A 72,089-nucleotide genomic window follows, 5' to 3' on the forward strand; every position below is an offset into this window, starting at 1 on the left:
AGAAGTGGGACTCGGTTTAGAAGTCGAATCAGCATGCCAATCTAGTTTATGTTTCATAGCATGTTTAGTTTCGAACTCGTTTTTTTTGTCGTATCAAATATGCTAGTATCGTGGATTGCAGGTGGTTGTCATATGTATTATGAACCATGTATGTTTGAATGTTGTTTTGGGCATGAATACTTGATGAAAAATGGATTGGTTTCATTTTGTAAAGTTGAAAAAATGTTGGTTTATTTTTGACACAGAACTGGTCTCACTCGAGTGGCAGTTGGTGCTCGCTCGAGCGAGCGTTCTTTAATGTGCGAGCCAGAGCGTTGCTTGCTCGAGCGACGGTGCCTTTCCGCTCGAGCGAGTTTTTTTATTGATTGTCGGACAGAAACTTTTTCGCTCGATCGAGCGTGCCTTGCCGCTCGAGAGAGGCCTTTTAATAAAAAAAAAAATTATTTCTTCTTGTTGCCTTATCTTTTAGATGGTGCAGGATAATTGTTTATATTATCTTAAGAATAGAAGATTAGAACCGAGGTCTCACACATGCATATCGACAAGTAGGAAGTTTAAAGCATCAAATCATGCTTTCATTACATCAAACAAATTGCATAAACATCACGAAACTACAAGCTATTCAATACTTCAAATCTCAACTTCGAGTTTCTAGTTTTCTTACTAAGTTTGATGTAATCTCACTATCAATTTTCCACTTAAACCTGAGTCCACACTTGCTAACTCTTGCTCCCGAGCTGTCCATGTAATCTCATACCAGCTCCTGCCCCATCTGTTTCAATGCACACATACAAAACAAAGCAACAGCCGGATAAACTCCGGTGAGAAAACATTCTCAGTATAATCGACATATAAATCATTAAATAAATCATATCAATTCTATTCGTAACGACTCAACAATAGAGTAAATAACGCATATCTCGATTAAGAATTGATTCATATATCATTGATGCCATCAAGATTCGTAACCGATCTTGACATGGATATCCATCTATCGAAGTCGTCTCAGACTTGAAAATAAGATCGCCTCAGATATTGGCAATAGAATCAATTCAATATCATATCATATCGTAATCATATCGACTCAAACTCAAAGATCCACTACCTGAGATGGATCGACAACATCGAAATCAAATCAAAATAATAAACAAGTATGTGGTTTTGGCGGGACAACTCAAGAATAATCGTTCTTGAGTTTCAAAATCCCTGACTTGCGATGTCGTCATTATACCTTCGTGTTTTTTCTATTTTGAACGCTTAAAATCTGAAATATAGCATCAAAACATTCATATCAATCTTCATTCTATTCAATCATTTCAATATCGATTCAAAATCATCAATATGTCGTCAATCATATCGCTTCAAACCTCAACGTCTTCTTCTTCGGTTCGAATTCAAAGTTCTTGAGTTGCAACCTTCAAAACTAATCTAAAATTGAAGAATAAAATTGCTACAACATTAACATCATCTTCAAGAACATCTCGGCTCAATCATAGGCTAACAAAATGGTCCAAAAACATGAATTGACGGCGTAGCGATTAAAAATCGGTAACCGACTATCGAAACCATTCTAACTTCATATGCAACTTTTAATCAACATAACAGCATATATATATCCTCATATCAGCAGTGCAAATAATCAAACTCATGTTGGAAATCACAACTAATACAAACGATAGCCGTTCGCCGATTCGGTTTCGATATCGAAGTGCATACAAGCTCAAGAACACAAATATAAACTCATAATCTGATCTCTGCAATATTTCGATCCTCAAAATATGCCGAAATAATTAGAAACTTACAGCAAATCGAAGCCCTTGTTACAAGGATTCCAGAACACTTTTTGGAATCGAAATCGGACGATCAGATCAAAAGTTACGGCGTTTTAAAAATCAAGAATTCAAAGGAAAGAAAAGGATTTCGGCTCTATGTTCTGAAAATTCTGAAGTGTATATGAAATACACGTAACATGCTGATAAATCTTCAAAATCAGATATGTATTACATAAATTGCAATTTAGTCCCTTAAGTCTTCATTAATTGCAATTCAGTCATCGACCTTCTTTTTAATTCAATTTCAATCCTAAATAATTTAAGAATATTAGAATTTAAATCAAAACTCTAAATATTCTCAAATTAAATATACTCAGATTAAAATTAAATAAATTCGGATTAAATTCAATAATCCCGGCCTTTTACACTTCAGCCCTTGAAACTTCGATATTTGCAAATCAGTCTATGATCGGGTTGTATCTTCAAAATTAATCTTCTTTAATTCCCGAAACATGGAATTTAATCTTAAATTCCATAAATATTCAAATCGAATATTTATTCTTTTAATTTAAGAATTCTCGGAATTTAATTCTCAAAATCCGTAAATTCTCAAATTAAATATTTTCGACTCAGAAATTAAATCTATCATTTCCATAACTTCTCAAATCAATATTAGCCCATAATATGGAATTTAATTCTCAAATCCCATAATTAATAATTTAATATTTTCGGGCCTTACAATATCCGTTATCTTAGTGGTCAAAAAACCGTTGTACTTTTAGGTGTTGTCGAAAGTATAACATACAACAACGGTTTATATCCGTTGTAGATTCCAACATATGTTTTCGTACACACTATTTGACCACGGTTTATAACCGTTGTCTTAAGTTGCCTTTTACGACAGTTATAAACCGTTTTCTATGTTGGCATACGACAACAAATTTGCAACAGTTTATATCTGTTGTGGTGTGTTGACATTATTCAACCACATTTTAAAACTGATGTCTTATGTAGGTGTACGACAACAGTTCTGCAGCAGTTTAAATCCGTTGTCTTTTGAGGATTACGACAACAGTTTTGCAACAGGTTAAATCCGTTGTCATTTTTTAAATAAAAAAAAATTAATATAAAATTTTAATATAATAAATCAATCAAAATTTAAAATTTTTAAATAAAATTTAATATAAAATTTTTCAGTATTACAAAACATCATACCAAAGCAACAAACTTTACAAGGGAATCCTGAAACTTCGCACTTCATTCTTTGCTAAACACAAGACACTTCATCTTAAAATCATCGAAAAGATTTCTTAGGAATCTGATTGGTTGCACGGTATGCATGTATTAGCCGCCTCCGTTGCCTTGAATATCTCATCTTTACAGCGTCAACCGTGTCTCTCTTCACTTTTGCCTGCTTGTGTATTAATGCCACCTTGTTTTTCACACTTTCTGCATAATATTCCTTCTTCTCTAGTTTTCCCTGTAGATAACAAGCTTGGCTCAACATTTTATATTTATAACTTTCAAACTTTTTTTAGGATTTAATGTAAACGAAAAGCGATGATCATGAATAGCTTTATAGCCAAAATATTTACATTAGAACACACGCAAATTTGAAGATATATATATATATATATGCAAACAAGCAAATCGAAGTTGAATGTTTTTACCTCAAGTTTTCTTAATTGGACGTTAAAAGATGCCTTCTTGGTGTTCTCCCATGAAGCTATATCTGCTACCTTATTTTGAGCCATGTTCCATCACACTAAATTGTGATCACAATCTCAAACAGTTCCAAGCAAATTCATACAAAAAAAATTTACATATTTATGTTTCATCAGAAAATATAGGGGCTGAAACTGAAATTGAATCAGCATTGTCCTCAGACCCAGCCAACAGTTTTTCCAACCCCATACCCATTGCAGCACCATCAGTGTTCTCCAAATTCAAGTCATCTTCCTGCATAACATCAGCAAAGCTCTCAGAGCAGTTGCACACATAAACTTTTGATTTGATATGAGGATTGGAAATCTGTATTTAGAAAGGATTTTTTTTCATGGCATCTCTTAAGAAACTCAAATAACCAATTCGAATTCCATTTTCGCTCTTCCAATCATGATTGATAGCTTCCTTCAAAGATTGAAGGAGAATTTCTTCCTCTCTTGTTGTCCACACTTTCCTAGTCATTTGGTGCTACTTGTTCATATATATATGCCACTGTTGATATTTCAAAATAATCTAAAATCCATTTTAGAAAAATTATTAATCACAAACTAAATTAATTTTTTCCCTACAGAAAAAAACTCAGGAAAAGAAAAAGAAAACTATTGGAGCACATCACATGCATGCATTTATCACAAGATGTAACGTCCGAAAATTTGCTACGTAAATCCGCATGCATAACTAGGAGATTTAATAATTTTAAAATAATGTGAAAATGTGTTAAATTAATTTTATATGTTATTATGTGAATTATGTGATTTATTGGAATGTTTTAAATATTGTTTCGGCATTTAAATCGGTATGATGTTATTTATGAATTTATTTGAGAAAGTTTATTTTATAATCGCGTAAGCGGGACCGTGGACGGACGAGATGTTAGTTTTCACCCAAAATATTTTATGAGATTTTTAGGAGCCTTAAAATATTATTTTAAGGTAAGATTTTAAGAAAATTATGGTATTTATATATATAAATATTTAATTGTCCGTTTTTACCCAAAATAAGTCATTTTAATGACTTTTATCAAGCTTTAAAAATCCAATTATTTATATTTCGGGATTTAAGGTTATAAATCAGATTATTTATGATGATTAAGAGTTTTTAAATTTATTTTATTAATACAATAATTAGTTATTATCCTAAGCATCATTATATTAAAGATTTAACCTAAATTATTCTCCCTAAAACTCTATCCCTATCTCACGCCAAAACTCTTTTAGTCGCCTCCATAAATCTTCAAAAAAATTTCCATCGTCAAGAACGCATCACAGACAATTTTCTTGAGATTTTGCGGCAAGGATTTTCAAGTCGTTCGTCCCGGCGAGCCCGATACGCGTTGATTTCTTTGTTTTGGTCCAAATCTTCAACAAGGCACGTTTCGAATCCCTTCTTGCTCACCGTTTAAATCGTAGTACACTGATTTTTACATGATTGATCTGTTAATGCATGCATTTTTCAGTTTCGAAGGAGACTTTTTATTGTTCATGCATGTTTCACGTTTTTGAGTAAGATGACTCAAGTTTGATGATATTTCTGTTCATGGCTTGATCGAGTCTGCTGCCAATTGGTTCTTGGGTCTAGGAGGGTTCCTTAGGGTCAGTTTAGGAGGGTGGTCGGGTCTTGAATTAAGCTGGAACAAGGCTGTGTAAGAGTGGGTGCCCAGTGAGCCAACTGTGTGGCTATGGGCTTTGATGACTCTTTGTATAAACAATCTTTTGTTTAATATTATTTACACTTTTATGGCAATGACTTTATATTACTTCATATTGTTATATTGTGATATACTATTGTTGTTTTGATAAAGACCTTGAATATACTATAGTGTATGTAAGATGTGGTAGAACATGGAGATGTCTATCATGAAATACATCTTATAGTCACTGTATATTCTAAAAACCGTTCCTAGTCGATTGAGCCGTCCGATAATAAGGATAAGGATCGCTCGAGTTTGAGACTAGCATTTGCGATGCGGAGTACCACGTTTCATTGGTAGGGAACATGGAGATGTTCGAAGCATGCAAATGGATATTCATAGGATGAATAATCGAACTACCCTATCCGGACTTTCCAAGTGGTTATCACTTATCGAGTGGATAAAGTCCGCGGTTTTGGTTGTACACCATTAGTCCTTACGACTTGAAACATCATGGAGACTCTATATGCTAGTGCTGTGCTTTGACTCGTTTACCGACTCTATGGGGGTCATCAGGTGTCGAGATTGGGTACAGTTACGACACATATAGGAGTCAATGCATTGTTGTCAAGGATTCACCACATACTTACGAGTGTGGATATCCTATGCGATCTGAGGAGATATTAGTGTGACAAATCTCTGGCCAGAGTACTTGATGTGATTTAAGAAATGGTTTCTTAGTAGCACATGCGATGTCACTAATTTGATCTTCAAGATGTATTGCATAGTTATCGAATCTTGAGCGACTCTCGATATACCAATGGTTGTTGATTCGATCGGGATATATGGATGAAGGGACCGTACTGTACGCTAACCAAAATCTACTGGTTCTTGTAGGCACTATCAGTGATACCTAGGGAATCATGGGGCGATGTTGCTAGGCGCTTTACCATGATTCGTTGGGCAAGTCGGAAAGTGTTGTTCCGAGTCACAAGGAGTTGTGAGCCCACGGCTAGTTGTATCCCTGAACCATTGAGGGTCACACAGTGTAATGGAGTTTTAATCCCCGTTGAGATAGTTAAATTTAAAGAGTTAAATTTAATGAACTAAGGAGTTGGACTTCTTAATTAAGAGTAAGGGAGTAGGGTTTCCTAAAATGACATAGGGATGGACATTTTTGGAAACCACTGAATTCGGATTCAGGAAAATTTATTTTGACTTTAAAACGTGCAGAAATGGTTTCTGTGCACATTGGTGAAATCGTTTCATCAATCGGAGTCACGATGAATTTTATATTAATTTCTGAACGAGCGGGCTTTGCTTGTCAGGCCCCAGCTTATGATTAATGGGCCCTAAGGTGTTAGTGGCCTGCATTATAAATAAGTTATTTCAGTACAGAAATTACACACAACAGGTCATAATTTTTGAGAGCAAAAATCGAAAACCCTAGTTCCTCTCAAAGATTGTTTCGGCCGAACCCTCCCCATACTCTGCCCGAGATTTTCCGGTCTGTGATTTTGAATCGCAGTAAGGAATAACGAATCAGATTCGTTTATTCTCTTCGCAGAAAACTTCTGATAGATTTTCTAGTGCAATCTATCAGAGGGATTAAACCTCTGTTCGTGGACCTGATTGAAGGAGTTCATCGGTTCCAGGGAGAGACAACAAGAGCAGATAAAATCTGTTGGTGTCCAGTAATCTCGTTGCGAGATTGAAGGTAAAATTTAATTAATTGTTATTTGAATTTTACACACACAATAATTTAATCGTTGAATGGTTGATACCCACACCATGGAATTGTTCCATGATAAAAATTTTAAACTTCCGCTGCACCGGGTATCAATCGTGATTGATCTGACCGCCAGTTTTTTCCAACAGTGGTATCAGAGCCAGGTTGCTCAGATCAAACGATTAAATTAATCAATTGTACAAAATTTTTGAGTCTCGGTTTTTGAAACAAAATAAATATTTTTAAATAAAAAAAAAAAAAAAAAATTTTTCCGGGGCAAAACCCGGGCAGCGATTGGATCGCTGCCCGGTGGGGCAGCAATTGTTGCTGCCCCGGGCGGCGCACGGCGCCGCCCAAAGGGGGCGCACGGCGCCGCCCAGGGGCGGCGCCAGGCGCTGCCCTAAGGGGGCAGCCGGGCTGCCCCCGGCCCGCGCCCCGGGTGCGGGCCGGCCCGGGAGTGTCCTGGGCGGCCCGCGGGAAAAATTATATTTTTATTTAAAAATTAATTTTAATATTTAAAATTTTATTTTTGGTCCGGTCAAAAATTGTTTTTGATTGGTTCACGAGATTTCGGATCGAATTGTTCGAGTCCGTAAATTTTAAAATTGATTTTGGATAAATTTGAATTTTTGGAAAATTTTAATATTTTATCCGTAAATTGAATTTTGAAATCAATTATTTTGGTACAATTGATGATAAGATATGATCTTATGATATATTAAGTAAAATATGATTTTATTTGTAAAATTGGATTTTATAGATAAAATATGATTTTATTTGATATAGAGATAAAATATGATTTTATATGTGAAATGAGATTTTATATATAAAATATGATTTTATCTTGTTTAAATTTGAATTGCCACAGCATGTTATCCAATAAATTAATTTTGAATTAAATGTTATTGGATAAGGATGATCGATTGCCATGACCAATTTTGTAGGTGTATGTTAGGAATTTACATTTTGTTTTTATTGTTGTTGGTTTTATTAATGGGCCTGGTTTATGGCCCGATATGAATGTCATATGTAATAAAAGTGGGCTTGGTTTATAGCCCGTTCCCACCCCCTAAAAATGTATCCCCTACTTGTCATTGTTATTTATTGTAAATACATTAGATTTAGTGGGAGATCAAGATTTGAAGATGGTGGGCCCAGCAGACAATGAAGACTGAAGAAATGTAAATTGGAAGCATATGTAATAGGATTGCATTTGCATACTGCATATTACCTAGGATTGGACTAAGACCCGTGATTGGCAACCACGGGTCAATTAGAAATGGAATCGATCATCCTATATAATATTTGATATTATGATTGTATGCATGTTTAGACATAAATTGCGTGAATCCGGCAAGCATGCAATAAAATGAATATGATGAGACAAATATTTTTATAATTAAAAATCCCTCATTTTAAATATGATTTAAAATTAATATCAAGATAAATAAAGGAAATTTAAATTTGTTTAAATGTTCCCACCTTCCATCAACGGTCAATGTATGTGATGCTACCCGCGGATATGGTCCGGCTCATATTATTGGGGGGGCCCGTCCGTCGAAAAGCTGTACATTGGATCGACAAATGTTGTAAGTTGGGTGGAACTCCCATGGGATCGGCTCATATTATTGGGGGATCCACATGGCGACCGTCCATCACAACTTAATATTGATGGGTCATCTTGACATGTCACTTTAAACGGCGTCATATTATTGGGCCCTTATTGGACATGAGGTAAACACATGGGGGTTGCTTTGGAAGCAATTGGGCTCTACCTTTTGAGAATTATGGTTGGCTGATATTATTCGGGACCATAAGTTTGTCAATTGGACTCCATGTTCTCACTAAGGAAAAAGTTTCTCGTTTTCACTAGAGGGTGGTGAAATCGTTAAAATAGTGGGAGTGAGATTCATAAAATTAAATTCGCCTATTTTATGTCTTAGTAAATTGTTAAACAATCATTGATATATGTCTGTTTTTCTTTTCAGTATTTCATACAATGAAATTCGCGAAATCCATTATTCTCGATCCTCGAACAAAACAAGTTGACTGGCGCCAACTATACGGAATGGTTCCGGAAGTTGAAGATTGTCTTAACTTCGGAGAAAATGCTCTACGTGTTAGAGAAAGCACCTCCGAAGGAAGCACCAGCTGACATAAGTCCGGAGGAATTGGCCAAACTTGATGCATGGTGTGACCATGACATCAAGACCAAATGCTATATGCAAGCCTCGATGTCTGATGAACTCCAGAGGCGATTTGAGGACACGGTGAATGTTGCTGACATTCACACGCAACTCAAGGAACTTTTTGGGGCTCAGTCGAGGGCTGAAAGGTTCGCTACTGTTAAGGAGTTGATGACGTGCCGCATGCGTGAAGGGACTTCGGTCCGTGATCATGGGGTACGAGTGATTTGGCTCATACAGAAGTTGGCGACCCTAGATTTGGTGTTGGAGCATGAACTCAATGTGGATTTATTGCTTCTGTCTCTTCCTTCTTCATTTGATGGATTTGTAATAAATTTTAATATGAACAAGATAGAGGCCACCCTTGAAGAGATGGTCAATATGCTCGTTACATATGAATCCACACTTAAGAAGGATAAGCCAGCTTTCTTGGTGGGCTCCTCATCTTCTGCGAAGAAGGGACCAAGTATGAAGGGCAAGAAACGTTCTACCCCACCCAAGAAAGTTGAGCCCGAGAAGAAGCAAAAGACAAAGGCTTCAAACAATGGAAAATCCAAGGATGTTTGTCATTACTGCAAGAAGCCGGGTCATTGGAAGCGCAACTGCAAGGAATATCTTGAGCAGTTGGGAACTGCAAAGGGTATGTTCTATATTGAAATAAACATGTCACTTAATACAACTTCTTGGGTATTGGATACCGGATGTGGATCTCACATTTGCAATGATTTGCAGGTGATGACAAGAAGTCGCAGGCTTAGAATGGGTGAGACCCAGCTGAGGCTCGGGAATGGTTCCAGAGTTGAAGCTACGGCCATTGGAGATGTTTGTTTGACTTTGCAGAACGGTTTTAAATTATTGTTAAGAGATGTTTTATTTGTGCCAGATTTAATTAAAAACATTATTTCTATTTCTATGCTTGATAGAGATGGTTATTCTTGCAATTTTGTGAATGGGATTTGCAATATTTACAAGAATGAATGTTTAATTGGAAATGGACAACTTGAAAACGATCTATACAACTTAAAACTAAAAGACGTTCCAGTGAATTATGTTGATAAACCGGCGACAACAAACAAAAGGAAAATCGATAGTCAAAACCCGGCAAACCTTTGGCATGCTAGGCTAGGTCATATTTCCTCAAGGAGGATGAACAAGCTAGTGGGAGAGGGCATGTTTGATATGTCTGATATTAATTCTCTACCTACTTGTGAATCCTGCCTAAAAGGAAAAATGACTAAATCTCCTTTTAAGGGGAAACCTGAGCGTAGTCAGAATCTGTTGGATTTGATCCACACAGATGTTTGTGGTCCATTTAGAGTAGGGACTCAACATGGCCACACCTACTTCATTACCTTTACTGATGATTATTCAAGGTATGGGTATTTATATTTAATGAAATATAAGTCTGAAGCATTTGAAAAGTTCAAAGAATTCAAGGCTGAAGTAGAAAACAAGCTAGGTAAAAGTATTAAAGCACTTCGATCGGATCGAGGTGGAGAATACTTGAGTACCGAGTTTTTGGACTATCTAAAAGAGAATGAGATTCTCTCTCAGTGGACTCCTCCTATGACACCACAGCTTAATGGTGTATCGGAGCGTCGTAATCGAACTTTGTTGGACATGGTTCGATCTATGATGAGCTTCACTGAGCTTCCACCTTCGTTTTGGGGCTATGCGCTTGAAACGGCGGTATTGTTGTTGAACAACGTCCACACTAAAGCAGTGGACAAAACACCATACGAGTTATGGAATGGCAAAGCTCCTAAGTATTCGTACTTGAGGATTTGGGGATGTCCTGCTTACGTGAAGCGGACAGTGGGAGATAGTTGGATAGTCGATCCAGCTTATGTTATTTTGTAGGGTATCCGAAGAATTCAATCGGATATTATTTCTATTATCCTGATGAAACAAAGGTGTTTGTTTCTAGGAATGCCACCTTCTTGGAGAAGGAGTTCTTATTGGATAAGAAAGGCGAGATGATGGAACTCGAAGAAGTTCGAGAAGAACCCAAAATACAAAATAACGATCCTACACCTCAGGAACCATTGCTGGACACGCCTGCACCTAGAAGATCCGAAAGGACTTCTAGACCTCCAGTTCGATATGGTCTTCTTCTTGAAGGGGATCAAGATGAACCCGACATTGGATGTGATCCAAGAAACTTCAAGGAAGCAATTTCTGATGCGGATTCGAATTTATGGCTTGAAGCTATGCAGTCAGAATTGGATTCGATGCATACAAACCAAGTTTGGTCTTTAGTAGATCCTCCCGATGGAATTGTTCCGATAGGGTGTAAATGGATCTACAAAAGAAAGCTTGGGCCTGATGGTAAGGTATTGACCTACAAGGCGCGATTGGTGGCTAAAGGTTATACTCAAAGGCAAGGAGTTGACTATGACGAAACCTTTTCACCAGTTGCAATGTTCAAGTCCATAAGAATCCTAATTGCCATAGCTGCATGGTATGACTATGAGATATGGCAAATGGATGTGAAGACTGCTTTTCTTAATGGAGACATTAAGGAGGAAATCTATATGAAGCAGCCTGAGGGGTACACATTCATGGGAAGCGAGCATAAGGTATGCAAGCTTCAGAGATCAATTTATGGTCTAAAACAAGCATCAAGAAGTTGGAACCAGAAATTTGATGAAACAATAAAAGATTTTGGTTTCATCAAGAACCCGGAGGAACCTTGCGTGTACAAGAAAGTAGTTAAGGATGCGGTGACATTCTTAGTACTTTATGTTGATGACATCCTACTCATTGGGAATGATGTAGGGATGTTGCAGTCAACAAAGATATGGTTATCAGGTAGATTTTCGATGAAGGATTTGGGAGAGGCATCCTACATTCTTGGGATACAGATCTATAGAGATAGGTCTAAGAGAATGATATGACTCACTCAATCAACCTACATCGATACCATATTGAAACGGTTTTCAATGGATGGGTCCAAAAGAGGACATCTACCCATGTGTCATGGAGTTTCTCTATCCAAGTCTATGTGTCCCAAGACTGATGAAGAGATAGAGAATATGACACATGTACCATATGCGTCAGCTATAGGTAGTATCATGTATGGGATGATATCTACCAGACCGGATGTAGCATTTGCTCTGAGTGTCACGAGCAGATATCAGTCTAATCCTGGTCAAATGCATTGGAAAGCCATGAAGGACATTCTTAAGTACTTGCGAAGGACTAAGAATATGTTCATGGTTTATGGAGGACGAGAACTCAAATTGGAAGGCTATACCGACTCTAGCTTCCAAAGTGATGTGGATGACTCGAAGTCAACCTCTGGATTTGTGTTCATGCTCAATGGCGGTGCTGTCTCTTGGAAGAGTTCCAAGCAGGACACCACAGCGGATTCCACCACTGAGGCTGAATACATTGCAGCATCAGCTGCTGCTAAAGAGGCCGTTTGGATGAGGAAGTTCGTCCAAGAGTTGGGCGTCATTCCTGAATTTGTTGGTCCAGTCCCGGTGTACTGTGACAACACGGGTGCCGTTGCTCAAGCAAAGGAACCAAGGTCTCATCAAAGATCCAAACACGTACTGAGGAAATACCACATAATCCGGGAGATTGTGGAAAGAGGAGACATCATTGTCGAACGAGTGGCCTCTGCAGACAATATCGCTGATCCGCTTACTAAGCCCTTGCCAGGACCATTGTTTGACAAACATCGCGAAGCAATGGGTCTACGTAGTATGACTAGTTGGCTATAGGGCAAGTGGGAGATTGTAAGAGTGGGTGCCCAGTGAGCCAACTGTGTGGCTATGGGCTTTTATGACTCTTTGTATAAACAATCTTTTGTTTAATATTATTTACACTTTTATGGCAATGACTTTATATTACTTCATATTGTTATATTGTGATATACTATTGTTGTTTTGATAAAGACCTTGAATATACTATAGTGTATGTAAGATGTGGTAGAACATGGAGATGTCTATCATGAAATACATCTTATAGTCACTGTATATTCTAAAAACCGTTCCTAGTCGATTGAGCCGTCCGATAATAAGGATAAGGATCGCTCGAGTTTGAGACTAGCATTTGCGATGCGGAGTACCACGTTTCATTGGTAGGGAACATGGAGATGTTCGAAGCATGCAAATGGATATTCATAGGATGAATAATCGAACTACCCTATCCGGACTTTCCAAGTGGTTATCACTTATCGAGTGGATAAAGTCCGCGGTTTTGGTTGTACACCATTAGTCCTTACGACTTGAAACATCATGGAGACTCTATATGCTAGTGCTGTGCTTTGACTCGTTTACCGACTCTATGGGGGTCATCAGGTGTCGAGATTGGGTACAGTTACGACACATATAGGAGTCAATGCATTGTTGTCAAGGATTCACCACATACTTACGAGTGTGGATATCCTATGCGATCTGAGGAGATATTAGTGTGACAAATCTCTGGCCAGAGTACTTGATGTGATTTAAGAAATGGTTTCTTAGTAGCACATGCGATGTCACTAATTTGATCTTCAAGATGTATTGCATAGTTATCGAATCTTGAGCGACTCTCGATATACCAATGGTTGTTGATTCGATCGGGATATATGGATGAAGGGACCGTACTGTACGCTAACCAAAATCTACTGGTTCTTGTAGGCACTATCAGTGATACCTAGGGAATCATGGGGCGATGTTGCTAGGCGCTTTACCATGATTCGTTGGGCAAGTCGGAAAGTGTTGTTCCGAGTCACAAGGAGTTGTGAGCCCACGGCTAGCTGTATCCCTGAACCATTGAGGGTCACACAGTGTAATGGAGTTTTAATCCCCGTTGAGATAGTTAAATTTAAAGAGTTAAATTTAATGAACTAAGGAGTTGGACTTCTTAATTAAGAGTAAGGGAGTAGGGTTTCCTAAAATGACATAGGGATGGACATTTTTGGAAACCACTGAATTCGGATTCAGGAAAATTTATTTTGACTTTAAAACGTGCAGAAATGGTTTCTGTGCACATTGGTGAAATCGTTTCATCAATCGGAGTCACGATGAATTTTATATTAATTTCTGAACGAGCGGGCTTTGCTTGTCAGGCCCCAGCTTATGATTAATGGGCCCTAAGGTGTTAGTGGCCTGCATTATAAATAAGTTATTTCAGTACAGAAATTACACACAACAGGTCATAATTTTTTAGAGCAAAAATCGAAAACCCTAGTTCCTCTCAAAGATTGTTTCGGCCGAACCCTCCCCATACTCTGCCCGAGATTTTCCGGTCTGTGATTTTGAATCGCAGTAGGAATAACGAATCAGATTCGTTTATTCTCTTCGCAGAAAACTTCTGATAGATTTTCTAGTGCAATCTATCAGAGGGATTAAACCTCTGTTCGTGGACCTGATTGAAGGAGTTCATCGGTTCCAGGGAGAGACAACAAGAGCAGATAAAATCTGTTGGTGTCCAGTAATCTCGTTGCGAGATTGAAGGTAAAATTTAATTAATTGTTATTTGAATTTTACACACACAATAATTTAATCGTTGAATGGTTGATACCCACACCATGAAATTGTTCCATGATAAAAATTTTAAACTTCCGCTGCACCGGGTATCAATCGTGATTGATCTGACCGCCAGTTTTTTCCAACAGGCTGGACGTGGGCTGTGTCCAGGAAGCAACCTGCGCAAATCGGTTGGAGGATAAGGGATCGGGCTCTTCATGCTGGGTCTTGGATCGAGTAAGGCCTAGTCCTAAGGTTGTGTCTGGACCCTGGGGTGGTCCAAGTGTTGGAGCTCCGGCCGGTAGTGGTCCAGGTGTTGGAGCTCCGGCAGGTAGTGGCCGGAGCTGGTCAGAAAGTCCACAGATTGTGGACTGCACAGGCTGCGCGGCAGTTTCAGGATTCCCGGAAACGTGGTTCGCTATGGCTGTATAGGTATCGGTTCAAAGCGAGGCATGACTCGTTGGAACCTCCCAGGCGTGGGTTACGTCTGGGCAGTGGAGCTCCGGCCGGTCGGTGGCCGAAGCTGGCCGGCAGCATGCCATAAAGCCTACTGCTACATGGCCAAGAGTAAAGAATTCATGGGGAGAGTCTGTACGTGTGATGGGTTTGGGAAATTGGGTTCTTTTTCTTTAATTTTGGGTTATGGGTTTTTTTTAGGCGGGCCGGGCATGGGTTTTGGGTTCGGGTCGGGTCACATCTTGATGGGACAAATTAATTTTAGTCCGGGTCTAGATTTTTATTAATTAGGCTTGGATATTTTATTTTAATTAATTAAGAGTTTAAGTTAGTAAATTAAAGAGTTGTGCTTGATTAAATTAATTAATTAGACTAATTTAATGGTCTTTAATAACTATAAAAAAGTGATCCCACTAATTTTTCATAGGCCGTGTGATCCATGAGAATTATCGGGCCAAGTTGAGTCGGGTTTAATAATTTTATCGATCTAGTTTATAATTAATGGTTAAATAGTAAAATTTTTTAATTTAATTTTAAGTTAATTAGATAATGGACTTAAATTATATTTTAAGTGAGCCTATTAGTTTCTCATGGGCTTGGGGGCCCATGAAGCTTAATGGGCTAGGTCAGGTTGGGCTTTTGGATTTTTAGTCCAGTCTAAGAATTTTTGAGTTTAAGTCTAGTGGTCAGCAGCTCGAACAAGTCCTTGGAAAAATAAATGTCCGTAAATATATATTTAATTCATGCATGCATTTTTATTAGATATATAAGTATGATTTTTAAGAAAATAAATTAAATATATATTTACAGACAAATTTTCATGAAATAAAGAAATAAATGAGATTTTTTTAAGTTCATGCATCATGTAAGAATTTTTATGATAAGTTTAAATGTATGTTAAGAAAAATATCTTTTTATGAAAGTTGAAGTGAAGGTGGAAAGTGATGTGGTTGGAGGCCGGGATACCTGGGCCCGGTGACCTTCCTAATAATGTATAAGTATGATGAGCTTATGGATCCAGCTGAGAGGGCTGGTGAAGTGGCAGCACAGAGGTGAAAACCCCACCGCCGCGTACGTTAGTTTATAGATTGATGAATCGCTCAGTATGATGCCACCGACATGGATACGACCTGTTGAGAACTAAGAAATCATGATATGTTATTTTAACAAAAATTATAAGTATGATGAATTATGTTATAGCATGATGATTTAGAAGTATGATTATTTATTTATGTTTATATGCATATAACTTTAAGATCATGCACATATAATTATTATTCACGTATTTTATATGATGTGTGCTTGTGTGTGGTTTCATTTTGTTATGTAAGGATAGAACGTGCTGAGCCTCTAGGCTCACTAGATTTAAATGGTGTAGGTGAGCAAATTGTCAATAAGGATAATGTGTTCCCGACTGACAGCGAGGGCGTATGAGTATCCAGGCTGCTAGAACCCGTGACCATTGCTCTAAGATGAATTTTATGTTGAGACTAGAACGTTTATTTCCGCATATGTTTTATTATTATAGATTTTCAGTATATGCATGGAATTTAGGAATTTTATTATGGAATATTTATAAATGATTATTTAGTAATTAATTTTAAGTATTTAATTGAATATGTGTACTTTTATTGTATTTATTGTGTTTATGTATTTTAAATTATGTAAAATTATTTTTATGTATGATATATATATATGTATGGGCATATATATATTTATATTCATTATTTTATTATAAGAGAGTTTTGTTAAAAAAAAAAAAATTCAGTAGGAGTTTTAGGATGTTTCATTTGGTATCAGAGCCATGGTCCTTGGAGGGTAACTAGCCTGCTACACGGAGCTCAGAAGCCGCACTGCCAGTCTGTAAGTTTTAAATGTTTTAAATTATGTTTTATGCATGGGACACATGATTTTTGTTTTAATGATTTATGAAAATGAGAATTTTAAGTTATGACAGTATTAAAGTTAAAAATACTTAGTTATGCAATGCAGTTACGTAGAGAATTTATGGAAATTAGAGTATGCTTCTGAGACGCGTTATACACCAGGATGACTAGAATGATATATGTTTAGAAAATTAAGTTTGATAATTTATGAGACGTAAGTTTGACACTTAGATTTGTAGATTAAGTTATGATTTTAGATTTAAGTTTGACAAGTTAGAATTTTTTTTTTGAGATTTAAGTTGAATTTTAGATATATAAATGAAGTTATGTTTTTGGGATTTAAGTTTGAAAATTAGTTTTGAAAAATTTTAGTCATGTGTTATTAGACGACTAAGTTAAATCAAATTTCGAGGACGAAATTCCATTTAAGGGGGAAAGAATTGTAACGTCCGGAAATTTGCTACGTAAATCCGCATGCATAACTAGGAGATTTAATAATTTTAAAATTATGTGAAAATGTGTTAAATTAATTTTATATGTTATTATGTGAATTATGTGATTTATTGGAATGTTTTAAATATTGTTTCGGCATTTAAATCGGTATGATGTTATTTATGAATTTATTTGAGAAAGTTTATTTTATGATAGCGTAAGCGGGACCGTGGACGGATGAGATATTAGTTTTCACCCAAAATATTTTATGAGATTTTTAGGAGCCTTAAAATATTATTTTAAGGTAAGATTTTAAGAAAATTATGGTATTTATATATATAAATATTTAATTGTCCGTTTTTACCCAAAATAAGTCATTTTAATGACTTTTATCAAGCTTTAAAAATCCAATTATTTATATTTCGGGATTTAAGGTTATAAATCAGATTATTTATGATGATTAAGAGTTTTTAAATTTATTTTATTAATACAATAATTAGTTATTATCCTAAGCATCATTATATTAAAGATTTAACCTAAATTATTCTCCCTAAAACTCTATCCCTATCTCACGCCAAAACTCTTTTAGCCGCCTCCATAAATCTTCAGAAAATTTTCCATCGTCAAGAACGCATCACAGACAATTTTCTTGAGATTTTTCGTCAAGGATTTTCAAGTCGTTCGTCCCGGCGAGCCCGATACGCGTTGATTTCTTTGTTTTGGTCCAAATCTTCAACAAGGCACGTTTCGAATCCCTTCTTGCTCACCGTTTAAATCGTAGTACACTGATTTTTACATGATTGATCTGTTAATGCATGCGTTTTTCAGTTTCGAAGGAGACTTTTTATTGTTCATGCATGTTTCACGTTTCTGAGTAAGATGACTCAAGTTTGATGATATTTCTGTTCATGGCTTGATCGAGTCTGCTGCCAATTGGTTCTTGGGTCTAGGAGGGTTCCTTAGGGTCAGTTTAGGAGGGTGGTCGGGTCTTGAATTAAGCTGGAACAAGGCTGGACGTGGGCTGTGTCCAGGAAGCAACCTGCGCAAATCGGTTGGAGGAGAAGGGATCGGGCTCTTCATGCTGGGTCTTGGATCGAGTAAGGCCTAGTCCTAAGGTTATGTCAGGACCCTGGGGTGGTCAAGGTGTTGGAGCTCCGGCCGGTAGTGGCCGAAGCTGGTCAGAAAGTCCACGGATTGTGGACTGCACAGGCTGCGCGGCAGTTTCGGGATTTCCGGAAACGTGGTTCGCTATGGCTGTATAGGTATCGGTTCAAAGCGAGGCATGGCTCGTTGGAACCGCCCAGGCGTGGGCTACGTCTGGGCAGTGGAGCTCCGGCCGGTCGGTGGCCGGAGCTGGCCGGCAGCAGGCCATAAAGCCTACTGCTACATGGCCAAGAGTAAAGAATTCATGGGGGGAGTCTGTAAGTGTGATGGGTTTGGGAAATTGGGTTCTTTTTCTTTAATTTTGGGTTATGGGTTTTTTTTAGGCGGGCCGGGCATGGGTTTTGGGTTCGGGTCGGGTCACATATTGATGGGACAAATTAATTTTAGTCCGGGTCTAGATTTTTATTAATTAGGCTTGGATATTTTATTTTAATTAATTAAGAGTTTAAGTTAGTAAATTAAAGAGTTGGGCTTGATTAAATTAATTAATTAGACTAATTTAATGGTCTTTAATAACTATAAAAAAGTGAGCCCACTAATTTTTCATGGGCCGTGTGATCCATGAGAATTATCGGGCCAAGTTGAGTCGGGTTTAATAATTTTATCGGTCTAGTTTATAATTAATGGTTAAATAGTAAAATTTATTAATTTAATTTTAAGTTAATTAGATAATGGACTTAAATTATATTTTAAGTGAGCCCATTAGTTTCTCATGGGCTTGGGGGCCCATGAAGCTTAATGAGCCAGGTCAGGTTGGGCTTTTGGATTTTTAGTCCAGTCTAAGAATTTTTGAGTTTAAGTCTAGTGGTCAGCAGCTCGAACAAGTCCTTGGAAAAATAAATGTCCGTAAATATATATTTAATTCATGCATGCATTTTTATTAGATATATAAGTATGATTTTTAAGAAAATAAATTAAATATATATTTACGGACAAATTTTCATGAAATAAAGAAATAAATGAGATTTTTTTAAGTTCATGCATCATGTAAGAATTTTTATGATAAGTTTAAATGTATGTTAAGAAAAATATCTTTTTATGAAAGTTGAAGTGAAGGTGGAAAGTGATGTGGTTGGAGGCCGGGATACCTGGGCCCGGTGACCTTCCTAATGATGTATAAGTATGATGAGCTTATGGATCCAGCTGAGAGGGCTGGTGAAGTGGCAGCACAGAGGTGAAAACCCCACCGCCGCGTACGTTGGTTTATAGATTGATTAATCGCTCAGTATGATGCCACCGACATGGATACGACCTGTTGAGAACTAAGAAATCATGATATGTTATTTTAACGAAAATTATAAAGTATGATGAATTATGTTATAGCATGATGATTTAGAAGTATGATTATTTATTTATGTTTATATGCATATAATTTTAAGATCATGCACATATAATTATTATTCACGTATTTTATATGATGTGTGCTTGTGTGTGGTTTCATTTTGTTATGTAAGGATAGAACGTGCTGAGCCTCTAGGCTCACTAGATTTAAATGGTGCAGGTGAGCAAATTGTCAATAAGGATAATGTGTTCCCGACTGGCAGCGAGGGCGTATGAGTATCCAGGCTGCTAGAACCCGTGACCATTGCTCTAAGATGAATTTTATGTTGAGACTAGAACGTTTATTTCCGCATATATTTTATTATTATAGATTTTCAGTATATGCATGGAATTTAGGAATTTTATTATGGAATATTTATAAATGATTATTTAGTAATTAATTTTAAGTATTTAATTGAATGTGTGTACTTTTATTGTATTTATTGTGTTTATGTATTTTAAATTAAGTAAAATTATTTTTATGTATGATATATATATGTATGGGCATATATATATTTATATTTATTATTTTATTATCAGAGAGTTTTGTTAAAAAAAAAAATTCAGTAGGAGTTTTAGGATGTTTCACAAGAGACACCCATTAATTAGGGGAAATTAGGGGTGGCAAATTTTATAAAAATCCCGACCCGTCCCGATTCCCAACCCGTTTCCGTCCTGAATTTTTTTCGTCCCAAACTTTTTCCGACCCGAGTGTTCGGGATTTTTCCCGACCCGATCAATGTCGGGATCGGGATCGGGATAGGAAACCCTTCCCGACGGGATTCCCGACCCGACCCGAATATAAAAATAATATTTTTAATAATATTTTTTAATTAAAAAAATAATTTCTTTTTAATTTTATGTTTTAATATTAATGTTTTATAATTATATACCATATAATTTTTTTATATTTATCTTTTTTAATATTAACATTGAGTTATAATTTTTTATTTTGTTTTTTTATTATTATGAATAATTATATGTTTTTTTATTAATCAAGTACTTGTTTTAGTTTATTTGTAATGTACTAAAAAAATGTTTTAGTTTTTTAATGGTTATATATAAAGAAATTTTAATTTATTTGTAATGTATTAAGAAATTGTTTGATTTTTTTCATAAATTTTTTTCAAAAAAATATTTTTCATAGAATGTTTTTTTTAAAAAAAATATTATTCGGGATTACCCTCTCCCGACTCGACGGGATCCCGAATGTTCGGGATCCCGAACATTCGGGTCCCGACACATCTCGGGTGCGGGATCGGGAGAAAAAAAATATCACAATTCCTATCGGGACGGGAATCGAGTAAGGGGGTTACGGGACGGATCCCGACCCGATTCCACCCCTAGGGGAAATAGTACTAATGATATATGATACAACGAAAAATTTCAGAATGCCCCAAGATTAACCCAAACTACATGGAAAATCTGGACTGCCTACATTTTAATTTCTTCATGACAAAAACTAGTTCTAACCAGTAAACTTAAGCTCAAAATAATATAAATAAAATTAAAAAAAAAATTGGCACAGCTCAAGATCAGACACGAAAGAAAACGATCAGATACTGAAGAAAATTAAATCTCAAAATCTAAAAGCAAATAAATGTGAGCTCTGGACCTCCATTGCCATCTGGATTCATTTATCATGTAAAAGCTTCAGAATATTTAGACCCCATCACTCTCTCAAACTAACTTCGAAATATGCATAGAATATATAGATCATCCACCACCCCATAATTAATTCGACATGGTAGCTGATACAAATCTTAGGCCAGATCAAAGGAATTAGTAGCATGTCGTGTTGGAAATTAAGGCTCAAGGAACCGATTGAACCTGATATAAAATTGGTACATCTATATATAGCTAGTTTTATGTTGAAAAAAGGGTTCGTCCCATACCAAAAAAGAGGAGAAATTCAATGGCCAAAGTTTTGACAGATCCAATCAAATATTAAAACATCCATCTCGTGAACAATCAACCAAATTAAAAAGCTCAGAATAATTTTCCACGTACATTCAAAATCATGAGACAAAAATAATAATGTCAAATCTATATATTTCCCAATCGGTAGCATTAAAAAACATATAAAAAGTTATTCTTCGATCGACAACCAAATCACATAGACAAAAGCATCAAACAGATTAGGCAATCCAGATGCACATAGATGCAAAACGACACAAATAATATTTCAACAAGTTGTTAAAATATAAGAACAAGAAAATTAGCAGAACAAACATGTCTCGTACGTGATCTAGAAAATTCTACAACTCGCGCGAAGCAAAATCCCTTCCAACAGATTCACAAAAAAAAAACAAATAAGTCAAAACGCAAATCAAGAAACTTCGCACGAATACCTTTCAGAAATCGATCGAGAGAGCTCCAGCTTTCCATACAAACATTTTCGACCCGTCTTTCGTTTTCCTGTTGAAGGCGTGATGGGTCTCCATATATGATACATAGAGACCCAACACGCCTTCAACAAGAAAATAAACGACGACTGCATGCAGGTAATCATCACGTTATCGGGCCACCAGATGCGAGATATCGCGCCCTTCTTCCTTTTCTTTTGGAAGGAAAAGGAAGAACCGCGCGATATTTCCTCAACAATATTCTTGCTAGCTTGCTGTTGCTGTATTATGGACAAATTTACTCAACAATTATCTATTGCATGCATATATATATTATACGAAATACAGTTTTCTTGCTTAAAGTTTCATTTTAAAATTAGTAACTACATTACATAAATAAAGATAAGATTGATATAAAGATAATATTTGAATTTTAAAAAAAAAGAAAAAATGATATCTAAAGATTTTAAATTAATACAGATAAAATTTCGATTATATTTAAATAGTTATTTCTAATTTTTTTTATTTTTATGATATAATAATTTGAGAAAATAAAAGATGTGTGTTAAATTTGTTAACTCTACCTACATACTCTCATTTTCCATCCATGATTAGAAAAATTGAAAATAATTTATAATAATAATAATAATGAATATATGCATGTGTCACGATTTTCTCATGGAATTTATATCTCCGGGATCCAAGTATCATGGTCTTATATATTCCAAAAAGATTATATTATTATATCATAATATTAATTAGATCAAAAACGTAGGATCTTACGAGATCGATCGATGATATACTGGATGAATATAGTCTCAAAATCGATCGGAGTTTGAAAATCCCTTATCTAGTCGTTATAGTTTGAAGAAAATTCCAGCCTTTTACTTAAAAGGATTGTCCTCATGGAAAAACTGAATTTTCTCTCTTCTGAATTAAATTGGCCTTTGCTAATTAGCACGAGTAATGTCGACTAATTAAGCATACTAGTGAAAAAATGCTTGTCGATCTCGTGGGTCAGATTGTTCAATGCGAGCATCGTGCTAACAAACATCCAGATACTAGCATTGTCACTTTACAAACAGAGTTATGTACTCATTTTGATGTCCGCATCGACTCCTTTCAAGCTACCATTTGGGACCCAGCTCAATGAAATTCTTAATCACTTGTCCCATGGTGATGTCAAAAGAGAGAGGGGGGGGGGGGGGGGGGGGTTGGAAGCAAGAAGATGAGCAGAATAAATTGTAATTGGAAAGCAGATGTCGAACGCCGCAGAGTAGAAGAATCTTGTAAGAAACGAGAATCGAACGAGAAGAAAAGAACAGGAGGCAGCTCAGGTTGTGCCAGCTGGATCAAACGGTAGTTACTATAGAGTCATATCTCTTAATGGTCACAAAGGAAAAAGTCTATGAACTAGACTAGACAGTATTAAAGAGCCACCTGAAGCATTTATGAGCATACAACATAGTATGTTGAAAAGTTACTCAAAATGATTACTGAGACATCCCAGCTCAAAGTGATCTAACTGCAGCCGTTACCTCTCAAATAAGGAAAGAGTAATAACTCGCATTGATTGAAGACCCTATTTACTGGAGAGAGGTAAGCAGAAAAATACCTATGCATTTACGATGATTAGGACAACCTAGGCAGTCAGCTACAGCCAAAGGACAACCACATTTATTGAACAATAAAGACGTTGGAGGTCAAAGTACTATAAATACTTGAAGATTGATCGAAGAAGAAGACCCAAGCTTACCATCTGCGAAAATCTTAATCAATCTCATTGAGCACTCATACTCGAAGTTAATCAACTTGATCACATCAACCTTCGCTAAATAGAAAGCTATTCAGATCATTTAGGATCACTTAAGGGTTTCTCAAATCTCTCGACCCTTTTAGATAGAATGTTCGAGAGCAAGGATTTGATTATTTTGAGTTTAAGAACTCAACCAAAGCTGTGTTATCAAAGAGTTTGATAGAAACTTTGAATCCTATTATTGGTGAAATCTAAGAGTTCCGAATTAGGCAGTGTTAAGTCCTAATATCGGAGTGGGTAAATTACAAGAACTTATAGTTACCAAAGTCTTCTAGTGAATTCTTTCCTGTGTGGAAGAAGGGGAGACGTAGAAGGATTAAGTCTTCGAGCTTCCATAAATCTCTGTCTTATTATCACTGCACTGCATTTTACTGTTTGATAAATATCACTTAAAGTTCTTGAGCTATTTCAACACTTTTCTAGTTTCTCAAGTACATTCAGAAGTTGAGAATATTGGTTGAGTTGACTCACATTCACTCAACTAGTTGTGTTTAGCAAAAATATTTTAAAAGAGTGTATTCACCTCCTCCTCCCACCCTCTACACTCACACTCGATTCCCAACAAGTGGTATCAAAGAGGGTTTTTCTCAACTGCTGATACTTGTACCTTAATCATGACATTTTTTTAACAAAATTCCTATGTTTTCCAAAGAAGAATATTATTATTGGAAAATACGTATGCAGACACATATTTCGGCCCAAGATGATGACATGTGGTATGTCATCACATATGGACCAATGAAGATACTCAAAGCCAACAATGTTATAGCTATCTCCAGAGGTGAGCCACAGATGGTGGGGAAGAACAGGTCGGAGTGGACAGGTGAGGACAAGAAGAAAGCTAATCTCGATAACGTTCTAAGAACATTCTCTATAAGACACTGGACAAGAACATGTTCAGTAAAATCAAGACTTGCACTACTGCTAAAGAGATCTGGGAAAAGTTTACCCAGTTGTGTGAAGGCACCGATCAGACCAAGGAAATCAAGCTAACCGTTGCCATCCAGAAGTTCGAGAATGCCAAATTAAAGCCATGAAAAACCATGGCTGAGTTTGATGAATGGTTTAGTAATATTATTTGTGAACTCATTACTCTTGGTAACCTTTATTCTAATCGAGAAATTGCCTTGAAGGTGATGAGAGCATTGCCCAGAGAATGGGATGTCAAGACAGTAGCCATGCTCTTCCAAGGATCTCAAAAAAATCGAGCTCCATGACTTATTTGCTGACCTTAATGCTTACGATTTTGAGCTTGGGATAACAACACAAGAGGATCCATCAGCCTCTCACCCAACCAAAACACTTGCTACGACAGTTGCATGTCAACTGGTTGAGGAGGCCCCAAACAAGAAGACCGCTGAGCAGATCAGCAATGAGGCTATGTCCTTTTTCGTCAAAAAGTTTGGTAAATTCATGCGTAAAAATCAATCTAAATTTACTAAACCATACTACAAAAAAGACCATACAGACGATGGTCCTGTGTGCTTTAATTTTGGCAATCAAGGCCATTTTATTGCATATTGTACTAAACCAAGGAATGACGAGAAGAAGCAATCGGTCGAGAAGAAGAAGAGAAAAGATAAGTGAAGAACCTTCAGGAAAAAGAAAAGAACAAAGAGTGCTAGTTGCAGATTATAGCAAGAGAAAATGGGCAGAATCAAAATCAAAATCATCCAGCTCAACAAGCTCATCAAACGAGAGTGATGGTGAGAAGGTGCAATGTCTCATGGATAATTCCGAATTACAAGGAGAAGAAGAAGAAGAGGTAATTGAGTTTAGCTCTTCTGAATTCACATGCGAGGAATTAGTCATTGCACTTCACGAAATAACTAAAGAATATCAGAAGTTCTCTAAATCATTCGAGGAAGTGAAAGCAGAAAAAATAAGCCTAAAAGAAAAGTAAAGTAAATCTAGATGCATGCTTGCAGCGAAAGGAACTTGACGGTCTAAAGGCTAAGCTAAATATGCTAGCCACTGAGAATGGCAATATGAGAAGGATGTTCCAAGCTACTTTGAATGAAAATCAAAAGTTTCTTAAAACCATCGACTCCTCGAACCAATCTTCTATCTCTCTGAGTAAGATGCATGAGAATCAGAAGCAAGCAGGTGACAAGACCAGCTTAGTCTTTGGTTCAAATAACTGTAGACGTATGAGAACAGGGCCAAACATAAAGGACTGAGATATGTTGATCCTCAAGAGTCCAAGCAAATACGTACTTAAGCTAATCTGAGTCTAGTATAATACTTGCATCTGTCGTCATCCTAATGATGGCGATAGCCCCAAAACTTGGGCACAACTTTGCTACAACCCCGACAATGCTCCGTTGCCTCCTGGCCCTCGAGAAGAACGCCTAAAAAAAGCCCCTAAAAGCTAACTAGAAGGGAGAGGAAAGAAGTTCGGAAGGTGCACAAATGAGGCTCTCGAACCTCCTATTTATAGACATAGATCGGATCGTCCGATCTCCTCTAATCAACCCCCTTCGGAACACGTGTCTTCTTATCCGATAACTGGCTGCCGATAGAGTTCGGATCGTCCGATCTCCTGGTGCTGGCAAATCAAATCTCTTATCGGAACGAGATCGGATCATCCGATCTTTACCTTTGGATCGTCCAAACGCTTCGAAGCTTCCGAACTCCAACTCTAGCTTCCAAACTGATCGGACTCTTCGATCTTCAGGTTCGGATCATCCGATCCACCCGACAACTCGAACCCTTCCGGACTATTTTCGACGTCCTGAATCCGATTTTCCACTCCTTTAATCCATTTGAGAATTCCTTAATCATGTTTAGGAAGTTAGTCGGGCTACTACAATATACATTCTCACAATTGATTTTTCAGTTACCAAATAACAATAATCGTTCAAGATCAAAGTGAAACGGCCAAATTGAGTGACATTGTTTGAAGAGACGTTGCAGTGTCATTTATTGGTTCTATTGAGAAATACATCAACACTCACATTTGTAAGTTAATTTAAAATATTCATTCCAATACTTTTATATTTATCTTATAGTATTGTCAATAATTACATATTTTATATTGTAGCAACCATGTACACACTGAAATAAAAAAATATACTTTATCACCCAAGAAAAGAAGATCGCAAGTTTTTTTTTTCAAATTAGACAATTCTGTCTCATATAAGAATGCCACAGTACAGATAATTTGCGATGGTTTCAAGAAACCAGAACAATTAAAGAGAAAATTACAGATAATAAGAAATAAAAGACTCATAACATCAATGAAATACAAACTGGTGGAAAAAAAAAACAAGCGCAAATAAAATGGACAAAACCTCATAATGAGAATCAAAGTCACTCATCTCCAAAAAAATATGTCACAGAGATTCAAGATGATGAGAAGATTGCTGATTTTAATAGAAGAAACTTAAACAAAACAACAACATAGACATAACCAAAAAGTAAAAATTAAGTGGCAGAAGAATTAATAATGTTTTTAATATTGAGAATTTAGAATGACTTGAATATACAATCCAAATATATATATATATATATATATATATATATATATATATATATCCGTATTTTATTTTATTATTATTAATATTATTATTAAATTACTAATTTTTCTTTATTATTATTCAACAGATTAATTTAATTTATTAAATTAAATTAAATTATTAATTTTGCCCTAATAATTTATTCCACACACTAACTAAATTACTAATTTCTAATTTACTAAATTACTAATTTTTCTCCTATTTATTCCAAACACTAACTAAATTTTCCCCTATTTATTCCACACACTAACAAATTACTTATTTGTAATTTATTAAATTATTAATTGCTACTTTTGCCCCTATTTATTCCACACACTAACAAATTACTAACTCTACCCCTATTTATTTTACACAATAACTAACATTTCAAGGTTTTAAATGACAATAAATTAACTTTCAAATACATATGACTTGAATATATAGTATATACAATCCCAGTATATACCCGTATTTTATTTGATGATTATTAATATTATTATTAAATTTCTAATTTTCCTTTATTATTATTCATCACATTAACTAAATGTATTAAATTACATTAAATTACTATTCTTGGGGTAATAATTTATTCATACACTAACTAAATTATTAATTTCTAATTTACTCCTATTTATTCCACACACTAATTAAATTTACTTCTATTTATTTCACATACTAACCAAATTACTAATTTCTGATTTATTAAATCACTATTTACTATTTTCCCCCTATTTATTATTATTCAACACTTTAACTAAATTAAATTACTAATTTTGCCCCAATAATTTATTCCATTCAATAACTAAATTACTAATTTCTAATTTTACTCATATTTATTCCACGCACTAACTAAATTTACCTCTATTTATTCCACGAGTTGGTCTCTTGTGAGACGGTCTCACGGATATGATAAAAATATTTCCACTTCCTTTACTATAACATAAATTACAATAAATTTACTCAGAAGTCTGATTAATAACTCCTTCAATCATTGGATGATCGAACACTAGTATGCATAATCAAATATCAAACCCTCTTTGGGAATTAAAATAAATGAAACCGAAGGGATACACAAAAATTATACAAATAACGAGTGTGAATGACCCTTTAAATCAGTATTATTAATTCTTATGGGCAAACTGTTCATACATACATCTGTAAAAGAATTTATAACATGTTATAAATCGTACGCACAACAAATTAATCTTTACATTTTCCTTATACATACAATACAACATTACATTGCATTTGTACCGAAACACATATTCCTATTTTTCTTCATGTATTTCCACCATTAATGTAAATGCAAGTGCTGTGACCTACAACACAAGCAACTATTGTCACAATAACAGAAGAAACAAAGATACAATCATATCTAATGCGAGCTGAGCAGGGAGATTAGTCACTCGTTTTTTATAATGTGTGTCTTTGACTGCTGCCATGCATCGATCGTTGATTCGATTCATACAACTAAATTTTTGTGTAACGCAAAAAAAAACAAGATCCTTGCCAGACTTCGAAACTACGTTCACATATTACTATATATTAGCTCTCGCGTATTATACTCTTGACTAAATTCTAGGTTCATCCCCTGCTTAGTGCTTGATTTCTAGTCCTATAGCCAATGGGGGGAAGAAACAAGATAAGATCAAACTGCCGGTAGCAAGAAACCATTCAGCGAAATGACTCGTTCCCTTTTATATTTGATTCCTCAGGGCTTCATGAGGATAAAAAGTTGGTTTGGATTTATGATAACATGGGATGAAAACAAATCCATAACACGAGGTTTGTTCATGAAACCATATATAAACTACTTACCATGATCAGCAGTACTAGCGAGTGTAAGGGTCTGCAGGAAGCTGTGGCTCCATTAGTTCCTGCCACCAGATTCATTGCATCAGCAGAAATTAGCACACATATATATACGACAGAAGTAGATATGGCAATATCACAATTTTTGGGTTGCTTAGGAATATGATTGTTCGAAGCAATAATTGTCATAGCTGTCCTGAGCTATTAGCTTTTGGTGTAATAGCAGGTATTCAATGCTACAAAGATATTCCAAGCCGAGGAGTACACCAACCTGTTATTCGCGGTGGAACTTGTGTTACTGGAGTTAGTGGGATAGTATTAGGAATTGTGGGATTAGCTGGAGCCGGATTCAAGATATTTGGAATCGCAGGTGTTGCAGGAGCAGAAGTTGTCGGAGCCGGAATCAATGGAGGCGCTGGCGTTGCAGGAACAGGTTTATCTGGAGATGGTGCCGGAGCCGCTGGCGTTGGGGCTGGTGTCTAGGCAAACCAACAATTTGCGTTGTTATGTTGATAATGCCGTCAACTACGCTTTCAATAAACTTATAGCAGATAACATGAATTTATAAAACATCGTGTATTATTTCAAAATTCTGAATAAGCTTTCGTCATGTTCTTCAAGAAAAAAATTCGAGATTCAAGAATCATGATATGAAGCAATATGATGAACAATTCCAACGCGGATTATCAAAGTCCATATTTTTATGATTCTCTGTACACCGTGTTTCTGTAGAACACTTGAAGATCATTCATAAGCCACAGAAGATTTGAATTTAAACTCATTATGACTCTTATATTTCAAAACTTAAAGAACGAGTTGTTGTCTTACCAGTACACTCTTCGAGAGACCGGCATCATAAGTCATGGAAAGATCAGGCTTATACAGCCCAAAAGATCTCTCTGAGGTAGGACCAGGTTTCAAATCCTCATCATAAAGTGCAAATATATACGTATCCACAGATTTTCCGGGCATGAGTGGCGTACCAACCATCGACTTAAGGTGGCTCACCAAGTTCCCGTTGTAGGCTTTTGCATTGTCCAAACTCGGGCCAACTTCGTTCGGATCTCCTTTATAAGGCCAACCTGTTTCAGCAACCACAATTTCAACATCCTTAAATCCCATTGCACTCAAGGCAGAGTGTACTGCATCAACCTTGCAAATCAAAATTTCGAAAATCAGAATAATTTCCAGTAAAACTTGTCACGAGAAGTAAATAATTCACCTCAAAATTTACAGATACATCTCGTTACATTAATGCAATGGAGAAAATCGTTAGCACCTAAGCCTAGAACAGAGTATACATTCAAAAGATCTGCATATAACCAACCCTCGAAGACGTGTTCCATATTTTATGTACAAGTATTCTAAAATTGCAAGTTTAGTCTCCTCAAATCCACTCATTCACTAGACTTCCTATTTTCGGCCCTCTCTCGAATTCCTGAAGTGTACTTACCTTGATTGTACAAGCCACTCTACGAGACTACTCAAATATTACAAGACCATAGACAGTACTAGCTAATTACCTGTGCATCAAACATGTTCATGTACTTGATGCCGGTTCCTCCATCCACACGTCCCGGATTTGGCTGGAACAAACAGAAGGCCAGAGTTTCAGGCCTTGGATCGCTTTGATATGCGAAGAAAGGGTAGGGATTGATCATGAAAGGCGACCCGTTCGTGCTGTGGAACTGCAGCAATGCTTTCATTGTGTCACCATAGCCGAAAGCTCCGGCCGAAGGAGGCTCTGATTGAGCCAAAACAGCCATCGAATGTACCGTCGACACCTTAATTTTCCCACCCAGAGACGCTGCAATCATGATCATAACTTAGAATTCAAGGTCCAAATATATACCATCTTAAAGGTGGCACTGTTTTTTTATTATTATATCACATGAAAAAAGATTCAAATTTGATATAGAAATTCTCTGAACTTTTGTTTACTCTTGTAATGTGGATCATCTCACTTCCCTCCAAATTTTATAATATCCTAATCCATAGTTTCATTACCTATTTCATAGTTTCCAACACTACAATTTTTATTTAAAAAATTAAATAATCTGATGAAATATGACATGAAGAAAATATCCTTAAATTCCAATCATAACCCTAAATTCTCCCTCAACAAGTGCACAAGTTCTTACCAGCAGTGAGGGCGTTTTGGACATTTTGCATGGCGGGCAGCAGCTGGGAGACCAGATTCGGATCATTTAAAGTCACCACCTCGTTACCAACAGTAACGACAATAATCTTACTGGCCGGATAATAAGCCAGCACATTCGAATTGACCCAATTGCCCGCGAAATCCGGGTCGGAAGCCAGCGCCGGAATATCCCCATTGGCGGCGCCGATGACGATCCCCACGCCGGAGCTCGCCAGCGCCTTGATCACTCCAGGGTCGGCGCCGTACAGCCGCACTTTCTCTATGCTCGTAGATTGCAGGAGCTTCGCCGTCGACTCCGGCGGCGGGAGGTTGTCCGCTACTTCCCCGTAATTGACTCCGATAAAAGACTCCGAATCTGCATCGCAAAAGATAAAAGAATCTTTCTTCAAGAATTTCAACAGATGTATGGAAGAATAACAAATGGGTTTCTGCTTTAATTTCTTCCTCAACAAGAATCAAAAAGAACCAATAAAAGAAAAGAAAAGCTTGCTTCAGAGCTAAGGTAAAGAAAGGCATGTCCAACAGAAAGAGAACTTCTTGGATGAAAATGGAGGATAACAAGAACGAAAAGAAAATGACCCAAGAAATCGATAAAAATAAAGCTAGAGACATACATACCAGCGGAGAGAAAACACAAGGAAAGAATGAATAGTATCGATTTGAAAGATCTCTGCATCTTTGAAAAATGGATATCAAGTAGAGAGATGGAGAAGTGTAAATCGAAGAAGAAAGCTTACAACGGTAAAGTGGTTTCAGTTTGAAGGGGTTTGGAAGAGTTGTGAACGTGGGGGCGTCAGAATTTAAAACACCCAAAGTACATTCACTCGATTTATTCAAACACATTGGCCCAAACTTTGATCTTTCCCAAAAAAATATTTTATTGTTAAATTTAAATATATTTTCAGATTTGTTAAATTATATATACTAGCGTTCCTTTAATTTTTACTACATAATCTAAAAATTTTGAAAATACAAATAAAAATAGCGACGGTCATTTTAGTGAAGAGATCGAATAAAATGATTAATTTGTCTAATAAATTTTGTTTTGTTGTAAATTAAGTTAGGATATAATCGTAATTTATTCTCAAAATTCATCAATTAATTGAAAGTTGGTTAATTAAAGTCATTCTACTATAATAATATAGTATGATGTTGAGAAATTTTCCATTAGCTAGAGAGAAGTTAAATGTATAAAAAATTACACAATTTTTATGACACGGATGATTTTATTGATTAATTTTGTGAGATGAATTATTTACTCGATTCGATTCATGAAAAATATTATTTTTTATTGTTAAAAGAGTTAGGCCAACTTGTAACCGTCTCACATAAGACCTACTACAAAATTTGATATTAATTTTGTTTACTTTTGTTTTTTTAAAAAAAGATATAAGTTCTATTACCATGATATAATTTAAATTAGGCAGAAAATAACGATGATTTATTAATCAGAAAATGATGAAAATTTGTTTTTTACACCGATAAAAATACATTAAAAATAATAAGCATGTGAGATCACGTTGAAATAGAGTACATACATGCATGCATACATAAATACATACAGCTCGCCCACAGGGACATGATAAGTGAGTTGGTAACGTCTGAGGTGATTCTCCAACATTGCAGGTTTGATCTTCGTGTGTAGCATATTCTTGGCTGAAATATTGTGGGGGTATGCTCTGGGGGTTGGTCATATTGCTCCCTCCTTCAGATCTCTGCCGCTCGTGTACATCCCTCGATTTAACGTTCGCATTAGCCAATGAGCCTCTGACTCATGTGAAATGAGGTTCCCTTCGAGGTCAACCCTTTTATATAAATACATACAGCTCTATGAATATATATATATATATATATAAAACTCCATCGAATTCGAACCCGTCACAAATTAATTACACAACTTTACAAAAAGAAGTTAAAAGTTGGAACAAAACCATGTTCTGAATCAAAACAATACACTTCAAACCGCTTTAAATAAAACACGAACTCAACATCAAGTACAAGATGCACAATACAATCCGGCACCGTTTGGTTTGAGGTATGATATAAGTAATATATACATATGTAATATAATGTAATAAAAATAAATAAGAAATGATAGTTAAAATAATATTGGATTTGATTGATAGATTATGGTTTATTTGATTTGATTGATTAAATTTTATATAAAAATGTTAAATGACTATTTTGTACTTTTAACAATAAATAAAATAAAAATTATATTATATATAAGGGGTAATATAGTAATTTGAATTTAATGATTTGATTGATATGAGATAAATAATTAATGATTTGATTTATGTAAAATAAATAGTTAATATATGGATAAATAATATGATGAGAAGAACGTGGAATTGGATGAGATGAGTTATACATATATTAGTAATATGATGAACAGAACGGTGCCTTATAAAGCAACAATCCAAAAGCATTAAATATCAGTATATTTATATATATGAAATTCACTGTCATAACAATAGATCAAATTTTAAAAAAGATGAAAAAAGCAGCCTCATGAAAACTTTTGGAAAGAAAGATGAAAGAAACGAGTAATTAATATATATACCATGTTAATTAGAAAATAATTAATTCTGAAATGCATGGTATTGAACGTACGCGGTGCGTAAGTTGTTATGATGTCGTTAATTAAGGAATTATTGTCTCCACTGTTTGCTTAGCAAATTCCTACGGGATATATTCTATACAATAAATGAAAAAATAGACAGCAAAATCTATATATTTCCCAAGAACAAAAATGAGAAAGAGATTACTACAAATGATATAATAAGTGAAATTTTTTGTTAGGGAAATATAATAAGTGAATTAGATATTATTAAACTGGTAGAAAATATCAGTTATATATAGTAATCACAACATTTCCTTAAAAAGATATATCACTTAGTTTGTTTTTTGACCATTATATTTATTAATAATATATATTTAATTCCCTCCAATTATTCCCTAATCTATACTATATATAAAGCAATAGCACCTTAGTTGTCTCTTGGTATATATGCTCACTTTTATTTTTATTTTCAAAAAAAAAACCCCAAAAATTATCAAATTGCAAAAAAAAAAAAAAAAAAAAAAAAATAATAATAATAATAAAACCAAATACTTGAAAAAAATAAATTTATATTATATATACACAGAATATAATATTTGTATATAACATTACACGCATAATGCATGTAGGGTGTGACTAGTATAAATTAAACTTATTTGGTACCTATGTCTTTATTAACCTTTCAACGTCTCCTTTAAATTCTTTTCCAAAGTCTCCTTTAATTTCTTTTCCAACAAGGGATTGTGTGTTTACTTGTGAACAAATCTAATAAAATCTAACATTTTTTACTTAACATTGAAGACACTTCCCTCTAATTCATTCATGCTTTTGCATGCTGAAAGATTAATTGCCCGAATTAAATTAAATTTTCACCAATCATTGGTGTATGATGTATATAATAATCTCTTATTAATTATCATTACACACGGGTCACCACATTTTCAGTAGCATCACCAATCCCCCAAAGGAAAATAAAGTCTCCCTTAAAAAGGAAGATCAGCCATCATATATGCTATAAAGTCTGTAAAAAGTTTACATTTTTCAATCCATCGATCATTGATAAAACTGATAATGTTCATCTACACCTCGTTCTTTCCTCGTCATCATTCCCCACTTCCTTACGAAGTGATCTAATGTTATTGTTGACAAGTGTTTGGGGATGCAGCGGAGTTGTATCGCGAACAGAACGTGGCTCCTGTGAAACAAATAGTTATTTTCATCAAAAAAATTACACAAGAAGCTAGGTGTTCCAGACTTCTGTTTCAAATATCTAAATATATCAATTTGTGTTTCAGATTTTTATTATTTCCGCTAACAGGAGAACATGTCATTGGCCATGTTAATTAGCATATTTTTCTGAAAAACTATAATCAGTACACAATGGAAAACAGAGAATTTAAAGCAGAATTATCATCAAATTCTAAAACGATGTATTTAATAGCTAACAATTCATAGTGCCTGCACTATATTGCAGAGGATAATGCTCACCGCAGAATAAGGAAATTCATCGGCCTCAAGCATGTGTGCTATTTGCCCCATCTTTGGACGTTTGCTGGCATCCATATCGATGCAGCGAAGGCAAACTAATAGTAATCTTTTCAAAGATCTTGGGGGAGGAGGAACTTTAATCAAACGGTCTACCAACTCTTCGCCACGACGACTCCCTACCATACCTTTGAACCATTCTACCAAGTTCATCTGAAATTTAAAGAAAAAGTGTATTAGTGCAATTACCTTGCATTATGTAAGTTTGATGGGTTGGAAAAGTTATCATGGGAAGAACCTCTCCTGGAGGTCTTGAATAGTCTATTGGACTCCTCCCAGTAATTAATTCCATGAGTAGAACTCCAAAGCTGTATACATCATTCCCCTCGTTGAGCATACCCGTGCTTGCATAGTCAGGGGAGACATATCTGTGAAAATTAACCGAAATGTTGATAGCGTGCTTTTATTCAATGGAGAAGCACATAATAAATACCAGAAAAGGACGAACCCAAATGTTCCCATCACACGTGTAGTAACATGGCTTTTCTCAGAACCCAATAGTTTGGCAAGTCCAAAGTCTGATACTTTGGGGTTCCATTTCCTGTCCAAGAGAATGTTGCTGGATTTCACATCACGATGAACAACTTTGGGTTCCAAACCTTCATGTAAGTATGCCAATCTGTGATAGCATTGGCAAATCCATGTATCAGTAGAAATAAGAGGGTAATAATAGTGGTAAAGAGCACAAACGAAACGATGGTTAGTAGCTGCCTATGGTGGAATCTCTCAGCTATAATTTAGCTCAACTTTCAAAAGTTCTGAAGGGTACCAAGTAATCTCCTTAGATCGTTTCAATCTAATTCAATGATCAATTTACACTAAAATGGGAAACATCATTTGGTTCTACACAAGGGGTATCAGGTATGACAATAAGTATGTTGTCTCACCCTCTTGCCGTCCCAACAGCAATTTTCATCCTGATCTCCCAACCTAAAGGACTAATTGACCCGACATCACCATGTAACCACTGATCCAAACTGCCATTTTCGATGTACTCATACACAAGGAACCTGGAGAGAGAAAAAGACATTGTAGTGAGAATTTAAGCAGGCATGTTATATCTACATTGAACCGAGGGCTAGTTAGGTACCTTTGAGCACCTTCTGCACAGTAACCTATCAGACCTACAAGATTCTTGTGTCTTACTTTGCCTATGGCTTCAACTTCCACCTTAAACTCCTTCTCTGCCTGGCCCCTGCTGACAATCAGATCAGACATCATACAATCAAGTAGTCAGGTAACATTTTCTAGAGTTCATTTGTCAATCTCTTAAAGAAAAATAAGTGTCATGGACAACTTTCATTCTCTTATGTCTTATACAATAACTCAGCTAATTTATCCACATCACGAGGACTTTTCTGTTGAGAGGCATAATGGCCATTACCTCATATTTTGTTTTATGCTTCACTGTTCAATCTCAAATTTACTTGTAATGAATGTTGTTCTAACTGTTCAAATACATATCCTCAATGCCAAATGAATGCATTATCAGTGACAAAACCTTTTATTAAATCAATGTGCATTCTCGGGGCAAATGGTGCCTTGCACTAAAATGGAAGTAACATGAGGTCATTCCCCACCAAAGACTTGGAATAGCAAACAAGTCAGGGTCTAACAGTTAAGTAAGAATTTCTTCGTCCTGAAATTCTGTAAAAACAGACAATATCATTTCTGGAGCGGCAAAAGCCAATTTCAAGCAAAAATATCACTCAAGAATAACAAATTTTACTATTTACTTTGTTTAACAGTAAAGTGAGAATTCTTTCATCATGAAATTCTGTAAAATAGTCAACATCATTTCTGGAACGGCAAAAGCCAATTTCAACCAACAATCTCACACAAGAATAACATATTTTACTATATATATAAATGGAAAAAATGAAAATTAGAAGATGTTTAGACTTTAAAAGAGCGATATATGCAAAAGGATAAAGTTAAACGAAGAAGGTATAAAGTAACAGAGTGATATTGCAACAGCACAAATAGTAATTATTAAAAGGTAAAGGGTGGGTTAAAGTTCATCCTACAGATGATGAAGAAGAACAAGAAGAAATAAAGAATCAAAAAGCAAGCATTTACTTTGTTTTTATTCGATCCCTGGTCAAAAGAGACGAAAACAAACGATCAAGCACTCAATTCAATAAAATCTAGATCTAAGAAGCATTGATTCGATTTAAATTCCATCCAAAAAATCCTCACCAAACACGCATACTTACAATATTACTTCAACTAATTCCACATGCATTAGATGAGCACTTTTAACAAAAAAATCTTATCACGAAATACAAGTTATAACTTCAACACGAAATCATCTGCAACTTCAACACGAAATCATCTGCGTCTGACAACTAAAATAAAAGCATAAACAGATTTTACTATTTACAATTTAGACAAGTATGGTAATGCAATTGCTTGGCGTAATAATAACTACAGCCTCTGACATGCATCATACAGACTACCTTCAGCGAAACTATTTTCAGTAATCAAACTTCATATAATTCCAACTTCCTGTTTTCGTACAATCCAAGTAAATCGAAAATCATAGAAAACAATTCCTCGATGAACTTACTTGTTGTTTCGAAGATTTTTTACAGCAATCAAAGATCCATCTGGTAAGACGCCTCGATAAACAACACCATAGCCTCCTTCCCCAATCACATTCTTATTGGCGAAGTGATCCGTCGCAATTTGAAGCTCGCTCAAGCTAAACCACCGTCCCCAGCCGAAGCCACACAAACCGTCACTGGTGCAGCTCGATTCGTTGCTTTCCGAACTCCTTTTGATGCTATCCGAGTGAATTTCCGTTTCCTTGACCACATCTTCAATCAAAAGCACTTTCTCTCTGTCTCTACCAACTTTCTCCTTTTCTCCTTGATCAAACACTTTGCCAACTTCAATGGCTTGTCCTTGAATAGACTCTTTAACCTCTCCGATCTCTTTACAGACCAGAGGCAAGAGTCTTGAGCTGTGTTTTACCGCAATGCAGCGTCGTCTGGAATTCCGATTCCGGCGAAGGATTAGGAGGATCAAAAGGAAAACGACGAGAATAAGCACAGCTGTAGTGATTATGATGACGTAGAGTTTCTGACCGAGAATCGAAGTCTCGGAGGTGAAAATGTTTTCGCCGGAGGAATCACCGGGAACCGCCATAAATAGCGGCGAGGTAGAACGAATTGGAGTGAGAGATTTTGCGTGAACATGAAAATGGCGACCGCTTTTGAATTTAAGAGGCCAAACGGGAGTAAATGCTGTTCTACTAAAATAATAGTAAATTGAAAATGTGGGGTCGGAGGATGATAATTTAATAATTATTATAAAGAAAATAAAAGGGAAAATATGAGAATAGAGTTTACGTGGAAAGATTACTCTTTGTTTTATAAAAGATTTTTAAATTGTTTTTAATTTCTTTTTTTTTAAACAAAATTGCTTTTTAACTTTTTAGAATAAAATAAAATACCTTTTGATATAATTTATTGTTCAAATTCATGAGACGAATTTATATCAATATGAACAATTAAAAAAGATTATTTTTATATCAGAATTATTATTTTTTGTTGTAGATATAAATTGAGTTTACTCATGTTCATCTCACAAAAGACCTATACTATGAATTAAATATGCATTTAGACAATTACATATTCGGTAAAAAAAATTTAATTATAATTTCTTTCTCAAATTAAAAAATTTATATCGCGAAATTATCATTTTTTAAAGTATTTATCCAAATAAAATTTTATTTGTTTACAACCGGGGGAGGAATGAGGTGGGAATTCCAATCTGTAGAACGTCACGCCTCTTCAAAACAAGGGAGAGGTTAATGCCAAAATTGCTTACAAGTTACAAGCTGTTGGCAACATATCCTTAGTTTTTTCATCAAATTCCACGTATGACATTTGCATTCTTATAAATTTTATATTTAATTAATAAAAAATATAAACATCAAACATTAAATACAGAGGAAATGAATGTAAAAATGCTAAAAAAAATTTGGGGCATCGAAACATTAGTAAACTTATGAACCACTATGATATCAGTAAATGTTACCTAAAATTTGAATAAAAATTGTATTACCCCAAAAATTTGTTGACAACTATATTTTTTATTCGTGTCAAAGGCTTTTCGGCTCTTAGAGTTTTAAGTATCTAAATTTTAGTGTTTGACAAACTACTTTGGACATCAGCAGAAGAGCAGAAGAGAGCAAAAGAGAGTAGAAGAGCAGAAGCAGAAGATCAGATGCTCTCCAGGAACCAGTCTAAGCTATTAACCTTTAGACAAGGTCTCTCGTACACTGATACACTTAGAACCGTGTAGCCGCAAAAGTGTACCTTCTTACAGTGAACTAAAAGACAAGAAAAAGGCTACAATCCAACGGATATCTATTTGAATCAAGATGACCGTTTTCTTGCTCCTATAAATAGAGATCACAACCAGTATAAGAACTAGCCGACTCACAAAAACTCACAAACACTTACAATGCATCTAGAACAACTGAACACTTTCAGTTGTTCATATACAATAAGTAGAGGAGTTCCAAGCTTACATTGCAATGATCATATCAAGAGCCGAAGAAATCTGAACACACGCATCAAGTGAATAAGATCTTTTAGGATCACATTGTGTTAAGTGTTGCATTTTAAAATTTCTATTCGTTCAGTTGAAGTGCTGCAAACCTCTATAACCTGAATTCAGTCGAGGGTTGAATCAGTAGAGAACTATGAGTCTCAGTTATAGACAGTGGGATAAGTCCTAGCTGAGATGAGATGTTTAGTCAAAGTCTTCTAGTGATACCTTCTTGAAACAGAAGAAGAGGTGAAGTAGGAGCAATTGAGTCTCCGAACATCCAGAAACAAATTGTTGTGTTGTTTAATTTCTGTTGAAATCTCACACTCATCCAGTAGAGCCTTTTGATACAAGTTCAATATCTCAGATGACCTTGTTCCGCACTTTCTTACGATTGTTGGTTAACTGTTTTAGAGAATCACATAAAAGAGAGTTCAATAGCTTATGCACACTACTGAACTCACTACTAAATCAGTAGGCGGCTGATTCAGCAACCAATACTAGGACAGTAGCAGCTCACTACTCGTTCAATTTCTTCTCCGCATCGTTTCTGACAAGTGGTATCAGAGCGGGTTCCTTTCTCGTTTTTGAACGATACATCATATGGGAACATCTTGTTCAGCACTCTGGACAACTGCACATTCAAGAAGACCAAGGCTTGTCCTACTGATTAAAAAAGAGTTCAATCTACAAGAAAGTGCTTCAGTTAATAAAAGAAAGCAAAATGCTGAGCAAAACAGAAGTCAACAACGCTACTGATGAACCATGCTCCAACTAGCCCAAAGTATGTCAAAGGAACCTTGTGCTATAAGTTGCCTGATGATCAAGCAGATACAAACACTATTGAAAAAAAGGTCTTCGACCTACAGAACAGAATCAATGAATAACTGGAAGGAAAACTGAAGTGAGGGGGAACTTAAGCCCCACAAAATTTGCTATGTCTTGAGAAAAATTGGAAGACAACATTCAAATCACACATCTCGACTCAAGACTAAGCTTTCTTATCCCTTAACTCTAAATTTTTGCATTAATTTATGTTATGTTTTTAATTCAGTTTACATAGTGACTGCTCATACATGTTTAGAATATTAGTTTAGATTGTAAGTAAACAATACTTTGCGTAAAATTGGATAAAGAGGAATATTTAACAAATATATATAAATTTTATTCATAAATTATGTTTTATAATTTTTATCTCCCATTCTACTGTCATTTTCCAGTAGCTCATCCAAGTTCTCAATTCACCTGTATGAAATTCATAATAGAGGGAGAATATATCCAATATCACCTGTATGAAATTCATAATAGAGGGAGAATATATCCAATATCTAAAGCTCCTTCATGAGCATCAGAAGGAGAACACCTTTAGAACTTGAGACGTCCTCAGATTTGGTCGTCCCAAGTTGTTGTTTGTATTTCTCCAGCCTCATCTTTTCACTCAGTAGAAGAAGAGCAGCATTGCGCGACTGTAACATGGTTATCTTGGCCTTGAAGGACATTATCTTATGAAAGACAAAGTCCTCATATTCCTTCTTCCTTATCTCAATCATGGCGGACATGTCTTCAACTTTCACTAACCCTGTGTTTTTCATAGTTAATTCTAAGCATAGAGTATCTTTTTTATAGACACATTCATAGTATACGAAGAGTCATACATAAATGCTCACTCTTTCCAATGACATGAAAGGTACTGCCAGGAATATGAAGAGACTCTTTTACATTGAAAACTGTGGACTACATTTCTTCTAACAAGGAAGACCTATATGAGGCTAGGAAATCAATACACTAAGGATTTTTTGCAACGGAAAAACAACTATTTTTTGGAGAAGAGAGAGAAAGATGGAGTATTTGAACAACGTTTAACCATCCAAAACAGGAGTAGTTATCCAGAAGATAAGAGCAGTGGAAGCATTATTTAGGGGGAATGATCGTAGAACCGTAGCGTGACAAAAGAATAACAGTAAACTGCTCAAAAGTTGATATGTTCTAGACCTCATAAAAATTCTTAGTTCTCACTACTAAACTAGAGAGACATCACCAAAAAGAGATAGTTTTGAACTACTCAAGGAGGAAGAGCAGAAGAGAATATGAACGAGAACAGTAGCAGATCAGTAGATTTTTTTTGAAGTTTTGAGATTTTGAAAAACAGTTCCAGCAGATTACAGAGTTGTTGTGTTTGTCAAATTAGATTAATTGTTGAGTTTTGTCAAACACCAAAAATGGCGAAATTTTTATGACTTTAAGTATCTAACTTTTAGTGTTTGACAAAATACTTTGGACATCAGCAGAAGAGCAGAAGAGAGCAGAATCAAAAGAGAGCAAAAGAGCAGAAAAGCAGAAGCAAAAGATCATATGCTCTCCAGGAACCAAATTAAGATATTAGCCTTTGGACAAGGTCTCTCGTATACTGATACACTCAGAATTGTGCATCCGCAAAAGTGTACCTTATTACAATGAACTAAAAGACAAGAAAACGGCTACAATCCAACGGATATCTATTTGAATCAGATGACCGTTTTTTTGCTCCTATAAATAGAGACCACAGCCAGTATAAGAACTAACCGGCTCAAATAACTCACAAACACTTACAATGCATCTAGAACAATTGAACACCTTCAATTGTTCATATACAATCAGTAGAGGAGTTCCAAGCTTACATTGCAGATCATATCAAGAGCCAAGGAACACTGAACACACGCATCAAGTGAATCAGATCTTTTAGGATCAAATTGTGTTAGGTGTTGCATTTTAAAATTTCTATTCATTCAGTTGAATTGCTGCAAACCTCTGTAACCTGAATTCAGTCAAGGGCTGAAATCAGTAGAGAACTAGTAGTTTCAGTTATAGGCAGTGGGGTAAGTCCTAACTGAGATGAGCTGTTTATTCAAAGTCTTCTAGTGATACCTTCTTGAAACAGAATAAGAGGTGACGTAGGAACAGTTGAGTCTCCAAACATCCAGAAACAAATTGCTGGGTTGTTTACTTTCTGTTGAACTTTCACACTCATCTTGATATGAATCTAGAAAGCGTTCGAAGATTCATATTGTTCCAAGATTTTCTCCATGATTTACAATCGAGAGTTGAAGGGTTTGGAATTCATGGGAATTAAGTTGAAATGCTTGACGATCATTTTGAAGGGTCTTATGATAATATTGAAGTCCAAAAAGATCAAAGTAATGAAGAAAAAGATCAAGAAAATAAGAATTTTCCCAAAAGAACGGCGCCCTAGCGCTTCAAATCAGGCGCTTCATCACCCAAACTTCGTATTTTGCAGCGCCCCAGAGCTAGTCCATCAGCGCTCCTGCGCTGTATGGAGAGCTCCAGCACTATATACCAAGCTCTCCAGCACTGACCGTACTTACACACAGTACGGCGTGTAGTGTATGTTTTTGGATTTTTGAGTATTTTTGATATTTTGTGCTATTTTTTAGTATTATAAGTCTACTAAAAAATTTTTAGATGATATCTTTGCATTATTCTGCGTTACCTTATTATTTTGTAGTTGTATTATAAATACAACATATACAATCATTATTGATACAATTTACAATTCATATTTTGATATTCATCAATTAAAAATTCTCTCTAGAATTTTTTTGAAGCTTTGCTTTAATTCAAATAAAATTTATCAAAGTTCATAGCTTTGTGACGTTTGTCGATTAATTATCTTCGTGAGTTGTCAGAAACAAGTTTTTTGAAGGTCCCGTTGTGATCAATTGTTTATCTCGTGAATTTTTGTTGCTAGTTTCGTTGTAAGCTAGAGGTGGATTTTCCAAATTCGTTACTTGTTTTAAGATCGGGCAAATTCTTTGATTTCTTTTTGTTTTTGGATTGAGGGTGCGATTCAATATAATCGTGTTTATCTTCCATACAACGAGAATTCATATCATTTGGTATCAAAGCCAAAGTTTTGAATCAAGTAAGTATCTTATCTTCATTTATATTTGTTCTTCGTGTTCTTCGTTCTTAATTTGAGTTTATTCTTTTCCAAATTTCAAAGTCGTTTTTGTGTCAATCTTGTCGCTCAAGTTTTCATGTCTTGTGCTACAAGTTATCTATAAAAAAAATCAAAAAAGTAAAAAAAAAGAGACAAAATCGGTCAAAAAAATAGAAAGACCGAAAAGCTTCAAAAAAATATAGAAGAAGCAAGATAACTTGTTGTCAATTATTTTGTTCTTGTTCATCCTTGGGTGCAAGTCAAAAATTCAAGTCCATAAATTTCTTCTTCTTTTTTTTGTCAATCTTCGAGAGTCAATCTTCAAGTGTCTACAAGTTGTGAACTTGAGAGTTTGATTCACTTCTGCACAAAGAAAAAATCCTTCTACATAAATTTTGAGTGAAAAAAAGGGAGTGATTGAGTGAATTTTTTTTGGAGCGACTTGTGAGATTTTTGGTGAGGAATTTTTATTACTAAATTTTATCTTGCAGGTACAATGTCTTATAGAAAAATTTATAAAGGAGTAGAGGATGGGTCGAACCTAGGTTTTTCAGAGGTTCAAAGGGGGCAATTGTTTGATTGTATAAGTACGATGACTAGGGATGCGTGTAAACCATTACATAAGAAAGAGAGTAAGTTGGGAGATTATTTTGGTGATGGTGGTGATGATCGAAGTTGTAGTGAGAATTGAGGGAGAGGAAGGAGAGATAATGGGTATGGATATGTGTTTAGCCAGGAGGATGTTTATCATAGAGAGAGAGGTTTTAAATATTATGTGGGTAGAACTAATATGATGAAGATTTCGTCATTTTACGGAGATGAGGATCCGGAATTGTATTTGAAGTGGGAGAAAAAGGTAGAAAGTGTAATAGATGGTCATGTTTATTCCGAAGCGCAAAAGGTTAAACTTGTCACAAATAAGTTTATCGGATATGCTTGAACTTGATGGGATAAAATTGTGGAGAATAGGAGAAGATGTGGAATGAGTCGTATAACCACATGGGATGAGATGAAAAGATCTATGAGGAAACTTTTTGCTCCTAATCACTATGAGAGGAGAAGTGGAGTTCCAAAGCGTGAATATCAAGGTTCATCTTATGATATTGCATGCTTATGATATCATAGAAAAGATGAGCATGATATGAGTCAATATTTAAAGAAGGCTATGATGAAAGTGGTGGATTCTCAAGTAGATGTTGAATCCAAGGTTGTAGTTGATGTGGAATCAAAAGTTGAAGTTGAGAAAGTTGAGAATGATGATACTTCAACTATTGATGATGTGAATGTTGAAATATGTGCGGTGGAGGGTGAATCATTGTTTGATGATAATTCTTCTATTGTTTATGATAATCTTGTTGGTATCACTTGTGATTTTATTGATGAGTCTTGTAATATTTTTTTTTTCAATTGAGTCCAACAGAAGTTCTTGAGGATCAATTGAAAATTCAAAATTTGAGTGATATGGTTGAAAAAAGAGTGATAAAAAAGGTGAGATATCCATGAAAAAGAAAAAAAAATAAAAATTTAGAGGCCGAAAGAAAGAGAGTGCAAAAGAGTGAGATGACTTTTGAGAGAAAAAAAAGAGAGGGAAAAAAAGAGAGGAAAAAGACCAATAAAAAAATATTATGGTCCAAAATTGTGAGATTGAAATTTTTGTGCGATTGAATGAAATCACTAAAGTACTTTTGTACAAAGAGGTTTATCTCATTGTGATGATATAGTCGGTTCAATCCCGAGCATTGTTTATTCTTCTTTGCAGGATTTTGGAGATGTGTTGATGAAGAAGAAAAGGAGATACATTACTAAAAGGCTTAACCTGTTGGATCTATGTGAAGTTGGTCACACACAAAGTTAGAGGTGGGCGCGGTTTGGATTTTGTTGGGTCGGGTACCCGACATGTCGGGTAGTCAAAATTACTACCCGAACCCGATCCGAAATAATCGGGTACCCAATTTTTTTGGGTAGGGTCGGGTACCCGCAATTGGGTACCCGTTTTTTTCTCCTTCAAATTCATTGAATGTAAAAATTTAAATCAATCCATATATTTGTGGTTATGAGGTACTTAAATTCTTTGATATTTACTTAATTTTTAACAAGTTTTATAAGAAATTTCTATACTATATCAAAGAATTAAATAATCAAGATATGTGGAAAAAAAATCATTATTTCTTAAGTGACATTGTATGTATACCCAATCCAAGAAAAAACGAACGGCCATTTTAGTTGAGAGCAATAAAATAAAAATAGAGAGGATATGAGCTTGGATAATGCATACTAATATATATTGATTTTTCAAAAAAAATAAAAAAAAAGCAAAAATAAAAAAATGTCGGGTACCCGAACCCGATTGGGTAGTAATTATACTACCCGACACCAACCCGAAAAGCATAATATCAACCCGAACCCGATTTTTTAAAAAATAACCGACCCGATCGAGTAAAACCCGATCGAGTCGGGTCGGGTAAACGATACCCGACACTAAATGCCCATCCCTACACAAAGTGAGGTTAGAAGTTTGAGAGTTGTTCCATTCGAGAGGTATGATTTAACTTTAAATGTTAAAGGTCGATCAAATGTCTACTTTCAAATGTATGATCTAAATTCTAAATTGCTTGGATTAAATTTCTTAGTTGAAGGATTTGTGAATGTGCTATATATGAAATATGGATTGAATTCAAATCTTGATATTAAGTTATTGAAATCTAGGTATGTTGAGGAATTGAATAATTTGGATCACATGGTAGTGTTGAAATCATTTGTTGATCTTAATGTGTTGGAATCTTGGTGTGATACAAGATTAAGTAAGTTGGAGTATGTTGTTGTGAATTATTTGAATTGTGTTGATATGAGTGAATTGTGGATGAATAGCATAGGTGGGAAGTCATATCTTCTTGATTGACTAGTGATGACTTTTGAGCTAGCTAATGTGCGTAATACTTTTATGGGATTGATGGATTATGTTTTGCATGCATATATGGGTAACTTTGTTGTTGTATGCTTTGATCATATCTTAGTATATAGCAAAAATTTTAATGTGCATGTTGAACACTTGAGAGTTGTGTTAATTATGATGGATTTAAAGTTGTTGGATTACAATCATGCTAGATAGTTGAATGCATTGGACAATGATTTAGAAGATGTGTTTGTTGCATGTTTGCGTGGTTTGCATGATCAATTTTTTTGTGTTAGTAATTGGTACTTGTTTGATGAGGTCAAAATTTTTATTCCATGTTCATCGTTGAGTGAAATACTTGTTGATGGAACATGTAGTATAAATTTGTTGTGTTATTATGAGAAGTACAAAATAATGACTTTCATGGATGAATATTTGTTGTGGTTACATATGAAGAAGTATGTTGAATGGAGTTGTAAATGGAGTTGTGAGATATGTATTGTTTGTAGCGAAGCAAAGTTTAGATCACAATGGTAAGGTTTGAATAAATTGGTTCTTACTCCTATAGTACAATGGTTTTACTTGTATATGATTTTTGTGTTGGGGTTAACTAGGTCTAAGAAGGAGAGGAATTTGATCTTTGTCTTGCTTAATGAGATTTTAATCATGTTTATGCATGCGAATAGTTATAAGGTGTTTAGTTTAAACATGAAGGATTTTGTGTTCTTTGATTTTATAATGAGAATGCAAGGTACATTAAGTGACAGGGAGAAATTGCTTGAGTTGGATGATAAATCTTGCAACGAGAAAATGCGCGGTAAGTATATTTTCAATAAAATTTTTAGTTTTACTAATTTCTTTTTGTTTGTTGTAGGTAACGAGCAAGATTTGATGAAAAATCTTTTTGAAAAAGGGGAGTCTGATATAAATCTAGAAAGTATTCGAAGATTCATATTGTTCCAAGATTTGCTCCATGATTTACAATCGTGAGTTGAAGGGTTTGGAATTCATGGGAATCAAGTTGAAATGCTTGAAAATCATTTTGAAGGGAATTATGGTAATATTGAAGTCCAAAAAGATCAAAGCAATGAAAAAAAAGATCAAGAAAATAAGAATTTTCCCAACAGGACGGCGCCCCAGCGCTTCAAATCAGGCGCTCCAGCGCCCAAACTTCGTATTTTGCAACGCCCCAGCGCTAGTCCATCGGCGCTCCAGCATTGTACGGAGAGCTCTAGTGCTATATACCAAGCGCTCCAGCGCTGACCGCACTTACATACAGTACAACATGTAGTGTGTGTTTTCGGATTTTTGATATTTTGTGCTATTTTTGAGTATTATAAGTCTACTAGGAAACTTTTAGATGATATCTTTTGATATATTTGCATTATTCTGCGTTATCTTATTATTTTGTAGTTGTATTATAAATACAATATATACAATCATTATTCATACAATTTACAATTCAGATTTTGATATTCATCAATTAAAAATTCTCTCTAGAATTTTGTTGAAGCTTTGCTTTAATTCAAATCAAACTTATCAAAGTTCATAGCTTTGTGGCATTTTTCGATTGATTATCTTTGTGAGTTGTCATAAAAATTTTTTCTAAAGGTCCCGTTGTGATCAGTTGTTTATCTCATGAATTTCTGTTGCTAGTTTTGTTGTAAGCTAGAGGTGGATTTTCCAAATTCGTTACGTGTTTCAAGATCGGAAAAATTCTTTGATTTCTTTTTGTTATTGTATTGAGGGTGCGATTCAATATAATCGTGTTTGCCTTCCATATAGACCTGGCCACGGTCCGGTTCCGGTCTGGTTCCGGGTTGGTATTTTACCAACCCTTAACCGGCCCACCCTTGGCCAGTTCTGGTCCGGGTTGGTGAACCGGCGGTTCCGGTCCTGGTCAACCCTTATACTTTTAAAAAAAAAAAATTGCGCCATTTTTTTTAAATACGCAAGCGTGGCGCGCCCGCGCCTATCACCTGCGCGGGCGCGCCGCTCAAGGAGCGGGCACTCCAATGCTGCGCAGCAGCCGCGCAGCCTCCCAAATGAGAGGCGCGGGCGCGCCTTCAAGGCGCTAAGCTTATTTTTGCTCTTCAAAATTTTATTAATATTTTTTGTAAGACTATTCTTTAAATAAACTCACTCAAATAGTTCATATCTAACAAATATATATTACATTTATTAAATAAATATATATTAGAATTTAAATATCTATTACATTTTATTCTGCTTCACTCGCATTTCCTCCCGTCGTAGTTCCGGATGTACCTTCAGTATCATCTTGGTCTTCTTCATCACTTTGAATATGTTGTGTTCGAATAGCGGCTTCTGACCTATCATTGAGCAAACATTGGGCTTCTAAATTTTCCGGCCTTAAGCTAGAGCGTCTCTCATCCAATGTATTTCCTTCAATACTAAATGCTTGCTCCACTGCAACTGTTGAAACCGGACAAGCTAGAATTTCTTTTTCCATTATAGCCAAAATTGGATATATTTGTGTTTTTTACGACCACCATCTCAAAATGTCGAAGTTTTCCTCATCTGTATCACTAAAATCAAAAGTAGTGGTAAAATAATTCTCAAGTTCCTGACTGGAACTTGAGGATCCTCGTGAACGTTTCGTCCGTTCCCTTAATAAAAGTTTTGTTTTAGTAAGTTTAGAAGTAACATTACTAGTTGCAGTGGATTGTGTTTCATGTGAAACAATTTGTCCACCATATTTGATGTTATATTCATTATAAATATCAAGTAAATGACTTTTAATATTAAACAAAATCAATGAGATTGAAGGAATCGTTTCCGCAATAGGCTCCAAAGATTCATAATATAATGTTAACATGTCGTTTAAGCCATCTAATTTAAGTCTAGGATCTAAAACAAAAGCACATAAAAAAATTTCAGGAATGAGAAAAAAATATTTTTCCCATTTTGCTTTCATGACGAGAATACATTGAGATAAAACACTATCATTAGATTTAACATGTTCATGAAAAATACAAGCAATGTTGCAACAATGTGTTAAAACTAAATGTGAAGTAGGATAATAAACACCGGATAATTGGTCACTAGCATCATTAAAAACTTTTAAAATTTCACAAATATTAGTGCATATGTTTCATTGATTTGAAAATAAATAAATATCACGAGCTTGAACAAATTGATGAAAAAATGTACATAATAAATCTTTATATTCAAAAGAGGATAATAACAATTTATATGTTGAATTTCAACGAGTTGGAATATCTCGTGCAACCTCTTAGGCTTCATACCATTTACTCTACAAAATTTTCCCCATTGCTTCATAACTTGAGGATGCGTCCATAAATAATGAATAGCGTTCCTAATTTGTTGAATATGTATGCCTAAACTTTTTAGCCCATCTTGAACACACAAATTTAAAATATAACATGTGCATCTAATATGAAAAAATTTGCCACCTAGTGATGATTTACATATTTCAATAAGCTCACTAATACTAGAAGTATTTGCACTAGCATTATCAAAAGACATTGAAAAAACTTTGGTAGTTAGAACATATTCTTCTATAATAACAAATATAAGTTGAGAAATATTTTGTGACGTGTGTGATTGATAAGTGCATTTTATGCACTTAATTTATAAATGTTTTGACTTGGCTTTGTGATGTATTTAGTGGATATTACGCATATTTGTTGTTATTTTTGTGAGTTGCAAGGATTTGAGCAAAAGTAGCTATAAGAAGCGGAAGGATGAATTTTGGAGCAGCAACTTCAGAAAATTACTGGGAATTATTGAGACATTCAAATCCGATCTTCACCGTTCTTAATAAAATTAGGATGTTTTGAAGCTTTTCTCAAAATTTGAGCTCAATCCGACGGTTAGTTTGGAAGATATGATTTTTTAAAAATTGTCGCGCATTGCAGAACAGCACATGCGAGAGTAGGGCGCGCCCTCGCTGTTTCCTAGCACGCCCGCGCCATCCCTGGACGTAAAATGAAGTGTAAATTCGAGGCTCAGGCGCGCTCTCGCCACTCTACTACGCGCCCACGCCGTCCGAAAGTCAGATTTTGTAATTTTTTGGGAAGGAATTTTGAGATTTTTTCGGGCTTTATTCGGCGGGCTTCGAGAACATATAAAAGGGACTTCAAGGACACAATCAAAAGGGGAGAGCCGCCACAATACATCAAAGAATTCTGAGAGCTTAAACTTGAGATTTGAGAGAAAATATTGGAGGAGAAATATGCACTACATCAAAGGAAGAACACGAAGATCGATCAAACGGACACGAAAGAGCGACTACGGATTTGTTCTTCTATTTTTATTTTTATTAATTGGAATTGATGTTTAGTTTCATAAACATGAATTGTGTTTATCTATTTTTGATCATGAACTAATTTTTTGAGTCTAGAGGTCACATGGAACCTGGTTGAGACACTTTCATGAATTTTTGATTTTAGTGAATTGAGTTTATTCTAGATTAATTGTTTTTTTTTAGAATTGATTGCCTTTTCAATTATGTGATCAATAATTGATTTGTTATATTTATTTGAAATCTGGCACTCGGGAGAGGAGATTTTGAATAGGACCAATAGAATTAACACTGTTAATTATTTATATAGCTCGGGAGAGTGTATAATTTTTACAGAGCTTTTAAAAAGATCATTGTTTTGTGATAGATCTGAAACGCCTACTACTAATAAATGCGGAATTTTTATTTTTTTTTAAAATAATACTACTATACATACATGCCCATACATATATGTATATAAAAATAAAATACTTAATATTAAATAACCTGAAAAATTATTGAATAAATAAATTCTTAAAAATATTTCATGCATCAATTTAAAATAATAAATAACGCTACTGAAAAATCTCATATGCGAAATAACAATAAAATAAAACATGTTTCAAAATTCAATCATAATAAACTAAATAACTGCGACGGTCACGGGGTCCACTGCTCCGTGAGCTCATACGTCCTCACCACCGGTAGGAGCTACATAGATGTCATTATGCTCACCTGCACCATATAAGCGTAGTGAGCCTAGGGGCTCAACATGTTTAATCCTTTATAACGAGGTTAAAAATAATGCATCACGTAAATACTAACACATATACATGTACATGAGCATGCATGGAAAAATTCTTCATAACATAAATGCTGAATCATAAATCTTAAACATAACATAACTTTTTTCATCATACATAACATAATTGAGCAATGCATTTGAAACCTGAAGATGGTCCTATCCATAAGTGTGACGCTCATGTGTCGACTGATCAGTCTTCTGAACCAACGTACGATGGCGGTGATAAATCACCTCCTATGGTAGTAAACTACCGAATCATATGGTGGAAGACCACCCCTATGTCACACATACTTCAATTTCCATCAAAAATATATTTTATTGCTCATCATTTACATAATCATATACATAAGAAATTTCATGAATGCATGCACTGAAAATTTGTCCGTAATATATATTTAATTTATTTTCATAATAAATATACTTATACTTAAAATATGAATTTCATGCATAAAATAATTAAATATATATTGCGGACTTATTTATTTTTCATGGGTTGGTCCAGACTGCTGGTCACTCACTCTAAGCCCATTAAAATTCTAGACTGGCCCAAAAATCCACTGACTGACCCAAAAATTCTCATGGGCTTCCAAGCCCATAAAAATCATTGGGCTAACTTAAATAAATTATTTAAGACCCAAATAAAATTATTTGGAGGCCCAAATAATTTTCTAACTAATTTTAAAAGCCCAAAAACCAATTAAACTCTTAATTAATTAAAAATTAAAATACCCGAGCCCGGCCCACCTAACCCGGACCCGAACCACCTGACCTAACCCTAGACCTACCAGACCCAACCCGAACCCCAAGACCCGGCCCAAACCCAGCAAAAACCCCAAAACCCATTTCCCCCTCCCTCTTCCATTCTTGGCCGCGAGCAGCTCCCATTCAGAGCCAACGACCGCCATTCTCCAGCCACCATCGGCTGGAGCACCACCACCTAAACTTAGCCCACATCCAGACGCTTCCATCAAGCCAAGAACCAGACCAAAACATCATCCATAGAGGGAGATCGAAGCTCTGCCATCTCGACCATGTGCAACTCGCGCGCAGACGCGAGCAGTTGCAGCGTTTTACCTCGTGTCGCCTACTCAGACCACCAATGACCATGAAACCAGTTCCTAGACCTAGCCAACATCCATGAGTTTCTAACCCTTCAATCCTTATACCAAGCCGTGACCAGAGGAGGGAGGAAGAAGCTCTCTTCCCCAAAACCCTAATCTGCGATCCTGGGCAGAAAACTCCATCTTCGATTTTAGCCTACCCCAGCCTCAAATCCCAACTTAGCTCGACCCTAGGGACCCTTACTCACACTCTAACCCATGGACCAGCAGTTGGTTCGAACCCATACCATAAAAACGTGATGAACATGCATCAAACAAGAGCAAACTCATGAATCAAAGGAAAAACCATTAAATTCTTGCATGAACGCATAAAGATCAGTGCCAAACTCATATATTCTGATAAAAACGTAAGTAGTAGCTTATATGGTGGTAAAGGAAAGGAATTAAACATGCCTTTGATTTTTCTTTCGAAGCTTTCACGCGTGTACGGCTCCGGGACGATGAAACGACGAGAAACTCTATAATTTCTTGAAGAAATCGGCTATGGGAGAGGAGTTTTCTGAAGAAAGCGTGAAGAAGGTTTGGAGAAGATGAAAGAGGCGGCTGATAGGTTTTTGATCGGATAAAGAATTGATTTTTAGGTTTTAAATTTGAGTAGATATTGGTTAATAATTAAAATAATAAGTTTCTAGATAATATACCTACAAATATAATTAGAACTCTCTTATAATAATAAAAATCTGATAAAAATAACCCAAATCCCGAAATATTAAAATATGCTATTTTTAAAATTTAATAAAAATCATTAAAATGACTTATTTTGGCTAAAAATCAACCCTTAATTAATATATAAATAAATACTAAAATTTTCTTGACAAAATACCTTAAAATATTATTTTAAGTCTCATAAAACTCATAAAATATTTTTGGCTAAATATTTTGGTATCTCGTCCGTCCACGGTCCCGTCTACGCGGTCAAAACAATTAATTCCTTAAAAATCTAAAAATACCATAATTGCGGGTTAAATGCTAAAATAAATTTAAATCATGCATATCATTCACATAATAACACATAAATGTCATTTAACCCAAATATAAATTTGAAATAATTATTTTCCCTAATTATGCATGCGAATTTACGTATTAAAATTTTTGGGTGTTACAATTCTTCCCCCCTTAAATTGAATTTCGTCCTCGAAATTAAAGTACTTACCTGAATAGCTCTGGGTAGCGAGTTCTCATGTCTGCCTCGGTCTCCTAAGTGGCTTCCTCCTCGGATTGATTCAACCACTGGACTTTGACCATCGGTATGACCCGCGTCCTCAATCTCTGCTCCTCTCTGGCTAAGATCCGAACAGGTCTTTCCTCAAAAACTAAATCCGGTGCTAACCGCAAAGGCTCGTAATCTAGTACATGTGCCGGATTCGAGACGTATCTCCGCAGCATGGATACATGGAAGACGTCGTGCACTGCTGCAAGCCCTGACGGTAGTGCTAATCGGTATGCCAAAGTGCCAACTCTCTTCAAGATCTCAAATGGCCCAATATATCTCGGATTCAACTTGCCTCTGCGTCCGAATCTCATCACCCCTTTCATAGGTGATACTTTTAAAAACACATGATCACCCACTGCAAACTCAAGATCTCGTCGTCGAGTATCAGCATAACTCTTCTGACGACTCTGAGCTGTCCTCATACGATCCCGAATCTGAATCACAATGTCTGCTGTCTGCTGTCTGCTGTACAATCTCGGGACCAAGTAGAATCCTTTCACCGACCTCATCCCAATGCACGGGAGACCTGCATCTCCTCCCGTAGAGAGCTGCATAAGGAGCCATACCTATAGACGACTGGAAACTGTTGTTATAAGTAAACTCCACTAACGGCAATCTAGTCTCCCAAGAGCCCTGAAAATCAATGACACAAGCTCTCGATAGATCCTCAAGAATCTGGATCACCCTCTCCGACTGACCATCTGTCTGGGGATGGAACGCTGTACTGAATAATAGTCTGGTCCCCAATGCTGTATGCAGACTCTTCCAAAACGCGGATGTGAATCTCGGATCTCTATCGGATACAATAGACACTGGTATGCCATGCAGTCTGACAATCTCCTTGATGTAAAGCTCTGCATACTGTGTCAAGGAGTAGGTAGTCCTTACCGGCAAGAAATGAGCTGACTTGGTGAGTATATCCACGATCACCCAAATAGCTGTACATCCTCTAGTACTCCTCGAAAGGCCAACCACAAAGTCCATCGTGATGTTCTCCCACTTCCACTCCGGAATGGGTAGAGGCTTAAGTAACCCTGCAGGACGCTGATGCTCTTCCTTGACCTGCTGACAAGTCAAGCACTCTGATACAAATCGGCCAATATCTCTCTTCATGTCGGGCCACCAATACAATGACTGCAAATCTCTATACATCTTCGTAATTCCGGGGTGAATGTAATACGGAGATGTATGAGCCTCTGTCAAGATCTCAATCCTCAACTGATCAACGTTCGGTACCCATATATGACCATGGTACTGAACGATACCATCAACAACTGTATAGAGAATCCCGCCCTTGGCTTCATCTCTCTGCCTCAATCGCTGCAACTCCTCATCTGCAGGCTGTCCAACTCTGATACGATTCCGAAGATTCGGCTGTACCACTAACACTGCCAAACTCGGTGTCTGACCGCTCGAGTACAACTCCAGCTCGAATCTCTGAATCTCCTCCTGAAGTGGCAACTGTACTGTCAAACAAGATACCACTAAAGTCTTCCGACTCAACGCATCAGCCACTACATTAGCTTTACCCGAATGGTAGCTAATGTCACAGTCATAATCCTTAACTAATTCCAACCATCGTCGCTTTCTCATGTTCAACTCCTTCTGAGTGAAGAAGTACTTGAGACTCTTGTGGTCCGTGAAAATCTTGCACTTCTCACCATACAGATAGTGCCTCCAGATTTTCAAAGCAAAAACCACTGCTGCTAGCTCCAAGTCATGCGTCGGATAGTTCTGCTCATGAATCTTCAACTGTCTCGATGCATAGGCAATGACTCGGTCACTCTGCATCAATACGGCGCCCAACCCAAGCTTAGACGCGTCCGTGTAAACCACTAACTCCTCGTGTGGAACATGCATCGCCAACACTGGCGCAGATGTGAGTGCTTCCTTAAGTCGATCGAAGCTCCTCTGACAGTCTGAACTCCATATAAACTTCGCATTTTTCTTGGTCAAGGAAGTCAAGGGTACTGCAATAGAAGAAAAACCCTTGATGAACTTCTGGTAGTAGCCTGCTAAACCCAAGAAACTGCGAATCTCTGAAGCATTCTTCGAAATTCCCCAATCCTGCACTGCCTGCACTTTCGTCTGATCCACCCCTATCCCATCTTTCGAAATTATATGGCCAAGAAATGCCACCTGCTCAAGCCAAAACTCGCACTTACTGAATTTCGCATACAGTCGATGCTCCCTCAAAGTCTGCAATGTTGTCTGCAAGTGCTGTCTATGCTCCTCAACGCTCCTCAAGTAGATCAAGATATCATCAATAAAGACTATGATAAACTGATCTAAGTACGGCTGAAATACGCGGTTCATGAGATCCATGAAGACCGCTGGAGCATTAGTCAACCCAAACGGCATTACTAGGAACTCGTAATGCCCATAGCGTGTCCGAAAAGCAGTCTTGGACACATCTGCATCTCTGATCCTCAACTGATGATAGCCAGATCGCAGATCGATCTTAGAGAAAACCGAAGCTCCCTGCAACTGATCGAACAAATCCTCAATCCTCGGCAGTGGATACTTGTTCTTCACAGTGACCCTGTTGAGCTCTCGGTAATTAATACAAAGCCTCATGCTACCATCCTTCTTCTTCACAAACAACACTGGAGCTCCCCAAGGAGAAAAACTAAGACGAATAAAGCCCTTCTCCAACAACTCTTGAATCTGCTCCCTCAACTCTTTCATCTCGGTAGGAGCAAGTCGATACGGTGCCTTAGAGATAGGCACAGTACCTGGTACCAGATCAATACTGAACTCCACCTCTCTAGCTGGTGGAACTCCCGAAACGTCCTTCGGGAAAACATCTGAAAAGTCACAAACCACCTCTATATCTGACAATGATCTGCTAGGTGGTTCTGATGAAGTGACTACACTGGCGAGAAACCCCTGGCAACCGCGTCTCAATAGCTTCCTCGCACGTGTATAAGAAATAACAGGCGAGATCTCAATGCTCGGAGATGCATAGAAAACAAACTGGTCGCCTGCCATTGTTTTTACTACCACTGTCCTCTGCCGAAAATCAATCACTGCTCCGTTGACTGACAGCCAATCCATACCCAAAATCAGATCGAATCCAGTCAACGGTAGGACCACAAAATCTGCTCTGATAGTATGTCCCTGTAACTCCATCTCCAAATCTCTGCAGACCCTAGTGGTAGTAAAAACCTGACCAGACGGCATAGTGACATCGTAACCTGTAACAGCAAACTCAGGCTTGATGCCTACCCGCCTGATAAACTCTAGGGAGATGAACGAATGCGTGGCTACTGAATCTAGCAACGCAAACGTGGAATTTTCTCCCACTAGAATTCTCCCTGCACGCAGAAAATCCCAACAATCGCATACTAAACTTACTTCCTCCCAATACAAGTTACAAAATAATTCTCTTAATTAAACACAAATAAAATGAACATCCTACTCTAATCAAACAAGCAGATAATCCATGCAATTTAAAATCATGAAGTAAATTTCCAAAAATTTCTTAAAAGAAGAAGTTTAGGAATTACCGGTGATCAAGGAGGTATCTGGGTCAGCCTCCTCAGCCTGCATGACAAACACCCGCCCAGTGGTGTTCTTCCTCTTCGGGCAGTTATATGAAACATGCCCTGGCTCCTTGCAAACATAGCACACATTGGACCCCACTAGACACTTCCCGGTGTGCGGCTTCTGACACTGCGGGAAGATCGGAACTCCTCCAGTATTAGGGTCCCCGCCCCTCTGCTGCTGCTGTGGCTGACGCCCCTGAGGCCTCTGCTGCTGTCCCTGCTGATTCGGGCCCTTAGACGGCCCAGTATACGGCTTCTTCTCAGGATGCTGCGAAGTCGCCCTCTGATACCCTGACTGAAACTGCCTCTTACTCTGCTGCTCTCGCTGCATCTCTCGCCTCCCTTCCTCAGAACGTAATTCTCGGCTAACTGCCGCCTCATAAGTAGTGACATCCAACATGCGAACGTCATGCTTGATGTCAGCCTGCAAACCATCCACAAATTGCCTCAACTTATCCGGCACACTGTCAGCAATAAGAGGCACGAAACGATACCCTCTCTCGAATTGGGTGATGTAATCCACCACAGACTTGTCTCCCTGGCGGAGACTCATAAACTCCCGGATCATGCGACTGCGCACATCCTCAGTGAAACACTTGGCATAAAACATGCGTCTGAACTCTATCCAAGTCAATGTAGGTAGATTCACACCTCGAACCGCACCTTCCCACCAAGAGGCTGCATCACCTCTCATCATATACACTGCACACTTCACCCTGTCAGCATCAGTGATCCCCATGTAGTCAAATATGGACTCCAGTGATCGAATCCACCCCTCAGCAATGAGTGGATCAGTGGTGCCGACAAACTCCTTAGGTCCCTTCTTCTGGAACCGCTCGGCAACATCCTCCTCATGTGTGAGCCTAGGACGTGCCGCCTGCTGCTCCAACAGAGCAGTAATCCCAGTCATCATATTCGCATTGGCCTGCTCCAATGCTGCAAGCGGATTCTGCAGAGGTGGAGGTGGAGGTCCCCCGCGTCTGTTAACCTGTCTCGGAGGCATTCTGCACCACCACATATTTCTTTACGTAAATCGCAATGCATAACTTAAGGGTTCTAAAACTTTTCTAACATGAAAATCTTAAATCATTACATATGCTCCTTATAAATCATAAGAAAACAATTAAAACTTACAGACCGGTAGTAGGATTTCTGAGCTTCACTTGGCAGTAGGACACCCTCCAAGGACCGCGCTCTGATACCAATTGAAACGCCTACTACTAATAAATGCGGAAATTTTTATTTTTTTTTTAAAATAATACTACTATACATACATGCCCATACATATATGTACATAAAAATAAAATACTTAATATTAAATAACCTGGAAAATTATTGAATAAATAAATTCTTAAAAATTCTTCATGCATCAATTTAAAATAATAAATAACGCTACTGAAAAATCTCATATGCGGAATAACAATAAAATAAAACATGTTTCAAAATTCAATCATAATAAACTAAATAATTGCGACGGTCACGGGGTCCACTACTCCGTGAGCTCATACGTCCTCACCATCGGTAGGAGCTACATAGATGTCATTATGCTCACCTGCACCATATAAGCGTAGTGAGCCTAGGGGCTCAACATGTCTAATCCTTTATAACGAGGTTAAAAATAATGCATCACGTAAATACTAAAACATATACATGTACATGAGCATGCATGGAAAAATTCTTCATAACATAAATGCTGAATCATAAATCTTAAACATAACATAACTTTCTTCATCATACATAACATAATTGATCAATGCATTTGAAACCTGAAGATGGTCCTATCCATAAGTGTGACGCTCATGTGTCGACTGATTAGTCTCCTGAACCAACGTACGATGGCGGTGATAAATCACCTCCTATGGTAGTAAACTACCGAATCATATGGTGGATAACCACCCCTATGGTAGTAAAACTACCGAATCATATGGTGGAAGACCACCCCTATGTCACACATACTTCAATTTTCATCAAAAATATATTTTATTGCTCATCATTTACATAATCATATACATAAGAAATTTCATGAATGCATGCACTGAAAATTTGTCCGTAATATATATTTAATTTATTTTCATAATAAATATACTTATACTTAAAATATGAATTTCATGCATAAAATAATTAAATATATATTGCGGACTTAGTTATTTTTCATGGGTTGGTCCAGACTGCTGATCACTTACTCTAAGCCCATTAAAATTCTAGACTGGCCCAAAAATCCACTGACTGACCCAAAAATTCTCATGGGCTCCCAAGCCCATAAAAATCATTGGGCTAACTTAAATAAATTATTTTAGGCCCAAATAAAATTATTTGGAGGCCCAAATAATTTTCTAACTAATTTTAAAAGCCCAAAAACCAATTAAACTCTTAATTAATTAAAAATTAAAATACCCGAACCCGGCCCACCTAACCCAGACCCGGACCACCTGACCCAACCCTACACCTACCAGACCCGACCCGGACCCCAAGACCCGGCCCAAACCCAGCCAAAACCCCAAAACCCGTTTCCCCCTCCCTCTTCCCTTCTTGGCCGCGAGCAGCTCCCATTCAGAGCCAACGACCGCCATTCTCCAGCCACCACCGGCTGGAGCACCACCACATAAACTTAGCCCACATCCAGACGCTTCCATCAAGCCAAGAACCAGACCAAACCATTGTCCATAGAGGGAGAACGAAGCTCTGCCATCTCGACCATGTGCAGCTTGCGCGCAGACGCGAGCAGTTGCAGCGTTTTACCTCGTGTCGCCTACTCAGACCACCAATGACCATGAAACTAGTTCCTAGACCTAGCCAACATCCATGAGTTTCTAACCCTTCAACCCTTATACCAAGCCGTGACCAGAGGAGGGAGGACGAAGCTCTCTTCCCCAAAACCCTAATCTGCAATCCTGGGCAAAAAACTCCATCTTCGATTTTAGCCTACCCCAGCCTCAAATCCCAACTTAGCTTGACCCTAGGGACCCTTACTCACACTCTGACCCATGGACCAGCAGTTGGTTCGAACCCATACCATAAAAACGTGATGAACATGCATCAAACAAGAGCAAACTCATGAATCAAAGGAAAAAACCATTAAATTCTTGCATGAACGCATAAAGATCAGTGCCAAACTCATATATTCTGATAAAAACGTGAGTAGTAGCTTATATGGTGGTAAAGGAAAGGAATTAAACATGCCTTTGATTTTTCTTTCGAAGCTTTCACGCGTGTACGGCTCTGGGATGATGAAACGACGAGAAACTCTATAATTTCTTGAAGAAATCGGCTATGGGAGAGGAGTTTTCTGAAGAAAGCGTGAAGAAGGTTTGGAGAAGATGAAAGAGGCGGCTGATAGGTTTTTGATCGGCTAAAGAATTGATTTTTAGGTTTTAAATTTGAGTAGATATTGGTTAATAATTAAAATAATAAGTTTCTAGATAATATACCTACAAATATAATTAGAACTATCTTATAATAATAACAATCTGATAAAAATAACCCAAATCCTGAAATATTAAAATATGCTATTTTTAAAATTTAATAAAAGTCATTAAAATGACTTATTTTGGCTAAAAATCAACCCTTAATTAAATATATAAATAAATACTAAAATTTTTTTGACAAAATACCTTAAAATATTATTTTAAGGCTCATAAAACTCATAAAATATTTTTGGCTAAATATTTTGGTATCTCGTCCGTCCACGGTCCCGTCTACGCGATCAAAACAATTAATTCCTTAAAAATCTAAAAATACCATAATTGCGAGTTAAATGCTAAAATAAATTTAAATCATGCATATCATTCACATAATAACACATAAATATCATTTAACCCAAATATAAATTTTAAATAACTATTTTCCCTAATTATGCATGCGAATTTACGTATTAAAATTTTTGGGTGTTACAAGATCACTGCAAGTAGATTCTTAATAAGGATATTGGAATTGAATTGTAGTTGATAAACATTATTTGTTGCTCGGGAGAGGAAAATAATAAACTTAAGTATTTTTGGCTATTAATAGCTTGAAATTCATGAAGATTAATTAATTAGGATTGATTGTTGTTGAAACCAGGTGAAATCTAAACCTCTAGACCATTTTTTCTCTGATTGATTTTTATCTGAAAGTTGTGTGCGTGCTATTAAAACAAACTCATTGAATATTTTATTATTCTGCAAAATTCTGAGATTTTGATTTTTTGGATAAAGTTTGGACTATTTTAATTACAAGTACTAAATATTTTCAATTTACTCTCTAAGGGAACAATACTTGATTCATTCACTATATTAAAACTTGACACTCGTACGCTTGCGAGGAATTTTCACAACAGTGATTCGTTGAAAAATCTATATGCAAGCAACCTTTTTTGAATGTTCCAATTATTATCAATCCAATGACATGTAATACCCATATATGAACAACTTTGCCAATGATCACTCCAAATATCGGAACACAAAGAAACTTTATTATTCAAACTATAAAATTCCTTAATTAATTCTTTCTTTTGATCGACAACTAAATTTTTCATTGTGCGTTTGAGACTATTTCTTGGAATACATCTAATAGAAGGATTTGCACTTGTAGAAAGCCAATTTTCAAAAGATAATTTATCGCTAAAACTAGAAGAAAGTTGTTCAATCGCACAAAATTTAGCCGTTTCTTCTCTAAATCTAGTTTCGTTATATTTGAATAGTTGAGATTCATTACCCGATTGAGAAGAGAATGCCGGAATTTTAGTTTGAGTACGATCAATCCCAATTTCCACCGGATGATTTTTCTCGATATGCGGCGTCAAAGTTCCATAACCACCTCCTTGTTTAAATTTGTAACATTTTGAACAATATTTTCATTTGGCTTGCAAATCATCGGAGGGAAGCGTCACCTTGTCGAAATATTTGGTGAAGATATCGGATGTCAGGCGAGGCACCGCTCGAGTTTGTCTTTGAGAGGCCGCCGGATCGTTCATACTTTCTTGACTTGCATGATGACGTGGTGGTGGTGGTTGTTCAACTTGTTGTCTTTGTTGCGCCTCTTGTTGAATTTCTTGAATTTCATCATCGAAATATTCAAGATCAAAGTCATCGACATTGAATTGAGGATACTCGACCTCGGGTGGTATGATGCTCTTTTCCTTTCCTTTTCCTTTGTCACCCCTACGACTTGATCCTGCTTCGGACATTTGTAATTGTATAAATATGAAAATAAATCAACAATTGACAATAAACCAATAATCGAAACTTGATATTTTTGATAATTCAAAAAATTAAAAGGAATTGAGAATGGAGAGAATGAAGAGAGAATTGTGCAAACAAAATGAATGTGGGTTGGGGGTATTTATAGATAAAAACTAGGTTTTTTTTTAAAAAAAAAATTCCGGCAGACTCGGAGGGTCCGGCTGGCTGACCCGCCGGGTCGGCCGGGTTTCAACGACCACAAAATCGTGGCCGTTGAGAGCTCCAAAGGCCACTTGTTAGTGGCCGTTGGATCATCTGGGTGCCCATGGGGCCACCACGTGTCCAACCCGGCGGGTTGCCGATTTTTGAAAGGCAAAACCGGGACCGGACCGGACATTTGCGGGTTCGATTCCGAGTCCAGCCCGTTGACCCGGTTAACCGGTCCATTGACCGCGGGCCAGTTCCGGGTCGGGTCTGGGTCAAACCAGCCCTTGGCCAGGTCTACTTCCATACAACGATAATTCATATCACATCCAGTAGAGCCTTTTGATACAAGTTCAATCTCTCAGTTGACCTTGTTCCGCACTTCCTTATGATTGTTGGTTAACTGTTTTAGATAATCAGAGAAAGGAGAGTTCAATGGCTCATACTGCTCAACTCACTACTGAATCAGTAGGAGACTGATTCAGCAACTAGTACTAGGACAGTAGCAGCTCAATACTCGTTCAATTTCTTCTCCGCATCGATCCTAACATCGGCAATGCTTAATCAAGAAATGGTGAATAAATTATTTCATGGTGTCAATGTTGCAAAATCTAGTCCAATGATTTCCCATTTGTTCTAAGCGGATGAAAGTCTCGTATTTTTTCAAGCCACCTTACAAGATTGCATCCAAGTGAAATGTTGCATTCATTTGTATGAGAAGGCTTCTGGTCAAGTTGTAAATTATGATAAGATTGCGATTACTTTCTGTCCTAGCTATCTTTAATACATTATAAATGATATCAGGCGAATCCTGGGCATTTCAGTTGTAAAGGGACATGATATTTATCTTGTATTACCAAAATTCTCGCTTAGAATCTGACGTGTTCAGTTTTCCTATCTTCGAGACCGAGTTTATAAGAGGATTAATGTGTGGAATTTGAAATTATTTTTAGCGGGGGCAAAGAATTCCTTATCAAATCGATTATACATGTCATTCCTACTTACATGATGTCGTGTTTTAAAATCTCATCCTCAGTGTGTAAAGAAGTTGAACAACAGTGTGCCAAATTTTGGTGGAGGCATAATTTGGAAAAAAGAAACTTGCACTGGACTACTTGGAAATCACTTTGCAAACAAAAACAATTGGGAGGCCTTGGTTTTTGGAGTATGATTGAATTTAACCAAGATCTGTTAGCGAAACAAGTGTGGCATTTAATACAATTCCCAGATTCTCTTATGGCTCGAGTGCTTAAGACAAGGTATTTTAAAATACATATATTATGGATGCGCCTAGGGGCTTGAGGCCTTCTTTTATTTGGCAATCAATCTTGTGGAGCATGGAATTACTTGCAAAAGGATTACAACAGAGAGTGAGTGGTGGGAGAAGTATTTCTGCCTTTAAAGATGCATGGATTCCAAGGTTTTTTTTTCTGGTAAGAGTTTTTTCAAGAGTGGTGTTTTGCAATACGTTAAAGTTTGGAATTTCGAGTGTTTCTTTATGGGATATTTTGTGTGGCCTTTTCGGTAGTTTTGATATACATGTGGTGGAAATTTTGTGTGTTCATGTGTAGTCTGTGTGGTGTGAGAGATGTCATATAAATCATGATACATCCTTTTCTCAGCAGCCCATTCGAATACAATGGATATCTTCGTGTCTCACTGAATTCGCGAGGGCTCGAGAAGCTCTTGCTTTGCCTGGTTCTAGTTACGGCAATTCTGCATAATCCATTTGGGAACCACTGAACTTTTGTCACTTTAGAGTGGATGTCCGAATATGTTTTTGTGAATTATTTTGTGTCATTTTCGTGTTTAGTTTGCATGCTTTTTTTGTGTCTCATGAGTGTTTTTCGTTTCTTTAATTTATTATTTAATGCATGTGGTCTACATTTCATTTTCCCTAGTTTGAATGAAGGTACAATGAATAAATCAAGAATTTGGAGCAAGAGAAGAGCCGCAAGAATGAATTACGGAACAAAAATCGTTCAAAATTAATTTCAAGATGTTTTGAAGTTGCTGTCCAAATTTTGGCTTGATCCGATGGCTAAAACTCGAGATATGATTTTTTTAAGAAAACTGTGCGCTAGGAAGAAAATCAGGCGCCTACACGGACCTTGACACGGACCCATGCAATTTTTGGAGAAAGGTCTGTGCATACTTTTTGTCGAAAAATTTGAGGCGGAGAGCACCCGGAGGTGGGCACGGACCTCAGTACATGGTCCGTGCATGTTGCGAAAATTTCCATACACAGCCGCAAAATTTTGGATTTTTTTGGAAACCGTGGATTGCATGAGTTTTTATGCCTTTTTTTGGCTCAAATTAGAGAATTATTTGAAGGCCTTTTAGGGAAGATATAAAAGGGAATGGCGGCCCAACTTTAGAAACACTTTTTCACGCAGGAATTGAAGGCGAGTAGGGTGGAGGATTAAAGGCTTGAAAAACGGCTCGTCTAGTTTCTTTTTTTCTTTTTTTCTTTTGGATGATTGAACTTGTTTATTGAATTATATTTTCGTTTTCTGATTAGTTTTTTTTTCAATCAATACCACGAGATTGAGTCAAACTTAATTTATGTTTGAGACGTGGTTTCATGTTTGATTATATTTTGGATATTTTCATTTATTGATTGATGTTGTTTAATATTTCATGTGAATAGCCTGATCACTTAGTCACATATGTGTTGATTAATCACGAATCTAAATAGGATTGATTAAATATAGCCTCAAAATTATCAATCAACATATGGTTAAACCGACTAGAAATAGTATTCGGTTTCAGTATGCGGTTTTAGGTGAAAACTGAATTTTCATAAATATTGAATGAGTTTGAGTTTGAGTTTGAGTTTGAGTTTGAGTTTGAGTTTGATTAGAATTAATTAAAAATAATTAATCCGTCCAACTTGAATAGGTTTAGCAATTCTAGAAATAGATTGTTGAATAAGATAGGAAAATTCACCGTGATTGGAATAAACATGATTTTCAATCTGTGCGATGTGGATGCATAAATTAGTTCGATACCTTCGTGTGTCTTGGCTGTCTCATTTTAATTGAATTTATTTTTGCACTCTAGTTGTTAGATAGTTTAATATTTATTTATTGTTTATTTTAATTGAATTTTTATTCATCTCATCGCACTTTTCTTTATTATTTTGTCTAGATTAAGTAAAATAATTAAATCTTGAGAATTAACTACAGTCTCTGTGGGATCGATACTTGGACTCGTTGTCCACTTACTATTACTTGACCTAGTGCACTTGCTAGTCATAACTGAAATCGTCGGTGAAGTTTTTGGCACCGTTGCCGGAGACTATTTTGTTAATATTAGGATATATTATTTGCTTGAGATTAGACATTTTTTTTCTTCTTCTTGCATTTGTTTAATTTTTAATTTTAATTTTATTGTTTTTTACTTGTGAGGTACTTGGAGATGGAACATCGACGGATATTCACAAGGTTTGGCCAACAATACTCAGAGCCATTCTATGTTGCTTGGAAGAGATTCAATGATTTGGCAAACAATTATCGATACCATGATTTTTTGAACTACACTCTAGTTCAGATTTTTTATGGTGGTTTGGATGCGACAACAAGACGTTGGGTGGATTATGGAGTTTTGGCAACTGGCAGTCACTTGTTCAGAAGAGATTATAACAGTGCTATGCACTTGTTAAATGATATGGCAGATTTCGACTACCATTGACATTGTGATCCTTCACTGCAGGGTTGGAGTCACCAATATCCTCCAGAATTCAACTCCACAAATTTTGCGAACCAACCATTTGAGCATCAAGAAGAGTGTATAGGGTGTTTTGAAGATCATGTGGCTCAGTTGGAGAACATTGTGAGAAAACAGACATAGATAAATAAGTTCTTAGAAAGCCGCATCACGTCTTTGAGTTTCTTGGATGAGCAGGTTGAGCGTTTTATAGAACCATTTTTTGAGATCTGTCAAGAGAATTAAGTAATTGCGCCAGATCATGAGGAAATATTTTTTGAGAAATATTCATGCAAAAAGGAGCTAAAAGTAACAGTGGAGGAGGAATAAATATACAAGGCAAAAGATTTGACCTCGTCAATGGTCGTTACATGTACACCACTAGAAGATCCATTCTTTTCATTGACGTCAACTCTACAGTATTATATCCTCTATGAGCTTCAGCCTAGATTCAGAGTCTCTCCCCAAAATAATCAGTTCATGTCGAGTATTGTTGAGGTGACAAGCTTACAATGTCAATATCACGTCAAGCTTGAGGGCATACAAAATCAAAACTCATACGTAGGGTCATATGATTCTTACTATGGGCGGCAGCCGCTCTTTGATGGTTGCTACTAGAAAGTCGGGCGATAGAATATAAATTTAGCGCTGACAATGAGGAAACCCAGTGTTTTCTTTCCTTTATTTTTTTTAATTTTTCTTTTTATTTTTATTTTTTTATTATCTTTTGCTAATCAACCGCCTTATCAGTCGCCTTTATATGTGCAATATGTTTCCCGATAAGTGAAGTTTCTGTTGGAGTTCTACAGCCAAAGGAAGAGGAAAAATCATAGACCAAGGGAGTTTTATTTTTGTTTTCATTGTGTTTATGTTCATATTTGCATTTGTTTGTTCTAGCCTTGTTTTCGTTGTTTTTGAAGCATTGAGGGCAATGCTTTGGATAAGTATGGGGGGGTTAGTCTAGCTTGTATTTCATTGTGTGTTGTGTTTGTGTTGCATATGTTTGTGTTTTAGCCTGTTTGCATCTTGTTTGTTTTTATGTTTGCTTGCATGTGTCTCAAGTTAAGATAATGAATGAGATCCGCTGATGATTGTGGATTAATGAAATTGAATTTTGTTGAAAATGCTTGCCCTTGACTTGACATGAGAAACCGTAGGTTAACCCGTGAATCTTTTAAAGCACTTATGTTAAACCAGTGAATTGTAGCAAAAACATTGATGAAGTTTTTGTCTGCTTGACCATTGCACGACACTAGGTGTTTAGTGATCTTAATTGTTTCCTGTGAATTTCTATGATCCTCTAACATTGCATTTATGATCTTGGGCGCACCAGTTTATTTATAGCAAAATGATAATAACTTTTCGAAAAAATTAATAACTCCATACGGGTTTCGGGCAAGGGATTGAAATCATAATCGCCTAGTTTGAAACTAAGTCTGCGGATGCAATGGGGTTGATGTTCCATCCGGACTATAGACGAGAGGATTGAAATCCGAATCCTATCAAAGTTATAGCTAAGTTTGCGGGTAATTTATGGGGCTTGAGAAAGTCGGGGGCAAAATTCGACAGTGCACAAGTAATTTCGAGGGAGGTTTGTTTGTTAGAGGTAATTGGAAGGAATGAGTGCATGAAAGTGACACTTACACTGATGTGTTATTAGTCCGCTAAGCAGTCATGTAAACGGATTCATTCTAAGTTTCATGTAACTGGAATAGCATCGCACACATGCACGTTCACGCTAAATCGAGGGTTTATTGTGAAGAGTTGAGGATATTTTTGAGTTTGATCTATACTTAGACTTCACTGAGGCGATTAATTTTCCATGGAATTATCCTACTTTGTGTTTGTTTTGTCATTTGTCTTGCTCGAGGGCAAGCAAGATTTAAGTATGGGGGAGTTGATAAGTATGTTTTTGTGCATTATTTTGTGTCATTTTCGTGTTTAGTTTGCATGCTTTTGTTGTGTCTCATGAGTGTTTTTTGTTTCTTTTATTTATTATTTCATGCATGTGGTCTACATTTCACTTTCCCTGGTTTGAATGAAGATACAATGAATAAATCAAGAATTTGGAGAAAGATAAGAGCCGCAAGAATGAATTACGGAGCAGCAACCGTTCAAAATGAAGTTCAATATGTTTTGAAGTTGTTGTCCAAATTTTGGCTCGCTCCGACGGCTACAACTCGAGATATGATTTTTCAAGAAAACTGCGCGCTAGGAAGAAAAATAAGGCGCCTACACGGACCTTGGCATGGACCTTGACACGGACCCCGTGCAAGTTTTGGAGAAAGGTCCGTGCATACTTTTTGTCGAAAAATTTGAGGCAAAGAGCACCCGGAGGTGGGCACGGACCTCAGTACAGGGTCCGTAAATGTCGCGGAAATTTCCATACACAGCCGCAAAATTTTGGATTTTTCGGAAACCGTAGATTGCATGCATTTTTATGCCTTTTGGGGTCAAATTAGAGAATTATTTGAAGGCCTTTGAGGGAAGATATAAAAGATAATGGCGGCCCAACTTTTGAAACACTTTTTCACGCAGGAATTGAAGGTGACTAAGGTGTAGGATTGAAGGCTTGAAGAACGGCTCGTCTAGTTTCTTCTTTCTTTTTATCTTTTGGATGATTGAACTTGTTTATTGAATTATATTTTCGTTTTCTGATTAGTTTCTTTTCAACCAAGACCACGAGATTGAGTCGAACTTAATTTATGTTTGAGAAGTGGTTTCATGTTTGATTATATTTTGTATATTTTCATTTATTGATTGATTTTGTTTAATATTTCGTGTGAATAGCCTGATCACCTAGTCACGTGTGTGTTGATTAATCTCGAATCTAAAGAGGATTGATTAAAGATAGCTTCAAAAATATCAATCAACATATGGTTAAACCAATTAAAAATAGTATTCGGTTTCAGTATGCGGTTTTAGGTAAAAACTAGATTTTCATAAATATTGAATGCGTTTAAGTTTGATTAGAATCACTACAAAAAAATTCCGGGATTTGTGACAGTTAAATCGTCGTTCTCTATCGTTGCAAAATGCATCATCAAATTATGTTGCAACGGTTTTGGCCAACCGTGGAAAACTTTGCGACGGTTTTATAAAAAAACATGGCAAAATTTTTCAACGCTTTAGTAAAAACCGTGGCAATACTTTTCCACAGTTTAACTTAAATCGTGGCAAAAAATGAGACGGTTGTACGTGAACCGTGGCAAATATTTGCCACGGTTGTTTCTAACCGTCGCACATTTTGCCACGGTTGTAAATAAACCGTTGCAAATATTAAAATGTATTATATAAAAAAACTTTTATTTATATATTTTATTAATAAATATTAAATTAATAATATTATTAAAATAATATAATTAATAAAATAACAAATTTTGAAAATAAAAATAACTAATTCAAATATTGAACCAAAGCGCGCACAAATTATCCAAATTTTGATACAAGCAGTAGTCTATTGAAACATGAGTTGTGACCAATCCGACGCCGGCTGCGTCTTGTCATCGTCGCCCCATCATCATCGTCATCGCCGTCGCCGCCACCGCCATCGCCTTCATGCTGAGTGGGCTCCTGAATACGCAACGATTACAATGGATATGATGCCTGAGCAGCAGCACGTGTGTCTTCTGCGGATTGTTTGTATCGCCTCATTATGTGCCGTTTTCGTCGACTTCATCTGGCTAGACCCGTGAGGACGAGGTGTCATCTCATCCGGGTATATGGTATGTGCGGTATTCCCGATACCATATACCCGTCGATGACTTACACCACCGACGACGTCAAAATAAATCGCATTCATATCCTCAGGCGTAGTGCTGGGCATCTCCAGTATGCCTCAGTGGGAACTTCTCGTCGATGCGATGCTCGACCTCCTCCTGTTTTCCCAAATGACATATGTATATGTATAAATATCACAGAAAATTTAGAATTTCTTAAAAAATAAAGCATAATTGAATTTCGACATACGCTGATCTGCTGGGACTTGCCATCGGCAAAGGTCCTGTTCGGCCACTTGTGCGTCTTCAGATGGAGCTCGTAACTGTTTGAATCTCTGTTCAACTCCTGATGCTGCATTGCACATACATACAGAGATAATTACAATTAACGAATAGTGAATATGAAAATAATATTTCTTACTAATAATTTTATATATTATGCACTCAAAATATTTCTTACCATACTCACAGCGTGCACCGCATAGGGTCTCGAGACGGCAATGTGCCTGGAGAGACCAGTCCCTGGACCAGCAGGCTTGCTACACCTGTTGTTCTCGTACGCCACCGCCATCTTCTTCCACGATTCCTCTCCCAATGCGCAAGATAGGTAGCCCAGTACGAGGCACGTTTCCATACTTCCTCCAGCGATGCAATGTGCGGCGGTACGTCTCAGCACTCAGGTTTTTCCAAATCTCTCTAATTTCAGCTTGGTGTTGCGGCTCCCACCTATACTGGGCCTGTTATTTCAAACCAAAATTAAATTAATTTTTGAGGGCTTGCATGTTTGAGAAATAATAATCAATATAAATATTTGTTATCAAGTCTAAGAATTACAAAAAAAACGTACCACAAATTGATCCCAGTAGAAGTCACGCTGAGGCTCCGTCACGTACCTCCAAGAGTAGTGAAAGGAATTTTATTCCTTGAAATTTCGGCCCTTGTATTAATTGATATTATTAGACTTTGCTTTCTAGACAAGATAATATCTTTGGTAATATTTAGTGTATATTTCGAATATGTTAAAGATATATTTGTCAAAACTTAAATCATGTCTTCATAAGGTAGTTATTAGATATAATATTATTTGATAATATCAAGATTTGATTTACAAGATTTGATAGAGTTTTATTCCTACTAAAACATGTTTTCTTATTCATGTAGGACTCTATTCAAGGAAATCCTCAAGATTTGGATGCTAATCTATAAAAGGGATTTTCACGCACAAGATGAGGAGACTTCAGACGTATAATTCACTGCTCAAACTCTGAAGAATTCCATTGAAGAATTTGAAGAATTCTGAAACAAGGTTTGCAACCATTGTTGTTGCTTGTCCCCGTGTTGCCGTTCGTGTTGAAGACATCAGAGAGAACATTGTGGGAACTGTGTTGTTGAAGATCTTTTCTGTCTCTTCAATTTAGGCTACGGAAGTTGCATCCGATTTCTTTTATACTCTGTTT

The 72,089-nt window shown here is 36.4% G+C and overlaps 2 protein-coding genes and 1 long non-coding RNA gene across 3 annotated transcripts; all 3 read right to left on the reverse strand.

Annotated features, from left to right (window-relative positions):
• Window positions 1–2,980: 2,980 nt before the first annotated feature.
• On the reverse strand, window positions 2,981–22,349 carry LOC140894344 (uncharacterized). Its single transcript, XR_012153790.1, has 3 exons — window positions 22,111–22,349; window positions 3,443–3,731; window positions 2,981–3,252 (listed from the first exon to the last, which is right to left on the reverse strand). It is a non-coding gene; the product is annotated as an uncharacterized lncRNA (long non-coding RNA).
• A 6,208-nt stretch (window positions 22,350–28,557) lies between these two features.
• On the reverse strand, window positions 28,558–32,171 carry LOC140866050 (glucan endo-1,3-beta-glucosidase 7-like). The gene is made up of 7 exons (XM_073270915.1): window positions 32,009–32,171; window positions 31,371–31,745; window positions 30,753–31,036; window positions 30,058–30,381; window positions 29,501–29,708; window positions 29,236–29,294; window positions 28,558–28,736 (listed from the first exon to the last, which is right to left on the reverse strand). Exons 1-7 carry the CDS (start codon window positions 32,064–32,066, stop codon window positions 28,686–28,688), a joined length of 1,359 nt encoding a protein of 452 aa, XP_073127016.1. The 5' UTR covers window positions 32,067–32,171; the 3' UTR covers window positions 28,558–28,685.
• Window positions 32,172–34,867: 2,696 nt separating this feature from the next.
• LOC140860309 (probable receptor-like serine/threonine-protein kinase At4g34500) lies at window positions 34,868–38,697 on the reverse strand. Its single transcript, XM_073263261.1, has 7 exons — window positions 38,068–38,697; window positions 36,589–36,693; window positions 36,386–36,508; window positions 35,947–36,117; window positions 35,737–35,866; window positions 35,442–35,651; window positions 34,868–35,148 (listed from the first exon to the last, which is right to left on the reverse strand). Exons 1-7 carry the CDS (start codon window positions 38,646–38,648, stop codon window positions 35,029–35,031), a joined length of 1,440 nt encoding a protein of 479 aa, XP_073119362.1. The 5' UTR covers window positions 38,649–38,697; the 3' UTR covers window positions 34,868–35,028.
• Window positions 38,698–72,089: the final 33,392 nt, after the last annotated feature.

Source organism: Henckelia pumila, chromosome 4, assembly GCF_033568475.1.
Source record: "Henckelia pumila isolate YLH828 chromosome 4, ASM3356847v2, whole genome shotgun sequence".
In the NCBI taxonomy this organism is placed as follows: domain Eukaryota; kingdom Viridiplantae; phylum Streptophyta; class Magnoliopsida; order Lamiales; family Gesneriaceae; genus Henckelia; species Henckelia pumila.

Bases quoted from the DNA above. Each gene is read 5' to 3' on its own strand.
- LOC140866050 (XM_073270915.1), bottom strand. From the start codon at position 32,066: ATGCAGAGATCTTTCAAATCGATACTATTCATTCTTTCCTTGTGTTTT. The intron at 31,037-31,370 runs GTAAGAACTTGT...TCATGATTGCAG, and splicing joins CCAAAACGCCCTCACTGCTG to CGTCTCTGGGTGGGAAAATT. The intron at 28,737-29,235 runs GTAAGTAGTTTA...CTTGTGTTGTAG, and splicing joins CGCTAGTACTGCTGATCATG to GTCACAGCACTTGCATTTAC.
- LOC140860309 (XM_073263261.1), bottom strand. From the start codon at position 38,648: ATGGCGGTTCCCGGTGATTCCTCCGGCGAAAACATTTTCACCTCCGAG. The intron at 36,694-38,067 runs GTAAGTTCATCG...GATTGTCAGCAG, and splicing joins AAAAATCTTCGAAACAACAA to GGGCCAGGCAGAGAAGGAGT. The intron at 35,867-35,946 runs GTTCGTCCTTTT...TAATTTTCACAG, and splicing joins CGTGTGATGGGAACATTTGG to ATATGTCTCCCCTGACTATG.